This window comes from Phocoena phocoena, chromosome 5 (assembly GCF_963924675.1).
Source record: "Phocoena phocoena chromosome 5, mPhoPho1.1, whole genome shotgun sequence".
Classification (NCBI taxonomy): Eukaryota; Metazoa; Chordata; class Mammalia; order Artiodactyla; family Phocoenidae; genus Phocoena; species Phocoena phocoena.
This window is the reverse complement of record NC_089223.1, coordinates 17,088,628-17,160,716: the sequence shown is the minus strand read 5'-3', so window position 1 is coordinate 17,160,716 and position 72,089 is coordinate 17,088,628. Positions and strand designations below refer to the sequence as shown.

Below are 72,089 nucleotides of genomic sequence, written 5' to 3'. Positions count from 1 at the left end.
GCCTGAGCAAAGCAATGAAGAGTAGCCCCTGCTCGCCACAACTAGAGAAAAGCCCTCATGCAGCAATGAAGACTCATTGCAGCCAAAAATTAATTAATTCATTAATTTTTTAAAAAAAAACAGACTCACAGATGTAGAGAACAGACTTGTGGTTGCCAAGGGAGTGGGCGGAGGGAAAGGGATGGACTGGGAGTCTGGGATTAGGAGATGCAAACCATTATGTTTAGACTGGATAAACAACAGAGTCCTACTGTATAGCATGGGGAACTATATCCAATCTCATGGGATAAACCATAATGGGAAAGAATATTTTAAAAAACAAAAAAAGAATGTATACATGTGTGTAACTTTTTTTTTTTCCGGCTGTGCCACACAGCTTGCAAGGAATCTTCGTTCCCCAGCCAGGGATCGAAACTGTGCTCTCTGCAGGGGAAGCGGGAGTCCTAACCACTGGACCGCCAGGGACGTCCCTATAACTGAGTCACTTTGCTGCACAGCAGAGATTGAGACAACTTTGTAAAACAACTAAACTCAATTTAGACAGAATTATGCGTCAACTCGACTAGGCTTAGGGACTCCCAGATAGCTGGTAAAACATTATTTCTTGGAATTTCCGTGAGGGTGTTTCTGGAAGAGATTAATGTTTGAATGGTACACGAAGTATGATAGCCCTCATCAATGTGGGTTGGCATCATCGTTGAGGGACTGAATAGAAGAAAAAGATGGAGGAAGGGTAAATTTGCTCTCTCCTTGGTTTGGGACATCCATCTTCTCCTGCTCTTGGACATTGGTGCTCCTGATTCTCCAGCCTTTGGACCGAGACTCGGACTTACACCATCAGCTTCTCAATTCTTGGGCCTTCGGACACGGACTGGAACACCCAACATTTGCTCCTCTGGTTCTCAGGCCTTCAGACTCAGACTGAATTACACCAGTGGCTTTCCTAGTTTTTCAGCTTGCAGACCACAGATTGTGGGTCTTCTTGGCCTCCATAATTGTGTGAGCCAATTCCTATAAGCCATATATATATATCTTATTTATGTCTCCCGTTGATTCTATTTCTCTGGAGAACCCTGACTAGTACAATCACCTAATGTCACTCAGTGGGAAGGTCTTGCCCTCACAACCAGGGGCTAGAAATTTGGTATTGGAGATTGGAGACTATAAGGTCAGTTTGTTTGAATGCTGAATTTTTACCTGTTCTCAATCCAAGCAAAAATAGCAGGGACATTAGAAATAACATTTCAGGATTTTAGCATTACTAAGTATAGAAATGAGTAAGCTATCCCTGTAAGTATAACAACATTCGGCCACATTCTCAAAGTGTATTATCCTAAATGGCGATAATAATCCTTTAGGTCATGGCACATGAATTATTTACATAGCAATTTTTTAAAAATATGTAAATCACAGATTAAGTTGCCAGATGTGTCACATTGTGACTTAATATTTTTCATTCTTTGATTTACATATTCAGCTTAATATATGTACTCAGTTTTATGACAAGTTATACCATTATATGTTTTCTAATTTGTTCATAAATTATAAATTAAATCATCAACTTCTCCAGGTCAGTTCAAATGCTAGTACATATTCTTTTAAATTTTTTAAAAATATACTAAATATAGGTATTCTTCTATACCTATGTATCAAAATATAATTATTCAAAATTTTAAACTGTCATCTATGTATATTTATTGTTACTGGTTGGGTTCCCTGGGAAGCAGACTCTGACACAGAGCTTGCAGCAACAAGCCATTCATTGAAGATGAACCTTGGGGGCTTCCCTGGTGGTGCAGTGGTTAAGAATTCACCTGTCAATGCAGGGAACACGGGTTCGAGTCCTGGTCCAGGAAGATGCCACAGAGCAACTAAGCCCGTGCACCACGACTACTGAGCCTGAGCTCTAGGGCCCACGAGCCACAACTACTGAAGCCTGCATGCCTAGAGCCCATGCTCCACAACAAGAGAAGCCACTGCAATGAGAAGCCCACGCACCGCAACGAAGAGTAGCCCCCATTCGCCGCAACTAGAGAAAGCCTGAGTGCAGTAACGAAGACCCAACATAGCCAAAAAAGAAAGAAAGAAAGAAAGAAAGAAAGAAAGAAAGGACCTTGGTGGCTCACCATTGTGTTGACAGCAGTTTACCGCTTGTGCTGCTTAGATCCACTTTTTTAAAAATAAATTTATTTATTTATTTTTTTCTGAGTTGGGTCTTTGCTGCTGCGCGCGGGCTTTCTCTAGTTGCAGCGACTGGGGGGCTACACTTCGTTTCGGTGCGCGGGCTTCTCATTGCGGTGGCTTCTCTTGTTGCAGAGCACAGGTTCAAGGTGTGCGGGCTTCAGTAGTTGTGGCTCGTGGGCTTTAGAGTGCAGGCTCAGTAGTTGTGGCACACAGGCTTTGTTGCTCCTCAGCATGTGGGATCTTCCCGGACCAGGGCTCGAACCCGTGTCCCCTGCATTGGCAGGCGGATTCTTAACTACTGCGCCACCAGGGAATCCCAGATCCACTTCTTCACATACATTCCAGAACACCTCCTCCCAGATCCAGTACACCTGTTTTCTAGAGGAAATTTAGAAGTGGAAGATGAGTGAAAAGAATTACAGCCCTGGGACTTCCCTGGTGGTCCAGCGGTTAAGACTCCACACTCCCAATGCAGCGGGCTCAGGTTTGATCTCTGGTCAGGGAGCTAGAGCCTTCATGCCTCAACTAAGAGCCCACATGCTGCAATGAAGTTCCCGCACGCAGCAATGAAGACCCCGCACGCAAATAAAGACCCTGCGTGCTGCAACTAAGACCCGGTACAACCAAAATAAATAAATAAACAAAACAAAACAAAAAAAACGAATTACAGGGCTGTGGCTGAGTTCATCTTGTCCCCCCTCTACTATACACTCAAGATTCTTATCACCCTCGGAGAACACCTTTGCTGGTCTTGGTAGCTTGCCCCATGGTTTGGTCCAGGTTCTTAACCTACAGGTCTGATTCGCAGGGTACCATGCCCTTCTTTGGTACCTAATAGTTTATATACTTGTCCATTTGCCATCAAAATTGGTCAAGAGGTACCCAAGTGGATCTTCTGGGCACCAAGCATATCCTCCCAACAGGCTGGATATGAGGGTCAGTTATTTCTGACAGAGTGATGATTCCTCTCTTTGTCTCCTGAGTTGCCAATGACAGTAGCTCGATCAGCCTTGGTAAGTGAAATTCATCTTTTGGGGCCCATGTGCAGTCACCATGGATTTTCTATTCATGCACCCACTGGTCAAGCACTGAAGTGGCTGATAACAGAGGCTGGGTACCATTAAGTGGCCAAGTCATTTTGTTTTCTTAGTTGTTTATAGTTCTTCCATGATCAGTGCTGTCTGGTGGACATTAACATGGGATACAAAGATCCTAATATTTTGTGTTCACTCTCATCTGTTTATCCACTCTACTCCAGACCTACTTGACTCTAATTTTGTAATCTTCCTTCAGTTCCCCGTCCAGATGGCCAAGCCATTCACCCGTGGCATGAGTTTATACATGTTCTAACCCTGGGCCACTTATCTTTCCACATACAGTGGAGGACCGAGGGCACAGTGTACCCTTTGGGAGGAAATTCACTCACCAGCTTTTTTTGTTTTTTTGTTTTTGGCTGCGCTGTGCCTTCGTTGCTGCGTGGGCTTTCTCTAGTTGCAGTGAACAGGGGCTACTCTTCGTTGTGGTGCGCGGGCTTCTCATTGTGGTGGCTTCTCTTGTTGCAGAGCATGGGCTCTAAGTGCGCGGGCTTCAGTACTTGCAGCACGTGGGCTCAGTAGTTGTGGCTCAAAGGCTCTAGAGCGCAGGTTCAGTAGTTGTGGCACATGGGCTTAGTTGCCCAGCGGCATGTGGGATCTTCGCAGACCAGGGATCGAACCCGTGTCCCCTGCATTGGCAGGCAGATTCTTAAGCACTGCGCCACCAGGGAAGTCCACTCACCAGCTTTTTTTTAAGGCCACACCTGTATGGGGCTGTAGTGACTCTTCTCTTTTTAGCTTGCATCCACGTATTGAGGTAACCCAGCCATGATTCAAGATTGAAATTTTCTCTTCCATCAGCTGTTCCTGGGAAATTTCCCATATAGCCAAAGTGCAAATTGAAGGAGAGGTGCTGATGCCACCTGCTTGTGCCCACTGGTCCTGCTTATGCTGAATCCCAGATGTACCACTTTCATCTCATAACGAATCATTGCTAGGCTGCCTAACCTTGTGATTTGGTGAAATAGGTCTGAGAGAACCCACCTCATCGGTGTAGTTACCACCATATGGTTACTTGGTGTCCAATGGTCACATACTATTCTTCTACCGGGGTCTAATAGCATGCCAGAAATTGTTTTTCAAGAGTAAAATTCTCTGCTACAAATGTCATGGCCTTGCTCTAGAACCCCAGAGACCTGCATTGTGATTATCCCACTGGGGTTTGACAAAAATTCCACAGAACATTTTTTACCACCATTGATACCTCTAACATCATAGATCTTCCAGGTAATACAGCCCAAGGGTCAGATTGCACCACAATCTGATACTACTTCAAAGCCCTTTCTCCTCTGGGCCCTACTCAAAGCTAGCAGCCTTTCTTATCACTTGATCCCAGATGTAGAATATGCTGCCTTTATAACCTAAAGAGGCATATTTGATGTTGGGCCTCCTTTTTCACTGTGGGGTATGTGAGAGGCAATAGTTGGTCCTTTAGTTTGGATGGGATATCCTGACATGCTCTTGACTATTGGACCCCCCAAAATTGTATTTTTGTGGCAGGTTCCTGAATCTTAGTAGGACTTATCTTCCACCCCCTGGTGCACATATGTCCTGCCAAGGTCTCCAATGTTGTAGCCCTTTTCCAAAGTATACAATTACCCAAAGAAATGACCAGAGATTAATTTGGAAAAGAATTGGGAAAATTATTTCCCCATTACTGGCCATAGTTCCTTTCGCCTGGGCACCCAACTCCTTCAGCTTATGGATTTTGAGTCTGAAATCTGGCTCAGATCCAGGAATTGGGCAAAAGATTGTGATATTTTATTGGCACAACTGCCTTCAGCTTCCTTATCACCCATCATTGATTTTTTTTTTTTTTTTTTTTTGGCTGTACGCGGGCCTCTCACTGCTGTGGCCTCTCCCGTTGTAGAGCACAGGCTCCAGATGCGCAAGCTCAGCGGCCATGGCTCACGGGCCCAGCTGCTCCGCGGCATGTGGGATCCTCCCGGACCGGGGCACGAATCTGTGTCCCCTGCATCGGCAGGCGGACTCTCAACCACTGCACCACCAGGGAAGCCCCATCATTGATTTTTTTGATGGTGGAAGTTGAATAGTACCCTTGTTGGCTACCTGTCTATTTTGCACCTAAAGACTTTATGTCCAATTATCTATTCACAATTTTGAGGGACAGGTCCCATTGACTGCTATACACTTTTCAATTATCATGTATATTCTTATCAATCCTTACTGATTCAAAGATTAACAACTAGAGAATCTAGATGAAGGTTTACAGGTGTTTCGTGTACTGTTTCAACATTTTGTAGATTTAAAAATTTCCAAAATAAAAGTAGAGGAACAAAGGTAAAGGCCATGAGTAAACAAATACAGAAACTAGTGACAAAAGTCGTCAACTATATATATATATTTTAGTTTTATGGGATTTTTCTTCCTTTACAATATTAGAATCTCTTTTTTTGTTTTGGCCATGCCGTGCAGCACACAGGATCCTAGTTCCCTGACCAGGGATCAAACGTGTGCCCCCTGCGGTGGAAGTGCAGAGTCTTACCCACTGGACCACCAGAGAAGTCCCCAACAATATATTCGTATAATATAATAAAAATAAATTTTAATTCCTTTAAGGCCAAATGCTGATGCTTGTTGTAACCTGTTAGGTTGATACAACATTTTTGGAGAGCAATCTGAATTCCAATATGTATAAAAAGTGAAAGTTGTGTTGTATTCTATAAACCATTTAATTCCATTACTGAAAATTTATCCTGAAGTAATTATCTAAAATATGAAAATAAATTTCTCTTGAATGTATGCATTAGAGCATTGTTCATAATAGGAGAAAACTGGAAATAACCTGAATATGTAGCCATGGAGAATTAGGTATTGTAATATATCTACTTAGTGAAATATTCTGAGGCCGCTAATGCTACCAATGTTGATGTGATGCTCTAGGAAGGACACAATATTACATAGAATTTCTGCCAAAAATGTACAAGTTTAAAAGTGTTGTATCAACATAACAAGTCTACAATAATCCTAACAGCATCGAGTTTTAAACTGTCGTAGGAAACAATCAGATAAACCAAATTAAGGGATATTCTTCAAAACAACTGTCCTTTACTTTTGAGTGTCAGTGTATCAAAAGACAAGCTGAGGAACTGTTTCAGATTAAACTGAAGAGACATGACGACTAATGCAATGCATGATCCTAGATTGGAAAAAAAAATTTATAAAACTAATTATTCGAACAATTGGCAAAATTTGAATATTGATTCGATGATTAAATTTTAGATAAAAGTGTTGAATATTACATTTCCTAATTTAATTGTGTTATGGCTCTGTAAGAAAATATTTTCATACTTAGGAGGAACATGTTGAAGTATTTAGAGCTCATTATGTCTGCAACTTGCTCTCAAATGGCTCAGAAATAATGAAAGATTGAGAGACAAGGCAACATGGTAACGATTGTTTAGTTTAGAAGGGTTTGTGGAAGTTACTATTGCAACTATTCTGTAAGTTTGATAATTTTTCAAAATGAAATGTTTAAAAAGTATTATCTAGTCTACAAACAGTGTCCAAAATATTCTCAATAAGAGATCACGTGAAAAATACAGTTCAAAACTGTATGTGACCTATAATTGTAAGAGCATAAAATGTTGGCATATTGATGTATTAGGGTAGTAGGGAAGATTTTCCTTTTTTTAAAAAAAATTTCTTTAATGATGTTTGTTATATTGTATTTAAAATGAAACCATTATATAAGATTAAATGCATTTTAAAAATCACCAAGGGGCTAAAAAACAAAAAAAAAAGAAAAGAAAAAAATCACCAAGGGGAATAACAGTATAAAAACAATAAGAATAATTTTTAAAATTCCAATTTTACTCCAGGGTTCCTTAAACATGTTTTGTTTGTTTGTTTGTTTTTTCATTTTTTTTTATTTTTTATTTTTTGGCCACGCGGCTTGCAGGGCCTTAGTTCCCCAACCAGGGATCCAACCCGGGCCCCTGGCAGTGAAAGTGTGGAGTCCTAACCACTGGAACGCCAGGGAATTCCCTCCTTACATTTTGAAAAACGAAAGTTTAATTTATAGATCCAAACCAGCTTAAGCTGTTGTCCCATCCCCTAACATGAAATGTTTTGCTGAAGTCCAGCTCCAAGTTAAAAAGCAAATAAATAACAAATTCCTCTCTGGGTATGGGTGTGATTTCTTTTTTTTTTTTCTTTTGATGGAGCTGAACACAAGGCTTTTAAGTAATATTATCTTCTATCAGATATCTAGTTTAATCTCCCAAAATAAGAACATAGTTCCGAGTTTCTTTATGAGTACTTTAAATACTTTTACCCCCTAGGCAGTTTCAGAAAATAGCATGAATTTCCTATGTTTAACATTACCTTTTTTCAGCTCTTTGAAAAAAAAGTTTTATTGTGGTACAGTTGACATGCAATGTAACATTACTTTTTTTTTTGGCTGCGTTGGGTCTTTGTTGCTGCACGCGGGCTTTCTGTAGTTGCAGTGAGCGGGGGCTACTTCCTTGCGTTGCGCAGGCTTCTCATTGCGGTGGCTTCTCTAGTTGCGGAGCACGGGCTCTAGGCGCTCAGGCTTCTGTAGTTGTGGCTCGCCGGCTCTAGAGTACGGCTCAGTAGTTGTGGAGCACGGGCTTAGTTGCTCCTCAGCATGTGGGATCTTCCCGGACCAGGGCTCGAAACCGTGTTCCCTGCATTGGCAGGTGGATTCTCAACCACTGCGCCACCAGGGAAGCCCAACATTCCTTTTTAAGAAAACAAAATAAACAAAAGTTAATAAGTTAAAATATTTAAATATTTTCAGTCAAGTATCGCTCTGCTCTTCAAGTATTAATTACATTTAGCTAATCCTTTTTGTAACTAACAAAACAATAATTTCCCCTTAGTTTTAAAATTTCAACAATGACTGCTGACATTTTCCTATATATTGCCCAAATCTCTTTCAGAATGTAAAAATTGAGCTCTAATAAAGGGATAAGATCGTGTTTACTTATCTTGCCATCTTATTTTACTGTAAAATAAAATAGGTATTTAACTCTCATGTGAACCTATTCTCTTACCTTTCAGGGAGGAAAAGCATATAAGCCTATATGGAAAAACATTTAAGCAAGGTCAGATTTTTTTTTTAAGGTTCTGTTTCCATAAATTGCCTGGCAATTAAACTAAGTTTGTTTCATAAATCTGCCCAGCATAGTAATTTTTTTTCATTTTCCAGAAGTCACTTTTTATAAGCTAAGTACATCCAGTCTGCTAATATGCATATCTAGATCAAACTCTTTTCCCCTTCTTAAAACCTGATAATCTCAGGCACTGATATGATAAAAGTATAGACCCGTTTCTTAACGTTCCATTTCAGAGCTGTGAATGCTGTTGGTCAGTTTGTACTAAATGCATCCACAGACCTGACAAAAGCTCTCCCCAAATAGTAAGTCTTTAATAGTGATTTGTCATTTTTTAAAAAGATATAAATGGCTCTCTTGCGAGTATTATTACCATTATTTTATTATTTATTTTTAACAAAACAATAATCACGGTTTTCCATTAGCTACTTGAAACACATAAGGTGATATCTGAGAATTTTTAGTACATCCTATGTTTCTGAGCAATGTCTTGAATGAGGATTGGTATCTCTCAAACTCTGAACTTAAAATAAGAGTTTAGAGGCAGGTGAATCAAAAATTTCTAATTCACAGGTCTCCAAAGATGCTGTTGGAGTAGAAAGGCACATGGCAAGTCCTGGGGAAGGTAGCCAACCAGACCATTCCTGTAGATTGGTGTTTCCTCAGAGAATCATCACAATCTGAGGACACAGAGAAAATCCAGTCCACAGGGGTAGTTTTCTTTTAGCCAAGCTCATAGAGCGTAAGTAAAACAAACTAAAAATTTAGTGCCAGTTAAGATGGACTCTGAGCAATATAACTAGTCTAGACATTCATGTATCCATATCAGCCCTACATATATACAAATCAATACCAGAAGATATGTTCATCATATGGTCGCTTGGTAAACCTGGAACCAAACAAGGAGAATTAGTTCTGGTGTCCTCAAGAAACCATTCCCAATGAGGGCCAAATGGACCAGAGATCCATATTTTTGCACCAGGGCACTCTGTCCTCAGAACAAAACTAGGTGGTCAAATATTGTCATTCTGGATTCCTCTTTTATAGATGGTAAGCAGACCAGCTCCCACCCATTAACATATTTCTTTAGACAAGTTCAATATAAGCACTTACTCATGTATGTAACAATGAAAATCCAATCATGCTTCCCTGAAGTTCCACCCAAATCTCTGAATTTTGGGTGTTTACAGTCTTGTGGGTTATTTCTAAAAGCTACTGATCTCATCCCACTACATTAAAATTTTTTTCTAATTTCAATTTTAAAAGGTAAATTACATTTACTTATAGTATCTTATTGTTGACCCAGCATACTCCTTAATTTTTCACATACTCTTTGCAGATTATTTCTCAGTATTTCAGACAATTATCTTTCTTATTAGGCAGTCCAATTACAATCTAGTCAATATTATATAGTGTTAAGAGCCCTGAAGACAGAACTGTGTTCTTGGGAAAGTTATTTAACCTGTTTCCTTATCTATCTCAGAATGTTGTTTTGAAGATAAAATGAGGTATTATCAATGCACATAAACTGTTTAACATGATACCTGGTATATAGTAATTTTCCTATTACATTGTTCGTCCTAAGGCTGGAATTCTGTGAAGTTTTAAAAATTTTGGTTTTTCCCAAATATTTGTTGGCATTCTACCTACAAATCATCAAGGACCTAACATTTTGCTAGTGGAGGCAACCAATGATTAATTGAATAATATTTAATATAATACTGGGTTTAGAGCTAGAGTTATAAAGTGGCCTGAAGAAAAATAAAGCAGGGTAAGGAGATAAAGAGTAATGAGCATGGTAATTTAGATAGGGTGGTCAAGGAAGCCTTCCCTCAGGAGATGGCATTGGAACAGAGATCTGAATGAAACAAGGGAAGAAACGAAGTGACTGTCTCAGTCGTCAGGTGAATGAGTGCTTGTTTTGGCTTGTTAGCTGCACCCTTTCTGTTCTTAGTCACACTTCTTTATATGGGTAGTGAACTATTTATATATCTATGACTTAGGATGCCAAACAGAACAGTCCAGAAAGGAAGTGCCTGGGCTTCCCATGTCCTTTAAATATCCTTCAAATATTACACATTTCCCATTACTAACTTAGTACTTCTTGAATTGTCAGTTTTGTAAATGAACTTAGTGTTTTAAGTCCTTCAAAGAGATACAGGCATTTTGGAAGACGCTATCAGAGGAAAGCAGCTCTGGTATGGAAGAAAGAATCTTGGAGTCAAGAGAACTGGGTTTGAAGTCCAGCTCACCCATTGGCTGTGTGGACTTGCCTGTGTCCCCTACTTTACTGAGTCTGTTTCTTTATCTATAAGATGGGGGTGATAATTTTTAATTCACATATTTGTTATAAAGGTCAAATGAATTAATTGATATGAAAAATATGTGGTATGTTGTAAGAAATCAATAGTTGACTCTGAAAGCTTGGAATATCCTTAAAGATAATGGGCGGGGGTTGGTTCTCTGCATAGAAGAATTCTTAATCATATTACACTATACAAAAAGTAGAAATAATAAATTTATGTTAATATAATATTACATCATGGTAATTATAGTTACATTGAGTGCTTACTATATTCTAAGAACTATTCTAAATAAGTTACATGGATTAACTCATTTCTCACACTAACCATGCAAGATAAGTACTGTTATTGTGCCTATCTGATGACAAAATGAAGCACAAAGAGACTAAATAATCTGCATGTGGTCACAGTAAAGGGGAGAATTGGGATTATGAACCAAGAAAATTGGACATTGGAGCTCATGCTCTCACATACTAAACTATATAATTGTAATTTAAAGGATTATTTATCCTGTTTGAAGCCATCATTTTAGGTGTTTCCTAAAGTAACATCACTGTAGAAAGTGACAATAACAATTTAAAAAATAGAGTATAAAGTATAACCAAGTTTAAAAAGAGAGTGAAAAAGGTTTTAAAAAAAGTTAGTGTTAACTAGAGGTTGGTTTAGATTATATCTAAAGTTAATACCCAAAATGAAAATATTAAGGATCATTTACTTTATTATGCAATTTCATATCTTCAGTCTCAAAACATATTCATTTTAAGAAAAAACGATTGCTTAGTACTAATCCAAGTCTAAGAAAGGCAACTAATTTAAACAGAATGTCTAAAATTCCAAGGCCTGTTTTTTTTTTAAATCCTAGACAGTGTAGTAGTAATATTTTTGAGGAATTGATCATAGCAGGTGTGATCAGTTTGAACCACAGTTGAACAATGCCCAGCAAAACAATGATTTTGATTATCTAGAAAACCTAAATAAAATTCCAATGACAAAATACATGATAAAAATAATGTGCTGTTTTTATTATGATGTGTTCTATTAAATTATTTAAAGTCTCTTTACCATGAGTTAGATCTATAAAGACTAGTGATATACCAGCTTCAGGATTATATTATGTAGAGAAAAGATCATGACTATTTACAGATGCTAAATGATAACCAATCATTCCAGGCATTTATTTATTATTTATTTTCCAGGATTTTAAATAATAGTTACCATGATACTATGCTGGGCCATTAGTTATGTATGAACTAGATAACTCCAACAAGTAGAATAGTGTTTCAATACCATATCCCATTTCAAATATCTTTTTTATTACTCTTTCCTTTAAGTACAAGCACAAATATGGTAGTAATGTAACAAATGTACTTTTTTGTGCATTAATAGATTAATAAAGAATAAAATATTTCGCCCATGAGCCATGGCCGCTGAGCACGCGCGTCCAGAGCCTGTGCTCCACTACGGGAGAGGCCACAGCAGTGAGAGGCCCGCGTACCGCAAAAAAAAAAAAAAGAATAAAATACTTCAGATTGGCAAAAGCAAAACAACCATATACACACATAGATAAAAACCTAATCACCAAGTCTTTGACATGGTAGAGTCTAATGGTAATATTAGGAAAAGACACATGAATGTGTCATAAAACACATGCAACAAAGCTCATAGAAAATGGAGAGAAATTAAGCTCCAAAGAGGAGTATATATATATACTTCTACTATACATGTATAGTAGAAGTACTAGGATGATTGAGAAAAGTGAGGTGTGTTTTGATCAAGAGAAAAGTTAAAAAAATGGAAGCTATTATTAAAAGGAAGTTTTAAGAACATCACTGGTTTTCAGTCCCACTGAAATCTCTTTAAATCTCTTTTGTTCTATTATCTAGCAGCATTGGGAAAATAATACATATATACTATCTCTTCAAAGAAGATAACAGGATACTACTTTTAAACAACAGAAAGTATCACTGAGGTCGACTATAATTACTTTGGATAGGTTAACTAAGAGTAGATAGTCTAAATAGAAATTCATTTATCCATTTATTTTATGTTTTCAGAATTCTTTCTACTTTAAACCTACTAGAGCTAAGTTGGTCAAAAGCTTTTATTAATCGTGTCTGACATCCAGGTAAACCAAAGCATATGATCAGGCAATGGTTTTGAGTTATTACAGCCTCAATTATGTGTTAGCCAACTCAAGCGACCATTATGTAGTCAGTAATAGGTATGACACAGCTCTGGACATCAGCAACACTGTAAGCAGGCAGGCACAGGCAACCTGCTTATACTGATTTTTCTTGTGTTAACATTCTTAAGAAGCATGGAAAACAGTAATCGTATGTCTTCCTCATTAAAACCTTACAGTAGCGCTCTACTAGATTTCTTTACCTCTGTTTTTTGTATTAATAACCGTGCAGAATAACACTGTCTTGAGAAATGACAACACAGCATCTTACAGGGAAAGGAAATATAGGATGCCACTGTAAGGATAAATTTCTAATTACCAGTGATTATTGTGAATATAACACTATTTTCCTGAACATTAAAGTCTCCATGGAGGGTAGCTACAGTTCAAAACAAAATTGTTTTGAAACTTTAAAATTGCATTGGTGTACATGATAATGTAAGAAAGTGCACAAAAGAAAAAATTTAAACATTGTTTTAAAAAAAAAAAACAGGGGAAGCCGCTGATCCTTAGGAAGGCACGAGGTTGACTATTCTGAAGCATTTAGGGAGTCCGATTCATTTTCAAAGCTGGTTACAATCATTAGCATAGCACACCCTTGTGAGGGAAGTGTATTATCATCTGTGGTTCATAAATGAAAAAGCTAGGGCACTGAATGATTAAGTCACTCGCCCAAGAAGAATGAGTCAACGTCGAGTCATAGTTGACCCGGCCTAACGACTCCTGACAGTCAATCCAGGGCTTAGTCAGCGGGGGCCAGAGTGGCTTCCCTGGCTGGCACCCGGACTTGGGCTATTTCCGATCACGTTAAAGCAGAACAGTGGAAGCGAGAGGACCCAACTTGCAAATGATTTTTACTTCCACGGAAGCCTTAGCCTTGAGGTCTTAATCTCAGGAGTTGGAACAGGAAACGCTGTCGGGTGCACTCCCCTCCCCCAACCTGTGGCAAGTGGGTACTGTGGGCGGCCCCGCCACCCCTTTTGGCAGTGATGGCCATGAATGACCACCAGCGTTAGCGGAGCCGGGGGACCGGGGAGGGTTGCCTGCTTAAACGATTCTCCATCGCCGCCTCTATTTGAAACTAAGAGAAAATGGTGTGCAGTCAAAAGATAATTAAATGAACACACAGGCAACTTGTTCTAGGACCTCAACTAAGCAAACGAAGCCTTATTGTGCGTGCTGAGCCTACGGTTCCCAACCTTTCGGGAAAGATGGGAGGACAGGGCGACAAAGGGTACAGCAGGCATGCCTGGCAGTAAGTGCGACAGTAGCTATCCAGGCGGAAGAGCAGAGGACTGAAAACAACCCTCCAGCACGCGTGTGTCCGCCGCGCCGAGAACCGCGCACGGTACCCATCGACCACGTGACCAGTCCTTTTTTTTTTTAAACTTCTTTGCCTAAAAGAAAAAAAAAAAACGAAAACGAGAAAGACAGGAGAGAGACTCCACTTCCCAGAAGCCTCTCGTTAAACACGCCGCCGCAGTCTTGCGCAGGCGCCGCCAGGGCCAAACGGACACGTCCGTCACGTGAACAGAAGCCGGCCAATGCGGTTTGAATCTCATTTTTTTCCTCTCACCCCCCCCTTCAGGAGCGGTTGTGCGATCAGATCGATCTAAGATGGCGACTGTGGAACCGGTGAGTATTGCTTTTGGCCCCCACCCCCACAGGCCCGCACGCTCCGTCTCCCTTCGGACTCGGGGACCCCGCGGGACCGCGTTCCCGGTGCGCACGCTACCCCTTGCCGCCCCCTCCCCCTCTTCGTGGTCCTGACCTCCCCGCGGACAACTGGGGGCGCCCCGGAGGTTGGCCGCGACGGCGTGTAGAGCCCACGTTCTGGTGGGGGCCCGAGAGCTCGCGGAGAGGTGTGGGGGAGGGGCGGCGCCTCAGGCGGAGCCGCGAGGGGGTTCGAGGGTGGAGGGCGACCTGGGCCCTGGGCTAGGTGTGTGGGAATTGTGTCTTCGGGATAGGAGGGCGCTGGGCCGTCTCCGAGCTGGCGCCCGGATCCGCGGGGAGGGTGGGCGGCGAACCGGCCTGGAATGAGATGGAGGGAGCCTTGGGGCAGCCTTTCTGTGTCTCCCTCCCTCGCTCTAGCCCAGGGGCTCGGGTGCGGGGCGCGCGCCGGAACTCCTTAGACTGGTGGGCCAGGGAGCCGGTGGGCGCGCGTTGCCCTAGGGTGAGTTGGGCGGGAGTGGTGCCGCGGCGTGCGCGGAGAAGCTTCGACCTCGCCTAGGGGAGCCGAGAGCGGCCAGCGCATGTTACGCCGGCGCTTCCGAGAGTTGCCGGGGTGGGCTGCAGGGGAGGCGAGAAGGGTTTGGAGTGGGAAGGAGAACCCCGTGTCACAGGGTAAAGCTCTGCGAGTAGGATGAAGGGTGGTGGTGGTGGTTAGCAGGGGGATCACATTGTCCTCGCCCCTCCATGCTGGAGGCTGGGCTGTCATGGAGGAGGGAAGGGGGAGGAGCGAGGCCTACGGATAGTTGCTGCTGGTCTGGTTGCCGGCCGGACCTGCTGCATTTCACACGCGCCAGTCTCCCATTCATTCATCGTTTCCGCGCAGTGCTCACGCCTCAGAGAATGCGAGTGGGTGTAGATCCGTCTGTTCTTCCGAGTCTGTCTTTTTCGTCTGGAAGGTTCCTCAGGCACAGTTTATTGGAAATAGGAACTTAACTTTTAAAGTTACTTTTCCATTTGATTTTCTCTTTTTCCGTTCTACTGGTTTCTCTCCCAGTTTGGGCACCATCTTAAACTTCTTTCAAGCAAGCTGATCCCAGAGCACCAAGTTGATTGATAACCGTCCAAAGGAGGGAGTATTTTTGTCATAGTTTGGGTTTGCCGGCAGTGGCTCACTGAAACTTCTAGGTCTGTGTTGCCGTTTCAGGAATGTCACATCTAAGTGATATTTTAGAGGCATAATACATTAACCAGAAAACCTTTGATACCCTGGAACCAGTTCTGGACCTTGGTTGCCGGATATTTTCATATATCTTTAATGGTAGTTTGTGATTTTGATAATGGCTTCCCAATTTGCTTTGACTTTTTAAAGACTTTTATAACTATTAAAAAATTAGTTATGAAAAGCTCTATAGAATACAAAAATGCTTATTTTTCATTACATTGATGTAAACACTATCCTTACCTTGTTGCCAGAACTTAAGGCACATTTCCTGCTTGGTTACTTATTCTTTTATTGGTACCAGTGTTTATTTACATTCCTGGAAATTAGATTGACTACAGAACTTTATTAAGTTGCTGATACAGTTAAATGATTTTTAGAACATTAATGTTAAATAGATAAAAGATAAATATGTAAAACTTGAACTAAAAACCCTTTAATGGGCTCTGATATTACTTCTGACTGGATCAGCTCTCCTACCGACCGTACCAGCGTCAGTAAAAGCATTACAGCTGGTAATAAGGGCAAGGCTAAAATCTCTAAACAATAAAACAATGTAGTCTGTGAAGTTTCAGTAACATTTAGGGCCTTTGGGTTTTGCAGGCTATGCTGTTTTGTTTCAACAACATGGAACAAAACTAAAAAGTGTTGAAGGACTGTTTTGAGTCAGTAAATATTTATAGCTCCTGATACGTTTAGGACCTTGTACCAAGTGTTCTTTAGGATGCAGAGTTATACAAAATGTGATTCTATACCTTGTTCAGTGTAAATTTTAGGAACTTAATTTCCAGTGATCTAGTCAGTGATTCAGTATAGCATTCCTTCTAGTGCTGACCCCAGGGAGATATCAATGCTGCATTTAAATTTGGGGAGTAGGGAACCTAAAAACTTAGTGTGTGAAAGTCAAAAGCCAGATTGAAGCTATAATAGAGTGAGGATGCATGTAAAATAATCTTGTGTTTATTTTTAGTGAATAATGCAACTTTAAAGTACTTTTAATGCACCTTTGTCCACAGGTTAGTCATTTAGAATTCTTTTTGACAATTTTAAATAGTGGTATATATATTTTTTTAAGCAGCTGATTAGTATTTGCTGCAATTGAAGTATCCATGTATAAGCCTACAAAAAGCATATTTGTTCATTGCTATTTCAGCTAGCTTGTGAGTTTCCTTATTTTTTGCTGAGCATAATCAGAAGCACCTAGAGTTATGGGTTTTTTCTGCTTGTCCCACCTTTGAAGGCATTCAGGGAATTTTTATTTATGGAAATTAAGTAAAATATCAGTCATTTTCAGTTTGATATTGTGCGCTTCTCAAGTGTGTGTGTATAAGATCATTTAGATTAAGAAGTGGCTTACATGGAATCTAAAAAAATTATACAAGTGGACTTATTTACAAAACAGGAATAGATTCACAGACATAGAAAACAAATTTATGGTTACCAAAGGGGAAAGGGAGGAGGAAGGGAAAAATTAGGAGTTTGGGATTAACAGATACACACTGTATAAAATAGATAAACAACAGGGACCTACTGTAGAGCACAGGGAACTATATTAAGTATCTTGTAATAACCTATAATGGAAAAGAATCTGAAAAAATATATACGTACATATATACACACGTGTGTGTGTATATATGTATATAACTGAATTACTTTGCTAATACGCTGGAAACTAACACAACATTGTAAATCAACTATACTTCCAAAAAAAACAAAAAACCCCACAACAAAACACACACAGACACATAAAAGAAGTGGCTTACATATACTAAACTTGTTGACAAGCTTGATAGGTATATTAAAGGAAGCATTTTACCTCTTAAGAGGTAATATGGCAAAGTTTTGAACATTGGGATAAACAATACTCTCCTATTCTGTTGGCATTTAAATTGTGGTTAGGTCAAAATTAGACTTTGTGGGTAGATCAAAGTTAGACTTAATACCAGTTGGCGAAGGTGGCAGGCCATCTTGCCTCCAGTGGGTCGTGGTTTTTGGCAGCTTTTATCTTAATTCTGCATTCTTCATTATTGGGGTTTTTTTGACTTGAAGTTCTTTTAAAGGTAAGAGATTTTGGTTTCTTTAGTTAAACTGAAGGTATATAATTTTACTTGTTCTTACATTGTATCTCTTGAATTTTTTAAACTGTACATTAGTTTCATAAATGGAATCAACTTGGACAGTCAGCTGATCTAATGTTTCCTTTTTTTATCCTTTAGAAACATGTTTTGTATTGCAAAGAGTTTATTAAAAGTAAATAAGTCTTAAATACGTGTTGACAAATATGTTGTTATATAATGCCATGTATTTTTGCTAACCAAAGACTATTGATTAACAAGCAGACCTTGCAAATTAATATGCATATTTTTGCTTTAAGAAAGAACCCAGGGGCTTCCCTGGTGGCGCAGTGGTTGAGAGTCCGCCTGCCGATGCAGGGGACGCTGGTTTGTGCCCCGGTCTGGGAGGATCCCACATGCCGCGGAGCGGCTGGGCCCGTGAGCCATGGCCGCTGGGCCTGAGCTTCCAGAGTCTGTGCTCCGCAGCAGGAGAGGCCACAAAAGTGAGAGGCCCACGTACTAAAAAAAAAAAAAAAAAAGAAAGAACCCAGTATATCAAAGTTCATTCATAAACCAAACAAATTTAGTTCTGGTGTTTATATTTTAGATTTCACTTTGTTTTTTACTCTGAATTAAAATTATGCCTAATTATTTGACTTAGAGAAGTCCAGTTTAGAAATAGACATAGTTTTACACACCAAAGTTGCAGAGAATAAAATATTTAATGAATTATGTAACCTTAATCCAATTTGGACAGAAAATTCTATGCAAAAATTTTTTTTTAAGTATTCTATTTAATTTATATAAGGTTAAGAATATAGGAGAAGTACCAGCAGTCCTGGATGTAACAAGCAACCTGTGAAGTACTTGTTCTAGCAATGGTAATTTCTTCTTTTCCTTCTCTGCTACTATTAGAAATTTCCTTGCTCCTCTGGTACCTCTGAGTTGCTCCATTTTTGTCATAGAGAGATTTTTGAGAAGTGGAAACGAGCCTGGATTATAGTCTAATTTTAATATCTGTGTGACCTTGAAGACTGAAATTTCTAAGTCTAGCTGAAAAATGGGAATAAGATATAGTGGTTTTGATTTTCAAATGCACTCTTCAGGGATGAAAATTTATCAGTTATGAAGAACTAGATAGGGGACTTCCCTGGTGGCACAGTGGTTAAGAATCCGCCTGCCAATGCAGGGGACATGGGTTCGAGCCCTGGTCTGGGAAGATTCCACATGCCGCGGAGGAACTAAGCCCGTGCACCACAACTGCTGAGCCTGCACTCTAGAGCCTGTGAGCCACAACTGCTGAAGCCCACATGCCACAACTACTGAAGCCCGCGTGCCACGACTACTGAAGCCCGCGTACCACAACTACTGAAGGCTGTGAGCCTAGAGACCATGCTCTGCAACAAGAGAAGCCGCCTCAGTGAGAAGCCAGTGCACCACAATGAAGAGTAGCCCCGCTCACAGCAGTGAAGACCCAACACAGCCAAAAATAAATAAATTTATTTTTAAAAAAAGAACTAGATAAAGTTAATATTCCATAGGTGTGCTGCATGTAGGTGTATCCATGCAAAGTTGTACTCACCTTTTCCTCTCTTTGCTAGGAGATTTACATAGCCGACTTTATCATTTCTTTGCCATTATTAAGAAATACAAGGCTTATGACCCATAACCCACAGATAGTCTTCCCGCTCCTTACTGTAAAAATCACTAGTGTTTCTTTTAAAGTTCCTGTATGTGCCTAGAGAAAAAAGAAAGGATGGCTTTTGTCTCTTAAGTACTAAGTAGTCCCTTCTAGAACCTGAGAATGTGGTCAGAAAAATAAGATTGTTTTTCCCAGTTGGAACTTTTGATACATCTTCCATAGGAACAATAGGAAGCTGTAGTTTTGGCTTACTGTGTTCAGTAAGTTTCTATGGAATTATGACAAATTATGACCCAGCATTGAATTTCCAGGGCTATAGATTTAGAGTTCTAAGCAACTGAATAAAAATGATACTTTAAACACAGTCTGTAACAGTGATTTTTAATGTAGGTGATCTTTATATCTTAATAATAGCTAACACAAAGCACTTACTGTATGTCAGGCACCTTACTAAGTGCTTTACATATATTTATTCATTTAATTTTTAACAGCAAATCGATGAGGTAGGTATTATTCTTATTTCACAGTTGAGGAAACCAAGGCACGGAGAGATTAAGTAACTTTGTGTGACTAACTTGCCCAAGATCACAGAGCTAATAAGTGGTGGGGTGGAGTTCAAACTAAAGCAACCATGTTCCAGAGTGTGTGTTCTTAACCATGACACTGTCTTTCCCATAGGCATTTAACGTGTGTTCCTTGTGTGACTTGGAAAGATTAATTTGATAAACTTAATAGATATTTTGCTACAGCTCTAAAAGAAAATATGTGGTCATTTATTTTTAGTTTCTGTTGTACTACAGTGTTGGCTAACTGATATCCAAAGTATAGAATCTTAAGAAAATATCACCAAGAAGAAAATATCACCTTGGTGTCTAAATTTGAGGACTAAACAAGTAGTTATACTGGCCATACTGGTCCAGAAGTTTGTGCGTTGATTTCTAAAGAAAGTGAATGGTCACTCTTCTTCTCCCCCTTTTCATTTGGTTTCTGGACCTGTCAATTCATATGTTTTGCCAGTTAAAATATTTTGCTAGTGAAAACAGTGTAGTGAAATTGAAAAAAAAATTGCAAACGTGGAATTTACTCTCATCTACCTTTGTACTTTTAGTAATTTTGGTGAAAGGTCTGGCAAAGAGTCAAGCAGTTGTTTTGAAAAAGTTTCAGTTGTATGTTGCTAGTCTTAAAAGCTAAATTATTTGGGGAAGGTAGAAGTAGTAAGACCATAAGATTTCTCTGAAACTCATGTCTTTGCAGTAATCTTTACTTTTATTTATTTTTATAAATTTATTTATTTTTGGCTGCGTTGGGTCTCCGTTGCTGTGCGCAGTTTTTCTCTAGTTGCAGCGAGTGCGGCTACTCTTCCTTGTGGTGTGCAGACTTCTCATTGCGGTGGCTTCTCTTGCAGAGCACGGGCTCTTAAATGCGCAGGCTCAGTAGTGTGGCTCGCGGGCTCTAGAACGCAGGTTCAGTAGTTGTGGCGCATAAGCTAAGTTGCTCCACGTGTGGGATCTTCCAGGACCAGGGCTTGAACCTGTGTCCCCTGCATTGGCAGGCAGATTCTTAACCACTGCACCACCAGGGAAGCCCTGCAGTAATCTTTAAAGCTAAAATGTCTTTAGTTACATATTTTAAATGTGTTCATACAAAATGCTATACAGAAATTAGAAATTACAGAAATCTTTCTGTGCTCTGCTTATTACAGTGACGGTCAATAAGTTTTAGTATTTATGTGAACTAATATTAGTATTGCTATAAAAAATTCGGGGTTTTACATGGGTCATCTTAGGGCAACAGCTTATGTAACCACAGTCTGATAACATAAAGTATTAACTAAGGTCAATATTTTAATAGAAAGATAAAATATCGTAGTTTTTTGTAAATCTTAATATTGTGGGATAAATACTTTTTATAGGTGAGAAATTCATATTTCAAGTGATTTTTTTTTAATTTTAAAACTTTTTAAAATTAAATTAAAAAAAAGTTTCTACCGAGGTCACATAGTTCCTAAGTGAGAGAGGTAGAACTCCAACCCAGGTCCTATCTTCAAGCTTTATTACTATACTTAAAAAAAAAACTAAAATTCAACCAAAACTAAAATGTCCAACTCTTTGCCTTCAGCAAAACTCTTACCTTATGGATAAAATTGATGCATAGGTCATCATTATACACAAATAAACATAAAATCATATCTGAAAGGATGTATCAGATGGTTTATGGGTGGTGGCATGATGAGATTAGGAGTGATACATTTTATTTTTTCTTTTAAACTGGTGTGACGTATTTTAAGATAATATTTAGTAAAATCTCTTTTGGGCTTTGGTTTATAGATAATGGTATTTCAGCTTTTTTAAATAGCTTTTTTCTTGAAGATGAGTAATAAATGCTCATGTTCCAAAATTCAGATGGATCCTTTTAGCAAACAGCTGGAGCCTGTGACCTCATTTTCAGAATAATGTTTTTAAATTAAATAAAATACATAGGATTACAAAGGAAACTAATTATATTGAAGTACAGTAAGGATTAAGTGAGTTAACATGAAACATTAAGGGTGCTGTCTGGCACAGGCAAAGTCCTGTCTTACTGGTGTGAAAAACCTATCTCCTATCTATTTTCTCCAGTCACCTAGTTCTCCTCTCCAAAGCATCCAGTGTTAACCAGTTTTTTTGAGGATTCTTCTTAAAAAAGGCTGTCCAAGAGAACTTTCTGTGATGATGGAAGTGTTCTATATTTGTGCTGACCAATACAGTAGCCACTAGCGGCACTATTGAGCACTTGAAATAAGACTAATCCAACCCAGGAGATGAATTTTAAACTTGTATGAATTGTAATTTTTAATTAATTGAAATTTAATTCCATATGTAGCTAGGGGATACCAAATTGGACAATGTGGCTGTATACATATCCTATACAATGTATGTATATACAATGTATGTATACATATACATACATACAGACATATCCTGCTGTATACAAACACATGTTATATTATAACTTTGTAAGGTACAACTGAATATGACAAAGACCAGTTTGGTTGGGCAAGTTATTTTTTAATTTTATTCTAGAAAATGTCTCTCTGTATTTTAGTTTTTAATTTTTTTCTCTCTGTATTTTAAACTTTCAAAGATAATTATTTGGTCTTGTATGGACAATTAAAATTGTCCTAAAATTACAATTGTCCTATGACCTTGTTTTGCTGTTTAAGAAAATATGTGTGTGAATAGCCCATTGTATACATTGTCCACAACTCAACTTTTGTACAAAAGAGTGTACAATGAAGTCTTCTCAAGCTGATCCCATCCAGGTGGATCACTTCTAGGGGCAACCACCATGGTCAGTTCATATCTTTCTGTAGAGATTTGTATTCAGTTGGCCCCCCATCCATGGATTTCCGTCTGAGGATTCAACCAGCTGTGGATCAGATTTTGGAGAGCTGTCTGTACTATGCCATGTTATATAAGGGACTTGAACATCTATAGATTTTGGTATGTGAGAGGATCCTAGAATCAGTCCCCCACAGATGTTGAGGGACAACTATATATACAAGCAAATATGATTTGCAGTTGACTCTTGAACAACATGGATTTGAACTGCATGGCTCCACTTATACATACACGGATTTTTTTCACTTAATACGTACTAAAGTACTATGTGATCTGCGGTTGTTTGAATCTGCAAATGTGGGACCTTGGATGAGGAGGGCTGGCTGTAAAGTTATGTGTGGATTTAAGACTGTGTAGAGGGTCAGTGCTCCTAACCCCTACGTTGTTCATGGGTCAGCTGTATATTCTTTCAAAAAAATAAATGGTAGCCAACTCTTTACACTATTCTGGCACATTGTGTTTTTCACTTAGTAATATATTTTTTAGAGCATTACATGTAAACACAAAGCTTTCACTTTTTTTCTGATGGTATGTATTAACATGGTTTGGTCTTAAAACATTTTTCTTTCTATACTGATGAACATTTGCTAGGGTTCAATTAAGGCATATAAGTATATTCAAGTTTATAATATTCCTGTATAGATTGTAAAAGGGAATGTGATCGTTAATTTGGGGAATTATAGTACCGTTTGTGTTTATTGGTGTGGCTATGTGATCCATACCAGGTGAGCCAAGGACTAGGTGATAAATTGAACAATTAGAAAGATTGGTAACTACTATTATTATTTGAGAAAGGCAATAGAAAATTTACAGGTATGGAAGATTGTTAGTTATGCCCCCTAAAGAATCATACTTCCCTGTATCCATACCTTTGAGTAGTCTACAGCCCACCCCCATCCCCACTGGGCTTAGCCATGTAACTTGCTTTGGAACCATTTGCTATTTCAGTACTGTGATGAATAACCCTTTACCTGTGTCATTCTACACATGGGGTAGTATATCTGTAAGGTGAATGTTTTGGCAACAAATTGAAAATTAAAAAACTGGTCAAATAAAACACTTCTGTGACTCTTTTTGTCCATCATGCTACAATTGTTTTTTTGTTGTTGTTGTTGTTAGAGATCCTCTCTTTTCTAATAGCGAGATGCTTATATGTAGAAAAAATGTGAAATACATTTGTACGTAAGTTTTAGAGTAATAACCTGAAGACCCATGTACCCATCACATAAGACAACATCAGTACCTCAATTTTTTTTTCTTAATTTTTATTTATTTTTGGCTGTGTTGGGTCTTTGTTGCTGTGCACGGGCTTTCTCTAGTTGTGGGCAGCAGGGGCTACTCTTTGTTGCGGTGCATGGGCTTCTCATTGCAGTGGCTTCTCTTGTTGTGGAGCATGGGCTCTAGAGTGCAGGCTCAGTAGTTGTGGTGTGCAGGCTCAGTAGTTGTGGCTCACGGGCTTAGTTGCTCTGCGGCATGTGGGATCTTCCCGGACCAGGGCTCGAACCCGTATCCCCTGCATTGGCAGGCAGATTCTTAACCACCGCGCCACCAGGGAAGCCCCAGGACCTCAATCTTATACTCTTTGATCACATTTTCATTTCTTTGCCTCCTTCCCTACTCACTGTCCTGACTTTCATGTTAGTCATTCCCTTGAATTTTTTTTTTTTTACAGTATAATTATCTTTAGAGTTTAATCTCCAGTGTGCATATCTTTCAGCTAAGTATTTTAGTTTTGAGAAACTAAAAACTTAGATGATGTGTAGGGAAAGAGTGGTATTGCTACTGTTACAGGTAGGTTCCTAAGATAAGCTGAACACCATTTCTGGGTTATAGTTTGGCTTCAGCTTCCTGGAATTTTTACTAGAGCCCATCTTGGGAAAACGAGTGGGCAAGATCATGAACATGTTCTGGGAAACAAAGAACTCTACAGTTATCTGCTGGGGCTGTGGTATGGGCCAGGCAGAGCCTTCAGTTAGGAGAGTGGTCTCTTCGAGTGAGCTGCTCTGTATCTTGTTTAAGAATAGGTTAATTCTGGTGTGAAATTCTGAGCTGTTCCAGGGAGCAGGGCACAGAAGAGGAAAAAGGAGCTTTGTTAACATATATATATATATATATTTTTTTTTTTTTTTTTTTGCGGTACACGGGCCTCTCACTGTTGTGGCCTCTCCCGTTGCGGAGCACAGGCTCTGGACGCGCAGGCTCAGCGGCCATGGCTCACGGGCCCAACCACTCCGTGGCATGTGGGATCTTCCCGGACCGGGGCACAAACCCGCGTCCCCTGCATCGGCAGGCGGACTCTCAACCACTGCGCCACCAGGGAAGTCCATGTTAACATATTTTTAAGCTGAGTTACGGGTACATAAATGTTCAGGCCAGGGACTTCCCTGGTAGTGCAGTAGTTAAGAATCTGCCTGCCAGTGCAGGGGACACAGGTTTGAACCCTGGTCTGGGAAGATCCCATATGCTACGGAGCAACTAAGCCTGTGCACCACAACTACTGAGCCTGTGCTCTAGAGCCCTGCGAGCCACAGCTACTGAGGCCCGTGTGCCTAGAGCCCATGCTCTGCAACAAGAGAAGCACCGCAATGAGGAGCCCATGCACCACAACGAAGACTCAATGCAGCCATAGATAGATAAATAAATTTTAAAAAATAATAAATTTACAATTTAAAAAATACCAAAACAAAAAAATGTCCAGGCCAGACACATGGCAGTCGTTTTTTAATAAAAGGTACAATAGTAAGCCTCTTGGTCATAACAGCACATAAATGTAGCCTGAATCACATTGCTCCAGTCTAGACCGTTGGCTCTCTATATCTGGTGCACACCTGTCTTTTTTGGATCTCTTTTGACTATGTTCCTTATTTGCTCTCATATGACTTCTGTGTTGCACTCCTCTGTTTGCTGTATCTCTTGTTTTCCTCTTATTTGGTTACTTGTTTCACTTTGGTGGATCACATCTTCCAGAACTTTTTTGAGAAAAGGTACATGAGGGTTATTAAAGATTTTTGAGACTATGCCTATTGAACAATATCATGTCTGTAGTTTGGCTGGGTGTAGAATTCTTTTCTTCAGAATTTTGAAGTTCCATGGTCATCTTCTCTTGTAACTGTTGATAACTCAGGAATTATTCTGATGACTCTTATTTTTTTTTTTTTAATGTGACCAGTTCCCTTCTACTCAGCAGAAATTTATAGAGTCTTTCCTTGTCCCCATTTCACAATGACATGCTCTAGTATGAGTGTTGTCATCTATTGTGCTGGGTACTTATTGGACTTTAATATAGCAACTCCTGTCCATCACTTCTGAGAGATTTATTGGTGATTTTCCTCTCCCGTTTCTCTTTGAAACAGTTATTCAGATATTGGATCTACTGCAGTGGTTCGTTAGTGTCTGCGAGCTCTGATGCAGTCTCACTCTCATTTAAATTTTGCTCTCATTTTCCATCTCTTTTTGTTTGGTTTTCTGGGAAATTTATTTTCCAACCTTTTCTGCTTCATAATTTTAATTTCCAGATGTTCTCTCTCTCTGGTCTTCTGAATGTTCATTTTTATAGCTTCCTGTAATTGTGTGCATGCAAAATCTTAACATCCTTTTGAGGATATATATAGGTACATATTTTTAAAGGCATTTTCTATTCCCTGCCTGTCTGTTACCTCCAAATTGCTTATTTTCTTTTTATTCTTGAACTCATGGCAGCAAGCCTAGGGACTTGGAGTAGGGGGAGGGGATGGAGGGATCTAGTTATTTCCCGAACAACTTTCCCTGGATTCTTTTTAATTTACTCCCGTCCTTCACTCCCAGTTCTGAAAGGTGCTGCCAGGAATTCCATCTACATTCCAGTTCTTTTTTTTTCTGCTCTTCCCATGGTTGTGGGCTTTTTTTTGGGGGGGGGTGGGTAAATTACTATAGTTTTAGTGGGGTTTTGAGAGGGAACAGAATTAGAACCATTTATTTTTTGAAACATTTGAGTGTCTGTCATGTGCCATGCACTCTTGAGTGCTTAACCCACCTCTCTCTTAACCTAAGAGTTCCTGGATTACTGAATATAAAAGAAATAAAGAACTAACACTTATTACCACATTTTAAAAGTAACTTTTTGTTGCATTCTAGTGGTAGTTTTTTTAGTTTTTCTTCAGGCAAAAAACGCCAGGAATAATAAACCTAGCAAGTTCTTTGCAGCATTCATATACCCAAATGCCAGAGCCTTCAAGTGCCCAGGAATTATAAACCCTAACAGTTAGTTTGCAGGATTCATAAATAAAAGCAGTACAGCTCTGAGAACTACAGTGGAGGACTTTAATAAGTGAAGAATCACTTAATCACATAATTTGCTTTTGAAAGAGTTAATGTTGGAAAGATGTTAATTTTTCCTGAATTTTATGTGTAAATTCAGTATAAACTGAGTCAAAATGCCAGAATCTTTGCCAGTGGGGTGGGAAGCTACACTTTATTTTTTTGAATTTTTAAATTTAATTTATTTTTTTATACAGCAGGTTCTTATTGGGAAGCTACACTTTATGCTGGGGTTCTCAAGCTGGCCTTAGGGCTGCTTTTGTGTGGCCTGCTAGCTAAGATTTTTTTTTTTTTAATTTATTTTGGTTGCATTGGGTCATGGGCTTCCTCTAGTTGCGGCAGGTGGGGGCTACTCTTCATTGCGGTGCACACACTTCTCATTGTGGTGGCTTCTCTTGTTTCGGAGCACAGGCTCTAGGCGCGTGGGCTTCAGTCATCGTGGCACGCTGGTTCAGTAGTTGTGGTTCGCAGGCTCAGTAGTTGCGGTGCACAGGCTTAGTTGCACCACGGCATTTGGGATTTTCCCGGACCAGGGATCGAACCAGTGTCCCTGCATTGGCAGGTGGATTCTTAACCACTGTGCCACCAGGGATGTCCCAAGAATGGTTTTTATTTCAAAAAGTAAAACAAAACAATGAATAAGTGATAGAAGTTTACCAGCCTAAAATATTTTACTCTCTGGCCCTTTAGAGAAAAAGTTTGCAAGTTTATTTGAAAGAATAAACAAATGAGAATTAGCAGTAAATTTTTGAAAAGGAGGAGAAAAGGGGAATGGAGAATTTGCCTTACATGGAGAAAAAAACATTATTCAACAAAGGTAACTTATAAAAATGTGATATTGGTGCAAGTGGGAACTGACATCTTTGGAACAGACTGAACAGTCCAGGAGTAGAGTCTCTGTATATTTGGGCTTCAGTATAATTTTGTTAACAATAAATTTGGAACGTTTAGGTCTGTATGAAGAAAAAATCTGCAATCCCAACAACATGTTCTCTGGTTAATATTTTGCTTTACTTGTTTGTGGATTCTTTTTTCTCACCATGACTCTCTTTGTGTCTATTTCTTTTCCTTTGACTTTTTTAGAGCCATTTTAGGTTCACTACAAAATAGAAAGGAGGGTACAAAGCGTTCTGATATACCTCCTGCCCCAACATCCACAGTGTCCTCCACAGTCAACATTCCACACCAGAGGGGTACATTTGTTACACTGGATGAACCTACATTGACATGTCATTATCACCCGAAGTCTGTACATTACATCACGACTCACTCTTGGTGTTGTATATTTTGTAGGTTTGGACACATGTGGAATAACACAGTTAGCATTATAGGTTTCATACAGAGTACTTTCACTGCCTAAAAATCTTCTGTCAGTTCATCCCTCTTCCTCCCTAACCCCCAGCAAGCACTAATCTTTTTGCTGTCCCTGTAGTTCTGTCTTTTCCAGAAATATAGTTCTTATCATATAGTTATCATACAGTCTATAGTTTCTTTTTTTAAAATATTTTATTTTTTATATATTTATTTTATTTTTCTATATATTTCTTTGGCTGTGTTGAGTCTTCGTTGCTGCCTGTGGGCCTTCTCTAGTTGTGGCGAGCGGGGGCTACTCTTCGTTGTGGTGCGCGGGCCTCTCATTGTGTTGGCTTCCCTTGTTGCAGAGCACGGGCTCTAGGCACGCGGGCTTCAGTAGTTGTGGCACGTGGACTCAGTAGTTGTGGTGCACAGGCTTAGTTGCTCCGTGGCATGTGGGATCTTCCCAGAGCAGGGCTCAAACCTGTGTCCCCTGCATTAGCAGGTGGATTCTTAACCACTGCTCCACCAGGGAAGCCCAGTAGATAGCCTCTTAAGCCTCCTTTCATTTAGTAATATGCATTTAAGATTCCTCCATGTCTTTTCACAGCTTGTTAGCTTATTTCTTAGTGCAGAATAATATTCCATTGTCTGGATGTACCACGTTTATTTGGGACTGGTTAAATTAAAAATAAAGTGCCCTCCCCCACAAAAGTAAAGTTCTCATTATTCAGTCCTGACATCTTTTTTCTGTTTTTATGTTAACATTTTTAAATGATTTTCCAAACATCACTTCTAGTGCCTGTATTATAAACACCATGATTTATCTGTTACCTTTGGTCGTATTTTTTAATATATATATTGCCTTTAGTTTTCCTTCCTGATATAAAATATATAAAGCTTTTATTGTCCTGACAGTTCTTTTGAAGAAATCTCTTAAAAGTATAACTGGGTTAAAGAGTATATAAGTTTTTATATTTGGAAGTTTGGATGGTTCATTAACTTAAGTGAAAGGATATAGTCATACTCTATAAACCTGGGGACATTTGAAACAGTGACTGTAGTACCTGGTTTTCTAATTTTTAAAGAAATATTGGTGGATTTCTTTTTTTTTTTTTCTTTTGCGGTACGTGGGCCTCTCACGGTTGTGGTCTTTCCCATTGCGGAGCACAGGCTCTGGACGCGCGGGCTTAGCGGCCATGGCTTACGGGCCCAGCCGCTCTGCAGCATGTGGGATCTTCCTGGACCAGGGCACGAACCCGTGTCCCCAGCATCGGCAGGCGGACTCTCAACCACTGCGCCACCAGGGAAGCCCGGTTGATTTCTTTTGAAAAATGGTTTAAATACTTGGAGAATAAAAGGATAAATCTAATTTTTTTATTAAACCATAGTTTACATTGAAATTTTAACTTTTAACATTACAGAACTTTAAAAAAACTAACACATGGAATTTAAAAAGAATTAAACTGCTTATTTGTTTAGCTGACATGTTAAAATTGACTTTAAAAAATATTTATTTTTTTAATTGTTTGATTGCACCGGGTCTTAGTTGTGGCAGGTGGGCTCCTTAGTTGTGGCATGCAGACTCTTAGTTGCGGCATGCATGTGGGATCTAGTTCCCTGACCAGGGATTGAACCTGGGTCCCCTGCATTGGGAGCGTGGAGTTTTAACCACTGTGCCACCAGGGAAGTCCCTAAAATTGATTTTTTTAAACTAATATTTAACCAGTATCATTAAATTTTAGTTATGCTTTTCAAAGTTTTAAAAGGAATAAACTTTAAAAGAAGCAGCAGTTAAATTCTTTAAAATGTTTGCCTTTCAAATTGTAATTATAAATCTTTAAAGAATGAATGAAATAGAAATCATCATGTTACGGGAACCAATATAATTTTGTGCAATGTAAATGTTTGTCCTAACATCATTTTAATGTTATTTTGAAGCACTAATTTTTACTTTTGTATAATGTTCAACTTATATAAATTTCTCCTTAGTTATTTAAGAAATGTGAATCTTCTGGTAGCCTTTGGTTTAAGTAGTATTGACATTTAAATTTCATTGTTAACCTAATCATTCTTGATCATACATGTTTGTTATTTCTTATGTCTCTGTCACACTTCCTGAATTTGTAGTCTTGTCCTAAGCTACATTAAGATGTGCAGAGTAATTTGGTTGACAGATATTAGTGTTCCTTTAGGAATTAGTTTATTTTAAATGTAACAAGATGCCTACAAGTCTTTCTAGTTTTAAAATTATATTCTAGAAGATAAGAAATTCAAATGTGACCTATAGGAATTTTTTTATTAGGAGAATGTGGTTAAGTGTAATTTGCTGACTATCCAGAAATACAAATTTTTAGCTGTAGCATAGCAAATTTAACTCTGTTCACTTAAAAGTCTAGGGCTAGTCATCAGTTTTAGTCAGATAATTACTATTATTACTTAAATAATAAATTGAACAGCTATAAAATTTTGTAGTAATTTTTAGACACAACACAATTTGTGCAGATGGTCAAAGCTCTTCCCTCTGTACCTCAGCTTTCAATATTATTGTTTAGGTGTCATATTATATTAGTAAAAAGGAATGTTAAAAAGTACTGTCTTGAATCGGAATTGATATATGGGATCTCACAGTCTTTACATGAAAAATAAATTCTCCATTTGAGCAGTGTTCTAAACTTAAAAGGTTTGTATTTTGCTGAATCTACATATGTTGTTTATCTACTTCGGCTTTTTGGTTTATGGCGCAAAGGTCACCAATTTGATCCTTTATTACAGACAAGGAAGAAGACCTGCAAAATCCACAGCTGCACTTTTCCTGATGAGTGATGCCAGATTAGCTGGTATTCCTTTACTATAGGTATATTTGAAAACTGACACTGAAAACAGTTGGTTTAATTATTTGTGATAATTTTCACTGTTTACACCAGATTTTTTTTTCATTCCTTACAAGGCAGGTGGTGAGGCTTTATTTGTTTTTGTGTACTAGTTAATTAATTATACTAATTTACATATGGGAGAGTGCTGGGAGAAATGTATCTTTACTAAAAAGAGACCTGGGAACTGAATGTTTGGATACTAAAAGGAAGAGTAAAGTATCCTGAAGTCTATTTACATATGTTGTATTAAAAAATAATCTTCTTAGAGTTAATTATTTGTATCCATAAAAGGTAGCTTTTATATATGCTTACCTGTATTTCTAAGATATTTTGATCTCATAGGCATTTAGTACACTGTCTTGCATAACATAAAATCAGTATAATCAATCATTGGTATTTACTTGCTTTTTCCCGTAGTAGTGGGATTGTGTGTGTGTGTTTGTGTGTGTGTGGGTTTGAAGAGTGACGTGTACCATTCATGCCTTTCTTCTAATTTATTGGCAGTGGCATGCACTTGGAAGATAGTGAAAGTGTTGAGCCTGAGGCTGTGGTACAAAGCATAGTACATACTGTAGGGTTATGCTGCCTGGAAAGAGTACCTTGCTAACAATATATAATTTATTATCCAATTTGGGGCACTTGTCAGAGTGAACCAGGGTTTTAGTAATAATAATTATGCTGAAATGACAAACAGGTAAAATTTGGACACATAGTATCCCTAGCTATGAATCTTGACAGTCCTGCAATAAAATGTAGACTATAGATAAGACTTGTTAACTTCCCAGGGCTTAAATTTGAAGAGTGGAGAGAGTAGTAGTTTCACAGTATTGTGAAGATTGAATATACTGAATAACGTATATAAAAATATGCAGCCCGTTGCTTGTTAGTAAATGCTTAGTAAATGTTACCTATCAAGTAAAAATTCATAGTTTGGTAGAAGTGTGAGGATTGGTGTTAACCACTTTAAAAATCATAAAACACTACCATCTTTTCCTGTTCTTACTTTGCTAACCCTTCTGTTCATTTTTTCATATCTTTAATGCCTTCAGTTTACTGAAATGTTGGGTTAGTAACTGGTAGAGATAATTGTAGCTGCCTTGGCCATAATAGCATTTATATTTTTATTAAAGCCACAAATGGTCTTTGCCATTCAGCTAAAAAATAGTGAAGCAAGGAAGGGGAAATATAAGGAAGTGCTACTGGAGATGGGTTACCAATAATATTGTTATCTGTTATTTGGTACTATGGTGTTTTGCCCCACCAAACCATATATCTGTGAATGGCAGAGTTGGGATTACAACCTGGGTAACATGGCTCCAGAGTGTGTAATCTAAACCAGTGTCTCTCATACTTCGGTAGAAAACTAGTTTGTTTTGTTTTTAAACAATTTCCAATCTAATGTTTTGTAAAATGATAACAATAGGATAAAGAGATGAAAAAAGGCATACAAAATGTAAGCCTGAATTTTATATTATTAGTTTGAACAGACATAAATATACTGTCAAATTACCATAAAATTTCTAAATGTTTACTTTCCATTTCTATACTTGGTTGTAGACTAGAACCTGCAGAAGGTCTGATTTTGAGTGCTTTAAACCATTTTTAGTGCCAGGGAACTATTGATATTTGTGTACTTTTTTGTTTTTGGCTGTGCCGTGCAGCTTGCCAGATCTCAGTTCTCCAACCAGGGATTGAACCCGGGTCAAGGCAGTGAAAGCCCAGAATCTTAACCACTAGGCCACCAGGGAGCTCCCAGTATTTGTGCATTTCAAATGAAGCCTTAGGTGATTGGTTGTCATGAGGGGAAGGCTCCTTATATTTCTACGAGAGATAGTTTGTGTGTTAGGGCCAAGGGTTGCTAAGAAATCTTGAATGTTCATAGCCATGGAAAAAGTACACCTTGGTTTTGGAATTTAAGCAGTGTAGATTTGAACATGGCTAGAAGGAATCTAAATTTTGTAGTCAGATTAGAGAAAACCCCACAGAACTGATGCTAGGTCCGGGAAATATCTAGCTTTATACTCTTAAGATTGTACCACATGGTTAATAATTGTGACTGATACATTTGCTGATTTTTGCAGAATGCAGTAAAACTGCTTGAAATTTTTTGCAGCTAATTGTTAGACTTGTCCCACCCTTGCTCGACTTTATTTCTTCCCCTTCAACTTTACTTTCTTCTATTGGTGTGACAGCTACTTAGCCCTGGGACCATGAAATTATATTGTACATTAAAAAATGTTTTTAAATTGAGATTCAGTTTATTTACAGTGTTGTGTTAGATTCTGGTGTACAGCACAGTGATTCAGTTTAATATATGTATGTATGTACTTCTCCATACTCTTTTCCATTATAGATTATTACAAGATATTAAATATAGTTCCCTGTGCTATACAGTAGGACCTTGTTGTTTATCTGTTTTATGTCTAGTAGTTTGTATTTGCTAATCGCAAGCTCTTAATTTATTCTCCCCCTCCATACAATTTTATTTGAGTCTCATAAACTCAGCAAATCCAAAACCAGGTTTAATAACTTGTACTTAAACTGGTTGTCTCTTCTATTCCCTTACTTGTTATTTGTATTTAATCACTTTGACCTGTTAATTAGTGGCTTCCATTGCTTACATGTGGAAAGGTACAGTTTTAGCCTGACCTTTGAGGCCTTTTACAGTCTTGCTCCAGCCTACCATTCTAGCTCTATCTTTGGTTTCATGAACCCTCACTTTCAGACTCCCTGGTTCATTACTGTCTTCTAGGTAAAACACTGTACCATCTCATGGCTTTACTCGCCATTCTTCCCACTTGAAAAACTGTGGTTTTTCACTTGCAGATTGTTTTTTAGGTTAAAATTGTATTTGATTACTTTGAAAGTAGTCATAGTCTTTTTTTTTTAATCTTTTTCTCAATTCACTTTTTCAAAAAATATATTTATTTGTTTATTTTTGGCTGCATTGGGTCTTCATTGCTGTGCGCAGGCTTTCTCTAGTTGTGGCAATCGGGGGCCTATTCTTTGTTGCGGTGTGCGGGCTTCTCCTTGTGGCTTGAGAGTAGCCATAGTCTTTTAAAGTAGCCTTTCCTGGTTTGGGTAATTTTCGAACCTAGAAGTATTGATAAGACATTGATATTTAAAAAGTAATTTCCAAAGAAAATTGCTTATGGGTGAGACCACCAAGCTGAGAGAGTAGGTAGAGGGATGTTGTGGGACTTTCCAGTAGAGAATTTTGTTTTTAAACTGGATGTAGGGAATTCCCTGGCGGTCCAGTGGTTAGGACTCTGCGATTTCACTGTGGAGGGCAGTGGTTCAATCCTTGGTTGGGGACTGAAATCCCGCAAGTCGCCTGGTGTGGCCAAAACAAAAAACAAAAAACAAAAAACTGAGTGTAAATTTAAAACTACTTTACTGTCTGCCTTGTAGGAAGCAACCATAAAAATGACAAGTTTGTAAAAAGTTCCCATATAATGTGATAACCTTGTTTATTGCTTCTTTGATGATCTCATATAATTAAAAAATATCTAATTAAATCCATTTTAAACATATCCCGTGAAAACACCTGTTAAGGGTTTTTAGGGAGAATTTTGTGAAGTTGGTGCTACAAGTATCCCATAGTACTCCTCTTCCGACCTGTTTTTTGGTGATCCTAAGTCTTAGATACCTAACTAGTTAAAGCCTTACAAAGAATTTTAAGAGGAGATATAATTTCAAAAATACTTTAATTTTATTTTTAAAGTCAATTTATATTAAAAGTACTTAGCAGGGCTTCCCTCGTGGCACAGTGGTTAAGAATCCTCCTGTCAGTGCAGGGGACACTGGTTCAAGCCTGGTCTGGGAAGATCCCACGTGCTGCGGAGCAACTAAGCCCATGTGTCACAACTGCTGAGCCTGTGCTCTAGAGCCCACAAGCCACAACTACTGAGCCTGTTTGCTACAACTACTGAAGCCCGCACACCTAGAGCCCGTGCTCCGCAACAACAGAAGCCCACTTGCCGCAACAAAGAGTAGCCCCCGCTCGCTGCAACTAGAGAAAGCCTGCGTACAGCAACGAAGACTCAATGCAGCCAAAAATAAATAAATAAATATTTAGCAAATTAAGACAAATAATGAATAATTTGAACATCTATTATAGTTAATTGAGGTTTATGCTTAACTCGGGATTGACCTGAAAGTTTTGTTTTTTTGCCACACCGAGCGGTTTGCAGGACTTTAGCTCCCGGACCAGGGATTGAACCCAGGCCATAGCAATAAACGTGCCAAGTCCTAACCACTAGACTGTCAGAGAATTCCCCTTTCTAGCGTTCTTTTAAAAATGTATTTCATCATTCTTATTTGGCATATGTCCATAATTATAAGTCATTTTTGATCAAAGAATTTTATTTGTTTGGCTAAACCAGGTCTTAGTTGTGGCACACAGGATCTTTGATGCGGCGTGAGGGATTTTTCGTTGTGGCATGCGGGACCTAGTTCCTTGACTAGGGATTGAACCCAGGCCCCCTGCGTTGGGAGCACGGAGTCTTAACCACTGGACCACCAGAGAAGTCCCTGATCGAATAATTTAATATAGCACGGCCATCATTCTGGATATTACTTCTCATTGTATATACTACCATGGATTCAAAAGGTATAGGGGGGCTTCCCTGGTGGCACAGTGGTTGAGAGTCCACCTGCCGATGCAGGGGACGCGGGTTCGTGCCCCGGTCCGGGAAGATCCCACATGCCACGGAGCAGCTGGGCCCGTGAGCCATGACCGCTGAGCCTGCGCGTCCGGAGCCTGTACTCCGCAACGGGAGAGGCCACAACAGCGAGAGGCCCGCGTACCGCAAAAAAAAAAAAAAAAAAGGTATAGGGGATTGGAATTTCCTCATAGAATAGACCACCCCCATAGAATTAATCTGAAAGTTTAAAATAACATCCTACATGGCTATTACTGTTTTGCTTTATCTAAGTTGAAAATAAGAAAAAAAGCATCCTGATTATTTCAGAGTTAAGAGATTTTAAACAAAAAAGTAAAACAAGTTGAAAGAAATGACAGGAAATGATTTTATAATAAGACGTGTCTGAGTAGTCTCAAACAAAAATAATGTTTTCCTTTGCAATAATTTGCAACATAATTGCAGGCTCAAGAAGCTTACAGAGTGGCAGACTTCTCAGGTTGTGCAGTGGTTAAGAATCCAGTGGTTAAGAATCTGCCTGTCAATGCAGGGAACACTGGTTCGAGCCCTGGTCTGGGAAGATCCCACATGCCGTGGAGCAACTAGGTCCGTGCACCACAACTACTGAGCCTGCGCTCTAGAGCCCACAAGCCACAACTGCTGAGCCCATGTGCTACAACTACTGAAGCCCATGTGCCTAGAGCTCGTGCTCTGCAACAAGAGAAGCCACTGCAATGAGAAGCCTGCGCACCGCAATGAAGAGTAGCGCTCCGCTCACGGCAACTAGAGAAAAGTTCATGCGCAGCAGCGAAGACCCAACACAGCCAAAGATAAAATATAAATAATTTTTTTTTTTAAAGTTTACAGGGTGGGGACTTCTCTAGCAGTCCAGTGGTTAAGACTTTGCCTCCCAATGCAGGGGGTGCGGGTTTGATCCCTGGTCGGGGAGCTAAAATCCCACATGCCCCAGGGCAACTAAGCCCACATGCCACAGCTAGAGAGAAGCCCACACAGTGCAATGAAAGATCCTGCGTGCTGCAACTAAGACTCAATGCAGCCAAAAAATAAATATTAAGAAGTACATGCATTAAAAAAATTTCTGTTGATTATGAATGGATTGTTGTGATAAGTATATGACCATAGCAAAATACGACCTGAGAAAATTTGTACTGAGAAAATATGCCCTTTTAATACATGATTTTTAATATTAATGTTTTCATAAGTAATTTCCATCATGAAAATGATTCTGAATCTTACTAGATTTGGTCTGTGCCATGTGAATGAGTATTTTTGTAGAGTATTTGAGTATTTTTTATTCTGTCATGGAAACAATTGGCTATTAATCACCTTTGCTTTATTAAGAGGAATTAAGAAATTCAAATAAGTTTAAAAATTTAAACATCTATTAAACTGTAGATAATAATTTAAAAGGCCAAAAAAGATGGGAATTCTGGCAGTCCAGTGGTTAGGACTCTGCGCATGCCACTGCAGGGGGCACAGGTTCAATTCCTGGTTAGGGAACTAAGATCCCGCATGCCTCACAGTGTGGCCAAGGGAAAAAAAAAATCTAAAAAGGAAACATCAATACTACACTTATATTAAAAACGGGCTTCAAATACTGAAAAGATTGTTTATGGTTAATAAACATATTTTTCAGTGTTTTAGAGCATTTGTCTTAATCTAGCACATTTATATAATATTAAAAGCAAAGACTTTTTAAACTAGTATACTTACTCATACATCTACACAATCATTTAAAGATGAGTAGCTATATTTATTTTAGTTAAAGGAAAAACCCCAAATTATATATTATTAATATAAAGGCTAATATTTCAGCTAACGTAGAATGTAAAATTCAAAGGAACGCTTTTTAAGGAAGTGAACATATTTTTTTCTGAGTTATTACCTGCTTTTAGTTCTTACATATCTAGAGACTTTTGATACCATCTAAGCTTTCCACCATTCTCCTAATGGTGAAAAGAGTAGAATAAGAGAAAAGAAAGGAAAGTACTAAAGGAGTTAGGAAGTGACATTTTGTACCCTATGAAACTTATAATTACTCATACCGTGATTGTCTTTTACATGCTGCTGACGTAAAAGGTGTAAATAAGTGCTGTGAAAGTATGGTTTGTAATGAGGATTGTGAACTTATGAGTATGTTTTGCTTATCATTTGTCTTTTTTTTTTTAAAGATGGTAGCCAATTCTTTTAAATTTTATTTATTTACTTTTTGGCTGCGTTGGGTTTTTGTTGCTGCGCGCGGGCTTTCTCTAGTTGTGGTGAGCGGGGACTACTCTTCGTTGCAGTGCATGGGCTTCTCACTGCAGTGGCTTCTCTTGTTGCAGAGCATGGGCTCTAGGTGCGCAGGCTTCAGTAGTTGTGGCACATGGGCTCAGTAGTTGTGGCTCGCAGGCTCTAGAGCTCAGGCTCAGCAGTTGTGGTGCACAGACCTAGTTGCTTTGCGGCATGTGGGATCTTCCCGGACCAGGACTCGAACCTGTGTGGCCTGCATTGGCAGGCAGATTCTTAACCACTGTGCCACCAGGGAAGCCCTGTCTTTTAATTTAGGTAAATAAGAGAATTTGCAGTATTTCTTAAGTTTGGGAGGAAGAGTATCTTTTTTCTTTTTTGAGCACCTCACGAGGCATGTGGGATTCCAGTTCCCTGACCAGGGATCAAACCCGTGTCCTCTGCATTGGAAACTTGGAGTCCCAACCACTGAACCGCCAGAGATGTCCCAGGAAGAGTATCTTTTATTCACACATCCAACCTCACAAATCCATATATACCCAGTCCTTTGGTAGGACCATCATTATTATGTTAAACTACACAAGGCATCATTATTATTATTCCTTTAACCTGTTAATAGTTTTTCATATGTTTACCCACGCATTTACCTTTTCCAGTGATTTTCATTCTTTTTTGCACTTCCATTCTCTTATCTGGGAACTTTTCCCTCTAGCCTGAAACTTTCCTTTGGTGTTCCTCTTACTTTGGACCTTGGGTGTGAGAGTGTGTTTGTGTATGTGTCTGTGTGAGTCTGACTTGACTTCTCTATTTCTGAATGATATTTTTCCTAGGCACTGAATTCTTTTTTCTTTTTAAAAATATTTATTTATTTATTTGGCTGTGCCAGGTCTTAGTTGTGGCAGTGGGATCTTTGTTGTGGCGGGTGGGATCCTTAGTTGCAGCATTCGAAATCTTTTTTTTTTTCTTCTTTTTTTTTTAGAGAAAGAACAGTTTTATTTACGACACTGTTTATAGTCACCTTTCAGCATCTCAATATTCTAAGATAGTATATAATGATTTACATAATTTCTCTCTATGACATAATTTGCTTCAAAAATCTTGCTTCCAGAAGAAAATTCTTATTACTTAACATGAATCCCTATAATATTTATTGTAAAAATGCCAATTCTACTATTAATAATAGAGTAATAAAGTCAGTAATATGTCTGTGTAATAATATGCAGTGAATAACAGTTTATCTTGTCATCAACTTAATAAAGTCCAAATATTCCCAAAGCAGCAAGGATTTTGAGAATTACAGAGTCTGGACATCAATGCTTCCAGTTACCTAGTTGTCCACTAGAAAGCTGGTACAAACTGGCACTAACATTTTTAAGTGACTTTTACATTTAAAAATATCAAAGAAAAAATATATGGTATTCCAAGCATTGTTCTTTATAATATTTCAACTTTTTGCATTGATTAAAATACAGTTTGAGACAGAGTAAAACTGTGTGCAACAATTTCCAGAAATACATATAGTATCCATACATATGAAAAGATCCACCTCAATAAAACAAAATAGTATTTAATATTTTCAAACATTCAGAAGCATATGAATGTATTAGAAAAGGTCTTTAAAAGCTACATAATAAAGCAGTAGTTAAATCAGGAGAGGGATCCTAGGTTTCAGTAAGGTCAAACGTGAGTTTTTAATTTCTGTTGATTTTTATTTTTTTTCAAAAATCAAATATATATATATTTTTAGACAGTAAACATCTATTTTTGCTTCTTTCCAATGATACACATTTGATCACTTTTTTTTTTAAAGAGCAGGTTCTTACTAGTCATCAGTTTTATACACATCAGTGTATACATGTCAATCCCAATCCCCCAATTCATCACACTGCCCCCCCCCCGCAGCTTTCCCCCCTTGCTGTCCATACATTTGTTCTCTACATCTGGTCTCAATTTCTGCCCTAAAAACTGGTTCATCTGTACGATTTTTCTAGGTTCCACATATATGTGTTAATATACGATATTTGTTTTTCTCTTTCTGACTTACTTTATTTTGTATGAAAGTCTCTAGATCCATCCACATCTCAACAAATAACCCAGTTTCGTTCCTTTTTATGGCTGAATAATATTCCATTGTATATATACCACATTTCCTTTATCCATTTGTCTGTCGATGGGCATTTAAGTTGCTTCCATGACCCGGCTATTGTAAATAGTGCTGCAGTGAACATTGGGGTGCATGTGTGTTTTTGAATTGTGGTTTTCTTTGAGTATATGCCCAGTAATGGGATTGCTGGATCTTATGGTAATTCTATTTTTAGTTTTTTAAGGAACCTCCATACTGTTGTCCATAGTGGCTGTATCAGTTTACATTCCCACCAACAGTGCAAGAGGGTTCCCTTTTCTCCACACCCTCTCTAGCATTTGTTGTTTGTAGATTTTCTGATGATGCCCATTCTAACTGGTGTGAGGTGATACCTCATTGTAGTTTTGATTTTATGTTTCTCTAATAATTAGTGATGTTGAGCAGCTTTTCATGTGCTTCTTGGCCCTCTGTATGTCTTCTTTGGAGAAATGTCTATTTAGGTCTTCTGCCCATTTTTGGAGAAATGTCTATTTAGGTCTTCTGCCCATTTTTGGATTGGGTTGTTTGTTTTTTTAATATTGAGCTGCATGAGCTGTTTCTATATTTTGGAGATTAATCCTTTACTGTTGATTCATTTACAAATATTTTCTCCCATTCTGAGGGTTGTCTTTTCATTTTGTTTATGGTTTCCTTTGCTGTGCAAAAGCTTTGAAGTTTCATTAGGTCCCATTTGTTTCTTTTTGTTTTTATTTCCATTACTCTAGGAGGTGGATCAAAAAAGATCTTGCTGTGATTTATGTCAAAGAGTGTTCTTCCTATGTTTTCCTCTAAGAGTTTTATAATGTCTGGTCTTCCATTTAAGTCTCGAATCCATTTTGAGTTTATTCTTGTGCATGGTGTTAGGGAGTGTTCTAATTTCATTCTTTTACATGTAGCTGTCCCCTTTTCCCAGCATCACTTATTGAAGAGACTGTCTTTTCTCCATTGTATATCCTTGCCTCCTTTGTCATAGGTTAGTTGACCATAGGTGCGTGGGCTTACCTCTGGGCTTTCTGTCTTGTTCCACTGATCTGTGTTTCTGCTTTTGTGCCAGTACCATATTGTCTTGATTACTGTAGCTTTGTAGTATAGTCTGAAGTCAGGGAGTCTGATTCCTCCAGCACCGTTTTTTTCCCTCAAGACTGCTTTGGCTATACGGGGTCTTTTGTGTCTCCATACAAATTTTAAGATTTTTTGTTCTAGCTCCGTAAAAAATGCCATTGGTAATTTGATAGGGATTGCGTTGAATCTGTAGGTTGCTTTGGGTAGTATAGTCATTTTCACAATATTGATTCTTGCAATCCAAGAACATGCTATATCTCCCCGTCTCTTGGTATCAACTTTAATTTCTTTCATCAGCGTCTTATAGTTCTATGCATACAGGTCTTTTGTCTCCCTAGGTAGGTTTATTCCTAGGTATTTTATTCTTTTTGTTGCAATAGTAAATGGGAGTGTTTCCTTAATTTCTCTTTCAGATTTTTCATCATTAGTGTATAGGAATGCAAGAGATTTCTGTGCATTAATTTTGTATCCTGAAGCTTTACCAAATGCATTGATTAGCTCTAGTAGTTTTCTGGTGGCATCTTTAGGGTTCTCTATGTATAGTCACGTCATCTGCAAACAGTGACAGTTTTACTTCTTCTTTTCCAATTTGTTTTCCTTTTATTTCTTTTTCTTCTCTGTTTGCAGAGGCTAGGACTTCCAAAACTATGTTGAATAATAGTGGTGAGAGTGGACATCCTTGTCTCATTCCTGATCTTAGAGGAAATGCTTTCAGTTTTTCACCATTGAGAATGATGTTTGCTATGGGTTTGTCATATATGGCCTTTATTATGTTGAGATAGATTCCCTTTATGCCCACTTTCTGGAGAGATTTTATCATAAATGGGTGTTGAAAGAAAGGTTTTTCTGCATCTATTGAGATGATATGGGTTTCATTCTTCAATTTGTTAATATGGTGTATCACATTGTTGATTTGCGTATATTGAAGAATCCTTGCATCCCTGGGATAAATCCCACTTGATCATGGTGTATGATCCTTTTAATGTGGTGTTGGATTCTCTTTGCTAGTATTTTGTTGAGGATTTTTACATCTGTATTCATCAGTGATATTGGTCTGTAATTTTCTTCTTTTATAGTGTCTTTGTCTCGTTTTGGTATCAGGGTGATGGTGGCCTCATAGAATGAGTTTGGGAGTGTTCCTTCCTCTGCAATTTTTTGGAAGAGTTTGAAAAGGATGGGTGTTAGGTCTTCTCTAAATGTTTGATAGAATTCACCTGTGAAGCCATCTGGTCCTGGGCTTTTGTTTGTTGGAGGATTTTGAATCACAGTTTCAATTTCATTACTTGTGATTGGTCTGTTCATATTTTCTATTTCTTCCTGGTTCAGTCTTGGAAGGTTATACCTTTCTAAGTGTTTGTCTGTTTCTTCCAGGTTGTCCATTTTATTGGCATAGAGTTGCTTGTACTAGTCTCTTAGGATGCTTTGTATTTCTGCGGCGTCTGTTGTCACTTCTCCTTTTTCATTTCTAATTTTATTGATTTGAGTCATCTCGCTCTTTTTCTTGATGAGTCTGGCTAATGGTTTATCAATTTTGTGTATCTTCTCAAAGAACCAGCTTTTAGTTTTATTGTTCTTTGCTATTGTTTTCTTTGTTTCTATTTCATTTATTTCTGCTCTGATCTTCATGATGTCTTTCCTTCTTCTAATTTTGGCTTTTGTTTATTCTTCTTTTTCTAATTCCTTTAGGTGTAAGGTTAGATTATTTATTTGAGATTTTTCTTATTTCTTGAGGTAGGCTTGTATAGCTATAAACTTCCCACTTAGAACTGCTTTTGCTGCATCCCATAGGTTTTGGATGGTCGTGTTTTCATTGCAATTTGTCTCTAGGTATTTTTTGATTTCCTCTTTGAGTTTTTCGGTGATCTCTTGGTTATTTAGTAATGTTTAGTCTCCATGTGTTTATGTTTTTTATGGTTTTTTCCATGTCATTGATTTCTAATCTCTTAGCTGTGTCATGTGGGATCTAGTTCCCTGAACCCAGATTGAACCCGGGACCCTTGCATTGGGAGTGCAGAGTCTTAGCCACTGGACCACCAGGGAAGTCCCCTCCTAGGCACTGAATTCAGTGTTGACAGTTTTTTCCCTTCAGCACAAGGATGTTATTCTGTTGTCTGATGGTTTCCATAATTTCTTTTGAGAAGTTAGCAGTTATTGTTCCTTTGAAAGTAATGTGTATGTGTCTTTTTAAAATTTTTCTTCCTAACTGCTTTTAATATTGCCTCCTTTAGTTTTCAGTAGTTTGAGTCTAATTTGCCCAGGTGTAGTTTTTTGGTTTTTTGTTTGTTTGTTTTGTTCTTTTTGTGGTGGACCATTTTTCAAGTCTTTGTTGAATTTGTTACAATACTGCTTCTTTTTTTTTTATGTTTTGGTTTCTTGGCTATGAGACATGTGGGATCTTAGCTCCCTGACCAGGGTTTGAACCGGCACCCCCTACATTGGAAGGTGAAGTCCTAACCACTGGACCGCCAGGGAAATCCCCCAGGTGTAGTTTTGTTTGTATTTATACTGCTTGGAGTTGCCTCAGTTTTTAAATCTGACTTGAGTCCCTCATGTAATTTGGTAAATTTTGGTTATTCTTTCTTTCTGTATTCCTTCTGTCCCATTCTCTTATCATGTCCTTGAACTTTTTAACCATCTTGACATTTCTTACTATCTGTTTTCCCCTCCTCTGTGATTATTTGAATATTTTCTATTGACCTGTCTTTGAAGTTCACCAGTCCTACATTCTGCTGAGTCGAGTTTCTTGTTATTCAATAAGCTCTCAATTTCATACATTGTAGTTGGCAGTTCATTAGTGTCTATTTGATTCTTTTTAAAAATTGATTTCAATTCCCTTTTCAAATACTCCTGTTTTTTCTATCCTTTTTCCACATCTTCTGTTTTATTTATTTGTTTGTTTGTTCATTTGTTTATATTTTTGGCCATACCATGCGGCTTGTGGGATCTTAGTTCCCTGACCAGGGAATGGACCCAGCCCTGGCAGTTAAAGCACCAAGTCTTAACCACTGGACCACCAGGGAATTCCCTCCATCTTCTATTTTACCATAGTAGTCATAGTTATTAAGACTTTATCTGCTAACTCAGTTATCTGGATCATGTATCTGTTATCTGGATGTCTTTCTATGGACAGTTTAATCTCTTGATCATTAGTTGCTATAAAAAATTTTCTTTGCATGTCTAATAATGTTTGATGGTTTGCTAGGTATTGTAGATAATATTCATAGAGGCTCACACTTCTGTTATTTTCCTCCAGAGTATAGAGTCTGGTTCTTGGGAGCAGTTAATTGATTTATCAGTAGATTACCTTGATCCTGTCACGGATTAGTTTTAGGATTTGTTAGGCATATGTATTTCACTTGATACCTAGGACATGGCCTTTCTAGGATTTCATCTGAAAGTTGAGGATTTTCAACCATCCACTCTGGCTGGGTCTGAATTAGTCTTCCTGATGCTGTTCAGGCTCTGAAGTCTTGGCTCAGCTGTTCCCTGCTAGACTACCCGGAGTTGCATTCCGAACATCTCAGTTTAGGAGTCACAGCCAAGGACTTCAGGGATTTTTACATAGATTTTTGAGGCTCACTCCTCTGCAGCTCACTTTTCTCTGGTACCCTGTCCCCCAAACCCCCTGCCTTATCAGTCCCTAACTGTTGGCTGTTTTCTCTGTTCACTCGGACTACCTCTGTCTGGAGACCATCACTAATTTTAAGCTAGTAGAGTAAGGAATGGCATTTGGTAATGATCATCTATGTGACGATGTAAATTGATTGTGATGAGGAAATCCTGGTAAAAATGATTGGTGCTCTGGTGCTATTAAGGCATTGGCTACTCTGTGTAAATTTTATGGCCTTAACTACTCTGTGTAAACATTTACATTTATTCAGTTAAGTAATCAAGCCAGTAAGTTCTTATCGGTGTAGCGTTGTGATCATTGGCATTACAGTTGTGAGCAAAATCAAGATAAAGCCCTTGCTATGAGTGACTTCATAGGCTAGTAAAAAGTACTTACTGGAGGTGTCTTGTTGATAAGAAAAATGTATTTTATTTTGTAAAATGTGTATCACCTGTCCCTGAAGTCTTTTTTTTAGATCATACATCTCTGATTTACAGAATGTTGTTAATGTGAACATATATCTGTATTGGTTTGCTAGTTGGATTTAAATCTGATATCCAAACCCTTGTTGCAGTGCCCTCCTTTTTTGTATCAGCTTTTGTTTCAGCTTCTGGTCCCTTTTCTTAGCTATCTGTTGATACCAATTTACAGTAGGGTGAAGAGTTACATGGATTAATGTGGAGAACACTTATTATTCCCAGCCTCCCTTTTTCCCTGACATTTTTAGATGACAATTATGTCTAGCCTAGAAGAATTTAAGTTCAAGCCAATGTCCAGCTTTTTTGCTTAGGGCCAATTGAAAATGACAGAAGTTGCTGAACTTTGTCACCATATATAATAACAGTGTAACATGAAAGCAAGGACCTGTGTAGTATTGCCTTGATCACTTTATAAAGATTTTTGTGTTTGTGTCATTGTGATATAGTTAATATACTCTCCAAACTTTAGTTGTATCTCCCCCACTCCCACTATGCACTGTTTAGTATGTTAAGAAAGGTACTTGATTTTCCCAACTTTTTTCCATGGTCTCTAGCAATCTTATATTAAAATGTGTAAGTGGAAGGTAACAATATACAAAATTATTATTATTATGTTTTTAAATTTGAGAAACCTTTTGCTCATAATGAAGAGATGCTAGAATGAAGAGTCTGGTGCTTAGAGTTTGATCTGTGGTCTATTTTATCCAGTGCTTCTGCTGTTAATTCATTCTCCTTAAAAAAAATATGGACAATATTGGTTCACATTTATTTAGAGTATTGCTGTCGTAGGAATTAATTTTTCACAGCATTGTGAATTAACTATATTTCAATAAAAATTTAAAAATAAAGAAATTTCTTAATGTTATTTCTTCATGTTAAGAAGTTCATAATGTTTAATTATTTTCCACTAGGAAACCACCCCTACTCCTAATCCCCCACCTACAGAAGAAGAGAAAACAGAATCTAATCAGGAGGTTGCTAACCCAGAGCACTATATTAAACATCCTTTACAGAACAGGTAAGCTTTCTGACACATAGGTGTTCTGACTTAGGCCGCAAGGTAAATGGTGAATGGGACAGGTTTGGAGGGAAAAGTTAGATGAGACTAGTTTTAGATAGGTGAAGGATTCCATTTTCATTTGGATGACCCATGTCTAGCAAGCAGTTTTATGTGTGAATCTTGAACTCAGATAGTAGAACTTTGAAAGAGTGGTTTGAAATTCATTGGTAATTGATGGTAATTGAAACCACAGTAGTAAATGAGTTCTCACAACAGAGGCTTGGAATATTAGCACATAGGTGATTTTTCTTTTTTCTTTTTTTTGCGTACGCGGGCCTCTCACTGCTGTGGCCTCTCCCACTGCGGAGCGCAGGCTCCGGACGCGCAGGCTCAGCGGCCATGGCTCACGGGCCCAGCCACTCTGTGGCATGTGGGATCTTCCCGGACCGGGGTACGAACCCACGTCCCCTGCATCAGCAGGCGGACTCTCAACCACTGCGCCACCAGGGAAGCCCATAGGTGATATTTTTGAGTAAGAATGCCTATGAAGAGAACAGTCTTGTGGTTGCCAAGTGGGAGGGGTGTGGGGGAGGGGTGGGCTGGGAGTTTGGGATTAGCAGATGCAAACTGGTGCATCTAGAATGGATAAACAGCAAGGTCCTACTGTATAGCACAGGGAACTATGTTCAATATCCAGTGATAAACCATAATGGAAAAGAATATGAAAAAGGATATATGTATAACTGAGTCACTTTGCTGTATAGCTGACATTAACATAACATTGTAAATCAACTGTACTTCAGTAAAATTTTTAAAAAAAGAATGCCTTTGAAGGGTATAGACATATAAACTGTATAAACTAGGAAAGAGTGCTTGGTCATGGAAACCAAGCAGATGGTTTATTTTAAAGACAAGATAAGCATATTTGCCACAGAAAGGCCAAATGTTCATTGGATTGAACAATAAGTCCTTGCTAACATTGGAGAAAGTTTAGTAGATCAGGTAATGGAAGAAGATTGGCATAGTTTGAAGAGTGAATAGAAAGTATACAAATGTATAGAGCAGGAATAGGCAATTTGAAGTTGGTCTGTGAAGGAGAAAAGAGAGCTAGGGGATGTGGAGGCTGGAGATTGGTTGGTTGTATTTAAGAGAAGTTAGGTGAGGAAAAGAGGAGTGTTTAGGATGAGTTAAGTTTTCATAGTTACTGTGTAGTAGTTTAATAGTTCAGTATATGGTTTTTCCTATCTCTACCCTACCACTTCCCAGTATGTTTGTGTTTTTTACTTGATTGTCTTTCTGGCTTACATGATGAAAATTAACACATTCCCTGAGAGCTGATGGTGGGAAGAAAATGGCAACTCAGAAACATTGTAAGAATCTGGAGGAAAGTAAATTGGAATTAACTTTTGAGGATCTTTAATTCCTTTCATTAAAGGAGTTAACTTCTGAGGATCTTTAGTTCCTTTCATTCTCCCCACTCCCAGGCCTTTTACTCTCTTTACCTTAAAGATCCCATGGGACTGTCTATAATTTAGTTTCATTTATCTGAAAAATGTGTTGTCCCTTTATTTTTTATCATTTCTTCGTTATCATGGTAGACCTATTGAAATAATAGTCCAAACACATTCAGTAGTTTTTTTCATAGGAGACCTGTGGTTCAGCAGTTCTCTAGACAATGGGAATTGTCAGCCCATGAGTGAGATGTCAAAGGTCAAATAGTCCATAAAGGGTAAAAATTCTTCCTCAGGAAAGCATTGTGCCAAAGATAATAGTTGAACAGTTGATTAGTGGCAATTTCATTTAGCTAACCTAGCAGCAGTACCCAAACTTTTAAAGTATGTTTTTTCATCTTTTCAGTGGTATATAAAAAGCTAGCTCTGTCTTCTGACTGTGAACACAGTTCTTAGTGTTGCTGTTTTGTGGGGAGAAGTAATCAAGGCATGTATCCCTCATAGCTTAAGTGAAATCTGAGAAGAGATTCCTGTCCTATCAGTGAACAAACTGATTAAATCCTAAAATGAAGTTTGTGAAGATTTCTTGTGTAAAATAGTATCATATGGAAAACTATTTTAAGACATTTTTGGTTCCAATTTTGGTAGTTTCTTCATTATTTACTACTTGTAAATATTGCAGAATTATGTTTTCTTTTTTAAAAAAAACCACTGTATTATTATAAGAAAGATTAAATTATTGGGGTACAAAGTATATAAAGTAAAAGTTCTCCGCTTTTTTCTGATACCTTCTTCCCCATTTTGCTTTTCTCCATTCCCCAGAATAGTCAGTGTTAAAAATTTCGTTTGTATTTTTCCAAAACCTTTCAATATGCGTATATATACTTTTTTTATATAGATGGCCATACTGTTGAGTTTTTTTGTTTGTATATGCAGGTTTTGACTCATTATTTTAAACCACTGCCTTGTATTAAATGAATATATAGTCACGTATTTTATCAGGCTTACATTAATGTGTATATAGATTTTTTTTCTATTTACAAACAGTGCTATAAAGTATACACCCTTATATATTTTTTTGCAGTTGTGTGAATATATCTAGGGTAAAATTTCAGAGTTCTTAGGTTAAAGACTACCTTTTAACTACCTTTGTAGAGATTGCCAAATTATCCTCCTTTATCAGCTTATTAGACTCTTAACAGTTTGTTACTGGTTTCTACATCCTTGGCAACACCATCAATCTTAAATTTAATTGCCTGTCAGATTGGTTCTAGTTTGATTTGTGAAAACAGTGTCTTATTGTTTTAAATTTGCATTTCTTTTATTGAAATTTCAAAACATTTTTGTTGAAAACAATCGCTTATTTGTGTTTTTACCTGTGAGCAGTCTGTTCAGTTCTTTTGTCTATTATTTTCTTTTGGGTTATCTTCCCAAGTTTATTTCCAAGCATTGTGTATTAGGGATGTTCACCCATTCAAGGGGGGGATTAGGTTGAAAATGCATTTCCAAATCATTTGTCTTTCAACATTGTCTAAGGAGTTATGTTATTTTAGAGGTTTTTGATTTTCATGTAATCAAATACCAGCTTTCTTCCATGGTTTCTGGGTTTCATGTCAGTCTTAGGAGAATTTTACTCACACAATTATCCTATTTAATAGCTGCCTAGCAGTCTCTTGCATGTATTATATTATTTATACTTTATTTAAATCTTAACTTCTTTGGGCTCATGACCCCTTTACATTCTTAAAAATTATTGAGGATTCCACAGTGCTTTTGTTATGTAGATTTTTATCTATTTTCATTTGCTATATTAGAAAATAAATGTTTTAAAATGTAAAATTATGTATGTACTTAACCCATTGCATGTTAATGTAAAAATAATTTTTATGAAAAAAATTTATTCAAAATAAAAAATACGTAGTGGAAGAATACATAAAAAATACATAGTGGGAAGTATTTTTGTAAATCTTTTTAAGTGCCTGACTTAATAGAAGTCAGCTGGATTTTCATAGTTGCTTCTGCATTGTCTTTGGAGATAATTTGTTTCAGAGAAAGTATGAGAATAAAATACAGCCTCAGACAGGTACATGGTTGGAAAAGGGAGGAGAAATTTTAATAGCCTTTTAAAATAATTATGACTGTCTCCTTCCTTTGATGCTAGGTTTCTTATATGTTAGTTGCATTGTAGAATCTGAAACCATATCCAAGAGCTTTTTCTACTCTGTTACATTAAAATCCATTGGTCTATCTTGCATTTGGAATGTATCCTTCACCCATGCACGCCTCTGGTCATTTGGATAATATTGGTTCAGTGAGTTTGCAGACCTTCCAAATATTGGCACTTTTCATTATATGATATCAAAACAATAACATTAATTATTATCACTACCTAAACTCATCAGAAATATCGTCAGGTGTCATTAAGTTGTTAAGTGCACAGTGACACATGCTTTCCAAAATTCTGATTTTCTCCTGAAAGCTCAAATTTTAGCAGCTGGCTCAGTCTGTTCATTTTTCAAGAAATAATCATGGTTGATCAGCCAGTCTTCTTCCCAGTAAAAGTGGTGTTCTTTGAAAAAAGTAACTAGTTCACCTCACAACTCAATTGCCTAAGCATTGTATTGATATTTGGTATGCAGAAATATTTTTTGTGCAGAAAAAGACGTGTACACAGATTGAAATTTAATGAAACCAGTAGTTTTTACTGCTGGTTTCCATTCAGTGGCATTCTTAACTGAAACTGACATTATTACTGTGAGAGTTGGTGATAATAAAGGATACAGTGACTACTAGTACAAATTGGTGCCACTGTATAATTCTTGCTGTGTACGGCACCAGTAGGTTTACCAACCGTTGCTTTTGCATCATCAGTGCAAATATCAACACAGTGAAAAATAAAATGTCTTAGCATTTTTATGAAATAGTTTTTACTCATCAGCACTCCTTGAAAGGGCCTTAGGATCCCGTAGGGGCCTGTAAACCACATTTTGAGAACTGTTGGTAGGCACTTAAGATGTTTCCAAAATTTTCCAAAATTAAGAACATTCCTGTACAAACATTTTTGCTTAGTTATCCAATTATTTTCTTAGGATATATCTTTATATGTTTAATGGCTGAATGCAATTTTTTTTTAAAAGATGGAATTAAATTTTATTCTTTATTATTTTTAATTGAGGTGTAACAGTTTCAGATGTACAACATGATTCAATATTTGTATGTATTGTGAAATGATTACAGTAAGTCAACATCTGTCACAATACATATTTATACATTTTTTTTTCTTGTGTTGAGAACTTTTAAGATTTAGTCCCTTAGCAACTTTCAAATTTGCAATGCAGTATTATCACCATGTTGTACTTTACATCCCCATGACTTACTTATTTTACAACTGGAAGTGTGTATCATTTGACCACCTTCGTGCATTCCCCCACCCTTGTGCCTCTGGGAACCACCAATCTGTTCTCTGTATCAGTGAGCTTGGGGTGGTGTTTTTGGAGTTAGTTTGTTTTTTTAAAGTTTTTTTGAAGATTGCACATATCAGCGAGATCATACAGTATTTGTTTTTCCTGTCTAGTGTCTGACTTATTTAACTTAGCACAAAGTCCTCAGGGTCCATCCATGTTGCAAACAGTGAGATTTCCATCATTTTTATGATGGAATAATCCATTGAAAATGTATATATATATACACCATATTTTCCTTATTCATGCCTTGATGGACACTTAAGTTGCTTCCATGTCTTTGCTTATCATGGGGTGGGGGGGTGCACATATCTTTTTCAAGTTAGTGTTTTCATTTTCTTCTGATAAATGCCCAGAAGTGGAATTGCTGGATCCAGTGGTAGTTCTATTTTTAAATTTTTGAGGAAAGACTGAATTAATTTTAGAAATCCAGAGTATAATACTTGACACTGTGTGTGTATGTTTAATAGTTTTTCTGCCTTTGCTTTTTTAAAAAAATTTTTTTCCTTGAGAGTGGGTTGGCAAATATACATTATCAAGTAGGTGCTGAAATGCATTTCATTTTTATGTCTGAGATTATCAAGCATTAACCATAAAGTTATGAAATATATGTCCACTTGGAAACCTGTCTTCAGACAACATTTTTATCAATGAGTAAGTGAAATTTCCTTAGAGGTGGTATAGTAATTCAGAAAATACAATTTTACTAAAGATGAATCATATTGGGATGATAATATTTAAGCATAACTTTTATGTGACATGAGTTTGTCTTCAGAGTATTAGAATAAAACTTTTTTAGACAAAGTATATACAGATATATAGAAACTACTATGCATTATTTCAGAATATATCTGTGGTAACATTACTCAATGAAACCCTGTATTATATTCCCGTTTGTATGAGTCCCCCCCCCCCCGCCCCCATTCCTAGTGCTCTCATTTCTCTCCTCTTGTTTCTCTGTAAATTCAGCTTCCCTCTTCCCCACTTAACCTTTCCAGTTAAGCGCTCCTGGTCTGTTTTTCTTAAATAACTGTGCTTAATTATCTCTATCATAGCACTTAGGACATTGTAATTGTCTCTGTACAACATTTCTGTGAATTCCCTGTGGGATGAGCCTCATTGGATCTCTAAGTATAGCAGAGAATCTGTTACACAGTAGGTACAAAACACATACTTTTCATTTTATTTATCTATTTATTTATTTTTTAGGCACACCACATGGCTTGCAGGATCTCAGTTCCCCAAAGCCCCAAATCCTAACCATTAGGCCACCAGGGAACTCCCAAAATATATACTTTTTAAATGAAAGAAATAGAGAAAACTACTCATTTGCTATTATAAATAAAATTTTTATTTATTTTATTTATTTTTAATTGTGGTAAAACACATACATAAAATTTACTGTCTTAACCATTTTTAAATGTACAGTTCAATAGTGTTAAATACCCCCCCCATTGTTGTGCAACCAGTCTCCCATCTTGCAGAAAAACTTAAACTCTGTACCCATTAAACAACAACTCTCCATTCCCCTTCCCTTTTAGCCCCTGGCAACCACCACCCACTCTCCATTCCCCTTCCCTTTGCGCCCCTGGCAACCACCATTCTACTTTATTACTCTAGGTGCCTCATACAAGTGGATCATACAGTATTTGTCTTCTTTGATGGACTCTTTTCACTTTCCTTCCTTTTTAAGGCTGTTTAATATTCCACACTACATTTTGTTCATTCATCTGACAATAGACACTTCCCCCTTTTGGCTGTTGTGAATAATGCTGCTTTGAACATGGATGTAAAGCTACGTCTTTTTTTTTTTTTTGACACTGACTTTCTGTTTTTAGATGGGCACTCTGGTTTTTTAAAAATGATAAAAGCAAAACTTGGCAAGCAAACCTTCGGCTGATCTCTAAGTTTGATACTGTTGAAGACTTTTGGGCGTAAGTAACCATTCATTTTAGGATGTTTTGTTGTGTAATTTTTCATTTTAAGTTGCATTCACAAAATGAAGGGTAAGGTGTGAACAGTTAATATTCACCTTTTTGTATGTCCATCTTCTCACAACTGTTTGAATTGGTGATTATTCCTCATCAGTTTTAGAAAGCTTCCGTCTTGTTGTCTTTTAGCTCTGCCTATTCTCTATTCTTTGTCCTGAGATCTCTTTCGTTGAGAATCCTTTATTGTTCCTAGAATTTCCAACAACTTTTAGGAGCTTGTCCCCTTTCTTGGTTGCCTAGATACATTTGCCCTATTCTTAGGTATTCCAGAGCTTTCTTAGGCTGTTATTTCTGCAGATTCTTTCCAGTATAATATCTGGATTTCCTGTGATAGAGATTCCAAGATTTCAAAGGCTGAACTGCTCATAATTCAGGGTTTGTCAAAGAATGACAATATCTCTGATGATAGTTTATTAATTTCATTATACTTCGTGATCAACATCAAGAAGAATAGTTGAAATATTTTTGAGATTTTGTTTCAATTTAGCAAATAGTTAAGATTTCGGGGTCTTAAATCTTTGCATGACTTCAAAATATAATTTAAAATGACAAAGTTCATTTCAGGAAGTTTTGGAATATTGATTCTTTAAAAACAAAGTTGATTTAGTATGTCTATTTGCTTGAAAAATGTATGGGGAGAAACTACTTGAGAACATGAAAGATACAACTTGTTGAAAACATTTTTAAGAGCTGTAAATTACCTAGCAGTTATCTAAGTATTCTAATTTGTTCAGCTGGTGTATTTTGGATCATATCAGTAATGTGATTCTTATGTTTAATGTTAACTCCCTGAGTGTAACATACAGACTAACAGATTGTGATTAGAAAATTTATGCATGTAATGTATACTTCCTCCAGGGCAGAAACAATTTTCTGTATATTTCTAGTGCTTTGCCCATATTAGGCATTTAGTATGCATTTGAATCGCTGAAAGCAAAGCATAGAATAATAAGAGAAAACTGTATATTGAGACCACTTTGAGTGGTCACTTTTAATTGAAAACATTTTTTAAGAAATTTTTAAAAATTTAATTTAGATATTTCACTAGCCTGAAGGTAGAAGCCTAGATCATTTGATCTCCTGAAGTCTGTCACAGGAAAATTGTTATAAAATGGGCAACAAAGTAAGAATGCTTTGCCTGTCTCCAATATTTTATACAGAAGTGATGATCTTAGCTATATGACTAGTGACCATGGATGGTGTTATTATCCTTAGTTAGATATTACTATTTGGGAAGTAGTTTAAAAATACAGATTCTATGGTTCCATCCTATACTTAAGGAATTAAAATCTCAAGAAGTAGGATAAGGAACTGTATTTTTATTTTTGGTTGCTATTTTAATAAATTTATTTTTGGCTGCGTTGGGTCTTGCTGTGCGTGGGCTTTCTCTAATTGCGGTGAGCGGGGCCTACTCTTAGTTGTGGTACATGGGCTTCTCATTGCAGAGGCTTCTCTTGTTGTGGAGCACGGGCTCTAGACAGGCGGGCTTCAGTAATTGTGGCACACGGGCTCAGTAGTTGTGGCGCACGGGCTTAATTGCTCCGTGACATGCGGGATCTTGCCAGACCAGGGCTCGAACCTGTGTCCCCTGCATTGGCAGGCGGATTCTTAACCACTGCGCCACCAGGGAAGTCCTGTTTTGTTTTTAAAAGCTCCCCCAAAGATTATTATGCTGACTTAAACTAGTAATGGTGTGTGGTGTTTGGGAACCATTGATCTGTCCTGCTCTTGGATACTTTGAAGGATAATAATGTTGACTTATTTTAGTCATGCAATCCTGATGGTCAGGGAGTTTGTCTTGCTTTCTCTTGATTTGTCTTTTTGTGTGTTTAAAACTGCTCATTAGCCTCACGGATTCTTTCATCTATTTAAAGCCACCTCATATCTCTCCTTTCAGTTTCTTGTATATACATATGTATGTATTAAGTTAACTAATACATCAAACTTGTCAGAATAAAATTATTAAAAATATTTTCTTGAAAATCATCAGATGTTGATTCTTGAAGCTGACTGTTACTGAGATCTGTTTAGTCCATTTCAGAAATTGACTTCATGGGGGCGGGAAGTAAACATGAGTTTTTATCTTATTTTTATCATATTCTCTGAATGTATATGTACGCACCTAAACTTTGCATTACATATGCTATGTTTATAATTGTTCTTTTCTTTTATCTAGTCTGTACAACCATATCCAGTTGTCTAGTAATTTAATGCCTGGCTGTGACTACTCACTTTTTAAGGTATGTTTAATTGGTGACTTCATATATTTATTATAAGACTGGACCATTCAGGTATTCATTAAAAAATCTTGCCATAAACTTAGGAATAGTTAATGTTGTGGTGCTTTGAGAATAATTAAATTAGCTTTACTAGGTTTTAGCATAAATATATTTTGCCCTATTTTAGTATAAACATTGGGTTGGCCAAAAAGTACCTTTTTGGTAGAAATAAAAGACACATTTTTTTAAGTAAAAATAAAATACACATTTAATTTAGTTAAACCATGTTTTAAAGTAATAGAACTACATTTGAAGCCCCATAATTCATAGGTCTAGTTGTCTAGTTAAATTAGCATTGTTCTGTTTTGCCCTTCCTCAAAACGTCTAGTGTTTTTCTTCTCTAATTGTTTTTGTTTTTCTTCTCTAATTGTATTTATTCAAGGCATGTTTTTCATTTTCTCCAAGAACTTTATTGAACAACGCATTCAGCCTTTGGTGTGGTTGGTGGTGGTTCATTTAGCTTGCCCAGGATCTCTCCCGTTCTACATTATTGTACAGTATCCACTTTTCATCACCTGTCACAATTTGTTTTAAAAACGGAACGTTTTCATTACGTTTAAGTAAAGAATTGCATACTTGAATATGTTCAAGAAGGTTTTTTTCACTTATGTGGAACCTAAACATCAAAGCGATTCACATAACCAAGCTGGTGCAAATGATTGTCAGCACTTAATTTTGAGTATGTTGGCTCTCTTCTGTGTGGTATTACGTTGATTGTTCTCAGTTAATGTCTCGATTTGATTGCTATCGACTTCAGCTGGTCTGCCTGACCGTGGAGCATTGTCCAGCGAGAAATCTCCAGCACAAAACTTTGCAAACCACTTTAGACACATTCAGTCAGTCACAGCACCTTCTCCATACACTGCACAATTCTTTTTTTTTGCATTTCAGTTGCATTTTTACCTTTCTTGAAATAATAAAGCCGAAAATATTTTTTTCTTCTTCCATCTTCAGTATTAAAACGGCTACATGAAAATTCACCAATTCTGATGTCTTTTTTTAAATGCACGCTGATATGACAGCTGTCACATACAATCTAACGAAATTGTTTTGAATGAAGTTAAAGACAACTGAGTGCTACTAGATGCATCTTAGGGAAAAAACCAAATGAACCTTTTGGCCAGCCCAGTTATTGAAATTAAGTGAGAGTCAGACTGTATGGGCACATACTGTGATTGATTTTGAGGAGAGCTTTGAAAATCCAAATGGGTCATCCAATCCGTTTCTTCTTTATATATTTGAGTAGACTGAAGTCCAGAGTTTGTCAGGAATTCTTAACCTGGAGTGTGTGGGTCCTTGAGATATTTATGAGTTTTGTCAGCTGGTAGTGGGTGGGACAGTCATTAGCTCTCTGAAATTGTGTAAGTTTTTAATATATTTTCTAGGTATAGAAATGTATATAGCTTCTCAAAGGTATCTGTTACTCAGAATGTTTTAGAGCCTCCAAATTAAGTGAAACCCAAGGTTTGATAGTTAATAAGTGCCCAAGTCAGTACTCTTAATTTTGCTTTAAGTCTTGTGTGCTTTTTTCCCCACTACGTCAATTAGCAGTTTTTATGGGTATAAAGTAAATAGTTAATAGGGTTGTTGCTTGCTGTTTCTAGTGGTGATCTCAAGTTAAAGTAACAATATTGTCTCATATTGTTGTCTCCCTAACCTTGTAGGATGGTATTGAGCCTATGTGGGAAGATGAGAAAAACAAACGAGGAGGACGATGGCTCATTACATTGAACAAACAGCAGAGACGAAGTGACCTCGATCGCTTTTGGCTAGAGACAGTAAGGTTTTAAAATTATAAAGCTGTTTTGGAATACTAAAACTTCACTTATGTTACATTTTACATTGGTTACTTAATTCAAGATGAGATAAGGATTCCCACTCTAAGCCAGCACTTAATTTTGTTCTGTCCTGTGAATCTTGTATACTTCTTACATACTAATACAGTGAAACTCCCTACCACATATTACACATCCAGAAAGTGATCGGCAGTTGACTCACCTTCCAGAATAAGGTCATCCTGGTCATCTAATTAAGTTCAAAATTATGTAACCTCTCACATTTTGTATGATGTAAGTTTTTTTACAATCCTCTTAGAGTATTGCTCTGTATATTAAACTTTTTAGATCAGTGAAGGAAACAGTGAAATTATAGCTTGATATCATTCAGCTTATGTGTTGTGATATAACTTGGAACTTTTGGCTTCATATGACATTTATTAAATATGAGATAATAGGCATTTTCTCTAGTGAAAGTTTTCAAACCCCAAGCTTTTAGGAGCAGGGATTATAGTCTCTTTTGTATCCCTATCACTTGACAGTGTCTGGTTTATAGTTAGCCCTTACTAAGTTGAGCAATAATAAATATTTCAGTGAATGGCTTTTTAAAGAAGAAACAATTTTGCGGGAATTCCCTGGCAGTGCAGTGGTTAAGACTCCCGGCTCCCAATGCAGGGGGCCCGGATTCAATACCTGGTCAGGGAACTAGTTCCCACATGCATGCCGCAACTAAGAGTTCGCATGTCGCAACTAAGGAGCTGGCAAGCTGCAACTAGGGAGCCCGAGAACTGCAACTAAGGAGCCCACTGGCCGCAGCTAAGACCCGGTGCAACCAAATAAATAAATAAGTTTAAAAAAAAAAAAGAAACTTAATTTTGCTTTCGGGAGAGATTATCAGTAATTACCATTTTAGAATTCTGCATTAAAAAGTCATTTCACTTTTGCAGGATGACAAAAGTTCTGGAGATTGTTGGTGGTACGATGTGAATATACTTAATGCCACTGAACCATACACTTAAAAATGGTTAATATGGTAAATTTTATGTCATGTATTTACTACAATTTTTTTAAAAGTTAGAAAATGTTCATGAAAATTAAGAACAAGAGGCAATTAAGCAGCTTTTTCAGTTATTCCTTTAATATTTGCTGGCAAGTATAAGCAGCAGCAGAGCAAAGTGAATATTAATAAAATAATTCACCTTTTATGTGCCCTGACATCAGTTGCCCAATTTGCTAAAAAAGTTAACAAAACTGATCATGTTCTTGGTATTAAAGAATCAAATTAACAACTTTTTTAAAGGCCAGGACAAAAAACTATATATAAATATAATTTAGGCATTCAGAAAGTCGACTCTTGATTTAAAAACTGTTTTTCAGTTTTGTATATATACAAATATTTGAGACATTTGCAGCTTAATAAGCTGTTTATCATCTATTGAATGTAACTTGAGATTTGGGTTTTTTCTTTTAAGCTGCTGTGCCTTATTGGAGAGTCTTTTGATGACTACAGTGATGATGTATGTGGAGCTGTGGTTAATGTTAGAGCTAAAGGTGATAAAATAGCAATATGGACTACTGAATGTGAAAACAGAGAAGCAGTTACACATATAGGGTAAGTTTTGCTTTTTGTGTGCTTCTTTTAAAATAGATGACTAAAAGCAGAAGTACTTTTTAAATTAAAAGTATTTATGTAGATCATTATTTTCGTTGTTTACGTGAACACTTTTATAATCTTGAACTGCTGTGAATTGGTATTCAGTGTCTTATTCATATTTTTTTCACTTCTGTAAAATTTCTTTTTCCTAGCAGTGGGGTATATAATCACTATTTTAGCATGTAGCATTTTATTATTTAGCATATGAGAATATGTCTTTTTTACCCTACTTTAAAACCATAATGCTAATGTATAATACTCAATAATTTGGTGAATATTGGCATTTGCCATTGAAGTTTAAGTGACAGTAGCTTGGTTTTGTCCATATTTAAAACCCACATGTATAAATTTTAAAACTTTTTTTTGGCAAATATTACTATTTGCAAAAGTTGCCTGTCGTCCCCGCTCCGCCCCCCCCCCCGCAAATGTCAGTCAGTGTTAACTAGGATTTTCTCTTTACTATATTTAAATTAGTAAAATTGGACTTTAAATTTTGTGTTAAAATTAAGTACCAGTCATAAGTCACAATATGTTTAGTTTGCCTCTTTGCGTGTTGATTTTTCAAACATTATGAATTCTCCTGTGAACATAATTCCTTTCTGGATTAAAAGGTGTGGGGATTTTCCAGGTTTCATTCTCCACGGGGTTTCTTATAAGAGAAGGTTGATTGTTGATTCGTCACCATATTCCTGATCTTTCTGTCAGCCTTAAAACTTACTAACAGTGGGGGTCTCCTATTTCTTTGAAAATGTGTTAAAGAAACTAAGTATGAACTTCTTTCCTCGGAAAGTTTTTTATTTGTGTCAATATTAAACAGTTTTGAAATCTCTATAAAACTTTTGGCCTCACTTTTTCAAGGAAAAATTTTTTTTCACCCTTTTAAGTTGCATGGCTCAGTGCTCATTCTGGCATTTTTAGTGATTAAGTATAATTGAAGGTAATACATTATATCCTAATGTGAATCTGATAATAGTTATAATTTTAGTTATAAAATTATTTTTAAATACCCTATTCAAAGGAAGGTAGTAAAGTCTTCTGAAGGGTAGAGTATGAATAAAATTTCCTGGTATCATACTGCTAGAGTGTTTAGCTCCATGAAAATCTCTTTTTTTTGTTTATCTTTTTTTGTTTGTTTACCATGTATTTTTTGTTTACCGTATTTTTTTGTTTACCATGAATAAAATTTCCTGGTATCATACTGCTAGAGTATTTAGCTCCATGAAAATCTCTTTTTTTGTTGTTTGCCATATATATCTCTTTATTTTTGTTTCATTTTGGTGCCTATTTTTAAAATTTTGCTATTTTTTCTCAGATACCAGATTCCTAACTTGACCTATGATGTTCTCATAAGATCATATGATGATCTGTCCCCAGTTTTACCTTGTCGGCCTTATCTCTCATATTTACCTTTCTTGTGAGCTGTAGCCACACAGCCTTATTTTTGTTCCTTGGCCTTCAGATGTGCTTCATTCTCTTAGCATTATACTTTGACCTCATGAGTTTTTAAAAGGAGAGAGTTCTCTGATTTCAAAGAGGAGATTAGATCCTCTTTGTTAATAATATCACAACCCCTGTGCTTTACCCTCTTTGATACTCAGTCACATCTTATTTGAAAATTAGGTTGTAGAGTTAATATATAAGGCAGAAATCATGTTATGTTCTAAATTATCCTTAAAATATCATAAATCGCCTTCACAGTGTTTGATTTTTGTGTGTGCATTCTTGTCGGTAATAAGTAAGGTAAATGTAATTGCAGTAACATACAATATTTACTAAGGTTTATATGTAAAATATAATTGAAGCATTTTAGATCAGAAAATTAAAATGTGCATGTAATTGATTTTGAATACATTAATTATGTATGTGATACAGCTCCACCGTATGTATTTGTGATTATTTGTTTGCAAATAATCAAATACTCTAAACTGTAAACACCATGAGCCTAGAGAGTGTCCTTGCTTTGCTTATTATTAATTTACTGATAATTATCACAGTACCTGATACATAGTAGACTCTCAAATATTGGTTAAGTGATTATGAAGAGTAAAGTTTGCTAAAAGGAAAAAGGTGTGCAATTTCCTATTTCACTCTCTAGGTATTATTTTTTAATGTAAAGAGTAATAATACTGGATTTGGGGTGTATGTTTGAATAAAAATTAATGGCTACTTTTCTTCTTTTTCATCTTCTAGGAGGGTATACAAGGAAAGGTTAGGACTTCCTCCAAAGATAGTGATTGGTTATCAGTCCCATGCTGACACAGCTACTAAGAGCGGCTCCACCACTAAAAATAGGTTTGTTGTTTAAGAAGACACCTTCTGAGTATTCTCATAGGAGACTGCGTCAAGCAATCGAGATTTGGGAGCTGAACCAAAGCCTCTTCAAAAGCAGAGTGGACTGCATTTAAATTTGATTTCCATCTAAATGTTGCTAAGATATAAGAGAAGTCTCATTCGCCTTTGTCTTGTACTTCTGTGTTCATATATTTTTTTTTTTTTAATTTTGGCTAGAGTGTCCACTATCCCAATCAAAGAATTACAGTACACATCGTCCCCAGAATCCATAAATGTGTTCCTGGCCCACTCTGTAATAGCTTAAAAGAATTAACGATTACAAACACATTTGACCCATCTACAATATTAAAGAAAAGAATTTGCATTTCTATACCTTACAAGAGAACGATTCTGTTTATGTTCCATTGTATGCAGGAGCATATTTTGCTGGTTTGAAAGAGTATGATGCATACAGTTTTCTAACAATTTTCTTTGTTTCTTTTTACAGCATTGTCTGTGCTGTACTCTTGCTGATGGCTGCTAGATTTTAATTTATTTGTTTCCCTACTTGATAACATTAGTGATTCTGATTTCAGTTTTTCATTTGTTTTGCTTTTGTTTTTTTCCTCATGTAACATTGGTGAAGGATCCAGGAATATGACACAAAGGTGGAATAAACATTAATTTTGTGCATTCTTTGGTAATTTTTTTGTTTTTTTGTAACTACAAAGCTTTGCTATAAATTTATGCATTTCATTCAAATCAGTGATCTATGTTTGTGTGATTTCCTAAACATAATTGTGGATTATAAAAAATGTAACATCATAATTACATTCCTAATTAGAATTAGTATGTCTGTTTTTGTATCTTTATGCTGTATTTTAACACTTTGTTATACTTAGGTTATTTTGCTTTGGTTAAAAAATGGCTCAAGTAGAAAAGCGGTCCCATTCATATTAAGACAGTGTACAAAACTGTAAATAAAATGTGTACAGTGAATTGTCTTTTAGACAACTAGATTTGTCCTTCCTTTTATTTCTCCATCTCTATAGAAGGAATTTGTACTTCTTATTGCAAGGCAGTCTCTGTGGTGTCTTCTCTTGTAGTGTCTTCCACGTGAATAGCGTAAGTTTGGAGCATTAGTTTGATTATTACGTTTATTTTAATTTTTAATAAAGTGAATAGGTAGCATCATATATGGAATTAAATTGATGTGGCTATCTTTTTTTTTTTTTAATAAAGTAAGAGGCACAGTCCTTCAGTCTTAGGTAAATAATGTACTCTTAATATGTTAAAACTCATGAGAATTGTGACCTTGGTGCATCACCATTTGATTGGTAGGAATAACAGTTGTAAAACTTGGTTGCTGAATTGAGACGTTATTTTTCAAGTGTCCAAATGACACCATAGGGAAAGAGTTAACAGGTGGTGGGGGGCGTATGCATTAAGAATTTTGTTAGTGTTGCTGTCTAAATAGAATTAGAATAAACAGGTTATGAATGCTTGTATTTATAATGATGAGTTGGTGTAGTATAGATTTATGTAAACTTGAAAACTTGATCTACTCTTCATAGGCATCATTTGAAAGAAAATTTGAAAAGTTTGTTTATAATTATTGTATATTTCAGATCCCGTAAAATGAAATATGGCTATATTGTAGACAAAAGGGTAAGTTGAACTGTAGGTAGAATGAGAACCATTAATTGAGAGGAAATTTCATCTTTAGATGGTGATTATGAATTAATCATTTTAAAGCTGCTAAGTTTGACAAAAATCCTATATAAAATAAACATGAAATTAATAGTATTGATTTTATTGAGGAATTTAAAACAGCTTAAAGTGTACCACAAGCTACCATCTGAGTACTTGCAATACCACAAACACCCCTTGTTCAGTATTCTAGAAATAACTGAGTCTTTTGTGTTTATAATCTGAATATACTGTACCTAGTAATATCTGTTGTTTAAGGTTGGGTGATTGTTTAAGGTGATTTATTGTCTTTGTTGATATACGTAGTTGTGAGCACTTCAAGAGCTTGCTTAAAAGTGACCGTGGAGGTGGTAGTGTGTGGGCAATGGGTGGCATTGGAGGAATATATCTATTAGAAATTAATGCTTAATTTCCTTAATTCTAGGATGCAGTCCATTTTAAGAAGTACCAGCTTTGGCGGGTAGAGGAGGAATAATGCATTAAATGTACACAGTTCTAAATTTTTAAAAATCCTAATTTATAGCATTTGATTGTCCTCATTATTACCATCTGAGAATCACATTCGGTTTTAAGTCTTTTTCCCAGTATGGGTGGGGAGGAATGATTCTGAGTCACTTTTGGCAAATGCCACTTAAGTACCACAATGACTTGCAAATTTCCTAACTTTATTAGCATCGTTTCTAAATATAAGATTAGATTGTACATGATTTTCTAAGTTACTTTTCCCTCTCTAACAGGATATTATAAATAAATATATTTTCATAGTAGATTATTAAAATAATCTTTAATGGGTAAATAGTAGTTCATTGTAGGGATGTGCCATATTTCATTTAACCAGTTTTGTTAATAATTCCAGTTCTACAGAAGGATTTGAGGCATACTATGTAAGAATCAAAAAGTTAAAATCCTTACTTAGTACTTATGTGCTAGGCAGTGTTCTAAGCACTTCACATGCACTTTAACCTGCACAATAATCCTTTGATGTAGGTGCTGTTATCCCCCTTTTACAGATGAAGAAACAAGCAGTGAGGATTTAAGTCGCTTAGTATGGATTTGAATCCTGGAAATTTGGTTTTGGAGATCCTATAAAGCACATTATACAGTCTCAGTGATATAGAGCCTACCTGATGGGCTATAGTAAATTGCACCAGATTGTAGTAAGTTTATAAGTCAGGACATTTTAAATTTTACTTCCTTTGGTAATGAAACGTATAATAGATGGAGTGTCCCCCGAGGCCACTCTGTTCGCAGTCAGCTAAACTAATCATTTGGGGTTTTTTGAGAACATGGAGACAAAGGTACAGGAGTTTAGAGGTGCATAGATTAAGTGAATATTTTCGTATACAGTTTTAAGTGTCTATATCCTGTATCTTCTAAGCTAAATGGCAAAATAAAGCAAAGTTTTCAAGTTGAGCTGAGATTCTTAAATGCTGAAGTTTGCATTCAAAAGTACAATTTTAATTTACTAAGGCAGTGTGATAATGTGATGTTTTACATTTTAAAATTAAAACAAGTTAATGACAAGTCTCTGTGCTACTTTTTATCTCTTAATTGTTATGGATTGTCTTCATTATTGAGTAGAGGAAAAAAAGAGCTGAATTTTCTCACTCAGAGTTAGACCTTCTGGGCAAATGCAAAATTTCAGGTCAGATTGACATTAAAAAACAAAACCCTAGGTCAGTGCTATCTGGTGTCTCTCTGGACCAGTATAGAAATTAAAGTATAGAAATTAAAGAATATCTAGAAACTTCTACAGAAATTTGATATTGCTGTGACACTAAAGTATGTGGTTATTTCTCTACTAACGGATTTTTAAAAATATATTGGTGACAAGAGTGCAGTTCGGGATTTAAAAGTGGTCCTTCATCACATATAATTTGAGAGACACTACTCTTAGGTTTTCCTCAGTAGCCAAGACCAGGTCATTTGCCCATCAGTCTCTAAAAACATCCAGCTTACTATCTCTTCACTCCTCATCTCACAACTAACGGACTTGGTGTCAAAGTTTCAGCCCTAGTCTGTAGAGTCTTTCAATAATACTTTCTGGTATCTTGCTTATTGTGAATTTCAAAGTAGAAATTCCTAATACCTTGGATAGTTTTAGACTTCAATAGTCTTGTGATTATTTCTTCCACTGCTAGAAACAAAAGAAAAATGAAATTGTGGGCATGAGATCACATGTGCTATGTCTTTCCCAATTCAGAGGAACCAGTTTCCACATTTTAATCTTGCCCCCTTTTCTTTTACTTCAGAACTTACAAATTCCTCATAGTTTTGTACAGAAGTTACATACCTACGTTTCCTCCAAAAAATACATATTGAGTACCTCCGTTTACTGTGCTCTAGGTGCTGGAAAATACAGCAGAAAACAAAAGACTGGTCCCTGCTCTAAAATTTTAAAAGCAGACATCTATTCAGAATAAATAAATCTTTCCACAGCGTTCTGCAAATAGTTTATGTTATTGAAATAGAAACTCCTAGGGTTTCTGTTACTGGGGATTAGTAGTCTAGAGGTAAATATAAAATGAAGTTGTTTGCTCTGAACACCCTTCCAGCTCTAACATTGAGTCTAAACAGATCACACTATATAGGAGGACTCGACCAAACCCTCACATGTAAATCACAGCTTTTGCAAGACTTAATTTCTACTTTATATTACTGAAACCTGTGTGATTGTCCAAGTAAAGTTTTGTGGGTGTGGCTCTTTTTTGGTTATGAGATTGTACTTAACATACTTTTGAATTTGTTGAAGCATTTTAAATGATTGTGTCTGTATTGGTGTGGTTTTATACATAGCAGTTCTCCCTTTATTCACCTTCTAAAATACTGATTTTTTTTCTTTAATGTTTGACATAAAACACAAACATAACACATGCCTATTTTGTTTTGACTGTAGAAGGGTAGAAGGTGACAATTTCCTGCCTCCTTCAATCCTACTCTTCTTTTTCAAGGTACCCCTCAAATTTCTTGTATATGTCTGAATTTTCTGTGCATACACCAGATGTATGTGTGGGCACATGTGTGTAACTTTTTTCTTTGGACACAAATCATTTTATTGAGAATATCAATAGCATTGTTTCCTCATTCAATAATCTTGGACAGTTTTACACATCATAACGCATATAAGACATTTTTAATTGCCTAGTGAGTGATCCATTATATGAATGTATGCCTTATTGGAGGACTGCCTGTCTTCCTTCTTTCCTTGTAATTTTTGCCTTTACAGTCTCCCAATGTAAGTTATAGTCTTATCTTTGTATAGTGTAGTTTTGTGATATGTGTAAGTTTGCTTTTCTTTAGCAGTACTGTATGGCCCTATTCTCTACCCATTCCACACCCAGACCGTTCTAATCCACATGCAAGGATCATCATCAATTTTGTAATTGTGTTCTACAGAATGCTGCTTTGCAAGTTTTGCAGTTTTGGTCCTCATATTTTTCTGATTGACTTTTAATTGTTTTATTTTCTTCTAGTGAGCCAAATTGTTTTAAAATACAAATAAAATAGTTTATTTGCTAGATAGTACTTCTTCCAGAAAACAAGCATTAAGCTAGCATTTCTATTTTAGACCTGTAAATATTAAAAAAGCTTGAATCAGGTAACACTGATATAGGACCTAGTTTTGTTTTCAAGCCTTGTAATGAATTTAACTTCACAATTTTTGAACTGAGAGCATTTCCCAAACACATCTTTATATTGTCATAACAAGTTTCTTTTGACATTTGTTTTTAAGCGTTTTTTGTTTGGGGCTTTTTTTGGTTTAGTTTTGTCTTCAACCTTTAACTCAATTTTGGGTACGTGGTTTGTGCATGATGCTTGACATTTTGTTTCTGGTGTAAGATAATTTATAAGGTATGTGAGGCATAAGATTTTGTCCCAACTTGACCCAGCTTTGCATTGTCTTGTTATGTCAAAGTGTTAATTAGGTGTATTCCATATACATTTGGGGCTTTTTCTGTGTTCTAGCAGTGCCTTCTAGATAATAACCATAGTTAAATATTGCAGTGTTCTGTGCTTCTCCAAGCATATGGGATTTGTATTGAGCCAGAATGATATTTAAGGGAATCATAAGTTCCTATTGCATGCAACGTTTCTCCTTTCATTAATTATTAATCATTTACCATCAATTATTTACCTCCTCTTCATGTTTTTTTTAAGTGTTGCTATTTTATAAGGGTTCTATCTTTAAATGTTCATATCTTCCATCTCTACTATTCTTAGGTTATCCATACTGTCAGTGGCTTTCAAATCTCTGTCCTTATCCATGACCACCTTCTTGTGCTTCAGATCATGCTTCTTCCTGCCTATTGGACTTCTCTGTCAGGGGTCAGCAAACTATAGCTCATAGGTCATATTTGGCCTGCATTCTGTTTTGTAAATAAAGTTTTATTAAAACATGGACTTACATGTTTGTTCACATGTCTGTGATTTTTGTGTGTGTGTGTCCTATAATGGCAGAGTTGACTAGTTGTGACTGAGACAGCCCTGCAAAGTGTAAGATGCTTATTACTCTGGGCCTTTGTAGTACGAAGTTTGCTGATCCTTACTCTAAATGTTTTGTAGTGACAGTGTCAGCAAAACCAAATGTTTTTAGTGACAGTGTCAGCAAAACCAAATGTCTTATCCTATTTTCTTTTCCTTTTCACTTCCAGCAAGTCCCTAACCCCATTCCTACCTGATGGCTTTATCATTAATCCAGTCAACAGAGTGTGATTTACATCATTATTTTCTTCTCTCCCCTCTACTTAGACAATGTCCTTGAGTCCACTGCAGTTTCTCCTGATTGTCCCTGGTACTATCTGGGTTCTTAGGCTAAAAGACATCCCAACTGACCTCCCTGCTTTTTTGCCCATGTCCTCAAATGCTCATTGTCTGTATGTTAAGATTTCTTTTACTATTTAGAAAGCAGCCAAGGTAATCAAGTTTTCTAACTGGGAAATACTGGAGCTTATGTACTTATTCTCAAAGTGATAGTTGGTGTTTTTAACTACAAAATGATTGCATGGTGGTTTATAAATCATCAAGCAAAGCTTGTACTCTACAGGACTGTCTTAATATATCTTTTGTATTACCTAAAGCAGCATGTGGTATGCCTCTGTTTGTTTCTTGCTTTATTATAGGAAGTAAAAAGCCAGAAGTGAAGTTAGCATGCAAAATCCATTCCATAAAGCCCATTCTAGTAACCAAATAAAATGGAGAAGCAAGTTATTCAAAGATGCTAATGTCATGCTTGGGCGACTGCCATTTGTGGGACACAATTTTTGTTTTAAGTATACAGCTGGCTATGTCAAAGGAAGATGGGATTCAGTACATACTCCACAGTAAAATTAAAGAATAAATAACAACCTCCTCCAGAAAAGCACACACATGCTTTGGTGTCAGAGAGCCTCAGTTCAAATTCTAGTTCAGCCATCTATTCAATGTATGAACATAGTCAAGTTAGTTGAGCTCTCTAAGCCAGTTTTCTCATCTGTGAAACAATGAGTGATACCTATATCAGAGGGCAATGGTGAGACTTAAACGACATCATTTGTATAAAGTATAGTGCAGTATCAGGTGCAGAGCAAATGTGTAATGAATTTTAGCCTTCTTCCATGGGTCTTCATTAAAAAAACCCTGTAGTGTATGTAATGCAGTGGTTGACATTCTATAGTAATTCTAGCTTTTACGGGATTAGGTTTTTTTTTTAAACATCTTTATTGGAGTATAATTGCTTTAAAATGGTGTTAGTTTCTGCTGTATAACAAAGTGAATCAGCTATACATATACATATATCCCCATATCTCCTCCCTCTTGCATCTCTCTCCCACCCTCCCTATCCCACCCCTTTAGGTGGTCACAAAGCACCCAGCTGATATCCCTGTGCTATGCAGCCACTTCCCACTAGCTATCTGTTTTACATTTGGTAGTGTATATATGTCAGTGCCACTCTCTCACTTCTTCCCAGCTTACCCTTCCCCCTCTCCGTGTCCTCAAGTCCATTCTCTACGTATGTATCTTTATTCCTGCCCTGCCCCTAGGTTCTTCGTAACTTTTTTTTTTTTTAGATTCCATATATATGTTAGCGTACAGTATTCATTTCTTTATGGCTGAGTAATATTCCATTGTATATATGTGCCACATCTTCTTTATCCATTCATCTGTCGATGGACACTTCGGTTGCTTCCACGTCCTGGCTATTGTAAATAGAGCTGTAGTGAACATTGTGGTACGTGACTCTTTGAATTATGGTTTTCTCAGGGTATATGTCCAGTAGTGGGATTGCTGGTTCATATGTAGTTCTATTTTTAGTTTTTTAAGGAACCTCCATACTGTTCTCCACAGTGTCTGTATCAATTTACATTCCCACCAACAGTGCAAGAGGGTTCCCTTTTCTCCACACCCTCTCCAGCATTTATTGTTTCTAGATTTTTTGATGATGGCCATTCTGACTGGTGTGAGATGATATCTCATTGTAGTATTGACTTGCATTTCTCTAATGATTAATGATGTTGAGCATTCTTTCATATGTTTGTTGGCAACCTGTATATCTTCTTTGGAGAAATGTCTATTTAGGTCTTCTGCCCATTTTTGGATTGGGTTGTTTGTTTTTTTGATATTGAGCTGCATGAGCTGCTTGTAAACTTTGGAGGTTAATCCTTTGTCAGGGTTAATAGTCTAGTGTAGGCTGATGAAGTGATGAAATTGCAGTTCCATAAATGTAAATTGGGTGTGGGGCTTGACCACATTTTGAGATCCAAGTTTATAATCCAGCCCAGCATATATAGTCTCAGGGTGTAATGTAATGGTACTTAAGCTAACAGTTTGGGATGGAACAAAGTTATATTGTTAACCCCCCAAGGTTGCTATACATATGTATCAAATTGTATATATTGTTTAGGATTTCTATTGTTCTAAAGCCACTCTGTGGATTCCTTAGGCTGAGTGTCCTTGTATTCCCAAATTAAGGGCCTCTGATCTAGGGGGATGGTAACGGCTGCATAAATCCTTAAACCAGTGATTCTTAAGGATCACTGTCAGACACAGCACCCCATATGTATAAGCAAATGTATCACCGCATGCCCTTATTATCCTGAAGTGAAATTGCTTACCGCTTGTTAAAATATAAATTCCCTATCTAGAGAATAATAGATAATAAGAGAATAATCAGAGGGGAAATTAGAGGGAGGTAGTTTTAAGTATAGCTATTTTAGCCCAAATGTAACTATATAATGAAAGTAGTCTGGTAATTGAACACATACCTAGTGTCAGTGTGAATGTGACAACTCTAAATGCAAGTTGTTAAGTTACTCTGAAGTGAACAATGCTTAGTACTAAGTTCTGGACAAAACTATACATTTTTTTAACTTAAGGTATTTCTGGAAAATTCAGAGTATATTAAAATTGTGCAAAAACTGCTTGGTGTTAGGTGTTAGGTAATACAGTTAGATTCAAAATTTCCGTATTAAAAGTAGATTTTTAAAAGATTTACATGAATGCCTGGCAGGATAGTTGAATGTCATTTGGGATACCAGCTCTTAAGTGTATACATCTGTGTATTGCTCATCCCTAATAATGCCAGATGCACCTCACCTATAATTGTTATAATCAAAGTGTCACATAAATTTCTACTGGTTATGGTAATAGTCAGTGGTACTGTGTCCCTTGAGAACCAGTCCTTTTCAGATTTCATTGTGCCTGATCCTAAGTGATTCTTGTGATCTTGTGATGATTATTGTGACCCAGGGACCATACTTTAAGGCATAATGATCTAGATCTGCAGTGTCCAGAACAGTAGCTCAGATATCGGACATTCCGTCATTGCAGAAAGTTCTAGTAGACAGCTGTGCTGTATAAATAGTTTCTCAAATGAGCTTTTTAATTAGTTTCAAATAGCAGTGAGTTTTACTTTTGTACCGGTATCGGAAGAACTAGTTATGTGTGCAGCCATATGCTTTAGAAGCAGTTTCACATTCTTTTTGTGAAAGTTGAGCTTGATAAAGACATGTGCCAGAATGGAATGTCACCATGTGACATGTGTTTGTGTCTTTTACGTTTTTTTCCCTGTAATTGATTCCTAGTCTCATAGTGAGTGGTCAGAAAAATGCTTGTTATGATTTCAATTTTCTTAAATTTACTGAGGCTTGATTTGTGACCCAAGATGTGATCTATCCTGGAGAATGTTCTGTGCGTACTTGAGAAGAAAGTGTAACCTGCTGTTTTGGGATGGAATGTCCTATAAAGATCAATTAAATCTATCTGGTCTGTTGTGTCATTTAAAGCTCGTCCTTCCTTATTCATTTTCTGTTTGGATGATCTGTCCATTGGTGTAAGTGAGGTGTTAAAGTCCCCCACTATTATTGTGTTACTGTCAATTTCCTCTTTTATAGCTGTTAGCAGTTGCCTTATGTATTGAGGTGTTCCTATGTTGGGTGCATATATATTTATAATTGTTATATCTTGTTCTTGGATTGATCCCTTGATCATTATGTGTGTCCTTCCTTGTCTCTTGTAACATTCTTTATTTTAAAGTCTATTTTATCTGATATGAGTATAGCTGTTCCAGCTTTCTTTTGATTTCCATTTGCATGGAATATCTTTTTCCATCCCTTCACTTTCAGTCTGTACGTGTCCCTAGGTCTGAAGTGGGTCTCTTGTAGACAGCATATATATGGGTCTTGTTTTTATATCCATTAAGCAACGCTGTGTCTTTTAGTTGGAGTATTTAATCCATTCACATTTAAGGTAAGTATTGATATGTATGTTCCTGTGACTATTTTCTTAATTGTTTTGGGTTTGTTTTTGTAGGTCCTTTTCTTCTGTGTTTCCCACTTAGAGAAGTTCCTTTAGCATTTGTTGTAGAGCTGGTTTGGTGGTGCTGAATTCTCTTAGCTTTTGCTTGTCTATAAAATGTTTGATTTCTCCATCGAATCTGAGTGAGATCCTTGCAGGGTATAGTAATCTTGGTTGTAGGTTCTTTCCTTTCTTCACTTTAAATATATCGTGCCACTCCCTTCTGGCTTGTAGAGTTTCTGCTGAGAAATCAGCTGTTAACCTTA

At 37.1% G+C, this 72,089-nt stretch overlaps 1 protein-coding gene across 1 annotated transcript; it reads left to right on the top strand.

Annotated features, from left to right (window-relative positions):
- Window positions 1–15,433: 15,433 nt before the first annotated feature.
- EIF4E (eukaryotic translation initiation factor 4E) lies at window positions 15,434–62,350 on the top strand. Its single transcript, XM_065878130.1, has 7 exons — window positions 15,434–15,439; window positions 46,371–46,477; window positions 53,210–53,305; window positions 55,539–55,602; window positions 57,306–57,419; window positions 58,889–59,028; window positions 61,261–62,350. Exons 1-7 carry the CDS (start codon window positions 15,434–15,436, stop codon window positions 61,373–61,375), a joined length of 642 nt encoding a protein of 213 aa, XP_065734202.1. The 3' UTR covers window positions 61,376–62,350.
- The last annotated feature ends 9,739 nt before the right edge of the window (window positions 62,351–72,089 follow it).

What these genes read in the sequence shown, in the direction of transcription:
- EIF4E (XM_065878130.1), top strand. An exon ending in AAACATCCTTTACAGAACAG is followed by an intron (nt 46,478 to 53,209) that starts GTAAGCTTTCTG and finishes TTCTGTTTTTAG; the next exon opens with ATGGGCACTCTGGTTTTTTA. An exon ending in ACTGTTGAAGACTTTTGGGC is followed by an intron (nt 53,306 to 55,538) that starts GTAAGTAACCAT and finishes TCTTTTATCTAG; the next exon opens with TCTGTACAACCATATCCAGT.